General features: G+C 39.2%; 2 protein-coding genes, 1 long non-coding RNA gene and 1 pseudogene across 5 annotated transcripts; 1 reads left to right on the forward strand and 3 right to left on the reverse strand.

Annotated features, from left to right (window-relative positions):
- Window positions 1–6,313: 6,313 nt before the first annotated feature.
- LOC148861707 (amino-acid permease BAT1 homolog) lies at window positions 6,314–9,549 on the reverse strand (annotated as a pseudogene). Its single transcript, XR_016113014.1, has 5 exons — window positions 9,434–9,549; window positions 9,198–9,279; window positions 7,508–7,810; window positions 7,254–7,437; window positions 6,314–6,817 (listed from the first exon to the last, which is right to left on the reverse strand). The product of XR_016113014.1 is annotated as an amino-acid permease BAT1 homolog (transcript).
- A 5,562-nt stretch (window positions 9,550–15,111) lies between these two features.
- Window positions 15,112–16,321, reverse strand: LOC148861708 (uncharacterized). Of its 2 annotated transcripts, none has more exons than XR_016113379.1 (2): window positions 16,000–16,321; window positions 15,112–15,563 (listed from the first exon to the last, which is right to left on the reverse strand). It is a non-coding gene; the product is annotated as an uncharacterized LOC148861708 (long non-coding RNA). The 2 variants fall into 2 exon arrangements; XR_016113378.1 differs by having other exon boundaries at window positions 15,670–16,321.
- A 13,652-nt stretch (window positions 16,322–29,973) lies between these two features.
- LOC148861709 (LEC14B homolog) lies at window positions 29,974–45,608 on the forward strand. The gene is made up of 10 exons (XM_088986059.1): window positions 29,974–30,349; window positions 30,959–31,464; window positions 31,574–31,693; window positions 34,150–34,227; window positions 35,882–36,058; window positions 40,315–40,392; window positions 40,842–41,017; window positions 43,360–43,518; window positions 43,745–43,805; window positions 45,197–45,608. Exons 2-10 carry the CDS (start codon window positions 31,060–31,062, stop codon window positions 45,386–45,388), a joined length of 1,446 nt encoding a protein of 481 aa, XP_088842185.1. The 5' UTR covers window positions 29,974–30,349; window positions 30,959–31,059; the 3' UTR covers window positions 45,389–45,608.
- A 604-nt stretch (window positions 45,609–46,212) lies between these two features.
- LOC148861710 (uncharacterized) lies at window positions 46,213–48,894 on the reverse strand. The gene has a single exon (XM_088982178.1). The coding sequence runs from the start codon at window positions 48,711–48,713 to the stop codon at window positions 46,452–46,454; it is 2,262 nt and encodes a 753-aa protein (XP_088838304.1). The 5' UTR covers window positions 48,714–48,894; the 3' UTR covers window positions 46,213–46,451.
- Between the last annotated feature and the right edge of the window lie 23,195 nt (window positions 48,895–72,089).

Below are 72,089 nucleotides of genomic sequence, written 5' to 3' on the forward strand. Positions count from 1 at the left end.
ATGCCAATTAACGACTCAAAAATTTTATTTACAAGCCTTTGAAACGTTGCCCCGGCATTCTTTAGTCCGAAGGGGATCTAGAGAGTCTTAGTTGGATCTTCTGTTGAGACCGAGATGTGAATCATCTCTTCTGTTGGTGTAGCTCGCTCCTCAGGATACTCTGCAGGTTGTTCGAGCTCGATATCAGCCGCTAGCTTGGCTTTCCCCTTGAGGGTGGCAACATAGCATTTGCGAGACTCGAGCTGGTTGCCTTGCACAACCTCTACTCCATAGTCCGTAAGGAACTTCATCGCCAAGTAGTAGGTGGATACTACTACACGTAGGGTGTGCGTAATGGGCCGACCTTCTATGGCGTTGTACGGGGATGGAGTCACGACCACTAGGAAAGTGTGCTCGAACCTTACAATGTTGGGTCACGTGCCAACCTCTATAGGTACTGAGACTCGGCCTAGCGGTCTGACCTCTTTGCCGTTGAAGCCTACCAAGGGGGTATCTGTTGGCTTGAGATCGCTTTCTTGGAGCTAGAGTTTGTCATAGGCGTCCTTAAACAGAATGTCGATCAAACTGTCCGGGTCCACTAAGATGTGCTTGACTTCAAAGTCATTTATCCTCAGCTTTATTACCAGGGTATCATCATGAGGATATTGGATCCCGCACGCATTATCTTCTATGAAGTAGATGGGATCTTCAACCCTGGGTCACTTCGGTGGGTTCTGTTCTTCATTCTCTTATTCATGAACTGAAGCTCGACCTGTTGCTGAGGTGCAGCCCGCGATGATGGACCCGCCAGTAATCATGTTGATTACTCCGCGGACCGGCCTTTCTTCTGGCAACTGCCTTATCTGCTGCTCATTTTGTCTACTACTGGACTCGGGAGCATTTTTTTCTTTGCTCCCCCTACCAGTCTGTTTGGCGATCATCTTGATTCTTGTCTTCTTTTTGTATGAAAATTTTTAGATAACCGCGACGAATGAGCTCCTCGATCTCGTCATGGAGGTTTCTGCAATTTTTTGTACTATGTCCATGGTCTTTGTGGAAGTGACAATAGACGTTTCTATTTCTGGTGGTGAGATCTCCCCTCAACCAAGGTGGCCATAACGTAGGAGGAGTCTTTGATCGCCATAAGAATTTCTCCTCGCTTTGCATTGAGTGGTGTGTAGCTCGTCCTTCAAACGGCGGAGTTCTGGAACGCCGACCTGACTTATGAGATCGTGAAGGAGATCAACTTCCAGACTTGTTTCCTCCCCTAGTCAGGGACTTGCTCTTTCTTCGTTTATTGCCACCATTACTTGTGTTGTTCTCCTTTTCTTTTTCTCTTTTCCGTTGGGTTTTCAGTCTTCTGCTTCATTTCTTCCTCTGTCCCGATGAACTGGTCGGCGAGCTTGAGGAATTCAGTGATGTCTTTAGGCTTATTGGCCACGACATGCCACTTGAATTCCCTATGGGTAATACCTTTTTTCGCTATCGTGAGCCTCACAACTGGATCTAGATCGGGGATCTGTAAGTAGGTGTCATTGAAGCATTTAATATAGCTTCTGATAGACTTTCCTTCTCTTTAGACTACATTGAGGAGGCTTTCTTGGGACCTCGGGCACTTCTTGTTGGTAATGAAGTGCAAGGTGAACATCTCTATGAACTACGCCCAACTTCTGATTGTTCCTGGTGCAAGGTTCTGGTACCATGTGCGAAATACTCCTTTAAACGAGATGGAAAAGGCTATGCACATGCAGGACTTGTCAGCCCCAGGTAGGTGCATCTGGGACTGGAACGAGTCCACATGGTCATTCGGATTGAAGGATCCAACATACTTGTCAAGAGGCGGCATTTTAAAGTCCTTTGGCATCGGGGTCGCTAGTAGCTCGAAGGACAATGGGGATGACTTGGAGAGGAGGGGTGCGGTCTTTGTAGCTACCGAGCTTGCCTCCTCTTTACCCTTTACCTGCTCTGGCTGGCTGGGCCTGGCAAGCTGACTATTCAGAGTTGTGGTTCTACGTGCCTTGCGACGCTTTCGCTGTTGCTTCTTGATCGGCTCCACATTAGCGTTGTTGACCTCTGTGTGGTTGGGAACTATTTTGGCACGGAGTGGCTCTGGATGCTGAGGCTGACTGCCATGGATGGAAGGGCCTCACCTTGAGTTCGCGGCCAAAACCCCAAACCGATTTTTCGCGAGTGAACCTTCTTGATGTGAGGATCGAGGCAAGATAGCCCTGGCAGGCTGAGTATCTCTTGATCTGCCTCCACTGTTGCTTTGTGAAGCGAGTGGAGTAACCTGTCCATCCCTCTTGTTGCGGGGCGGGACCTGGCTCCCAAGAGGAGGTGGAACTTGGGGAGTCTCGCCTCGGTGGGAAGAGCAAATGTTCTATAGACGAGGTGGATTCAGTTGTACTACTGGGTGTCGAGGTGAGACCGGCTACTGATTTTGCTGCAACTGAGGGAATTATTGCTGGTACTATTACTGGTAGAACTGGTGGAAGACTTGCTACTGATAGTGCTGGAACTACTGGACCTGTTGCATTTGGACCTAAACAGCCCACACGCAATGTACCAGGTCATCGAACTGGGCTTGGCCAACCCTATGGGGAACCATAGACGATTCACCGAAGGTTACGCCAACTACAGGAGGGAGTGGCGCATTTACCTGCATAGTCGCTTGGGGCATGGTCAGCGTTGGGACCCCAGCCGCAATAAGCGGTACGGTGAATTGACCGATGCAAACAGACAAGAACTGAGGTTGCCCTCGGAGACGTTCCCTTCATTGTTTTGTCCAACATTGCTGGAAGATGTCATGGATTTGAGTTTGTTATTGATGGTGGAAAAGGCTTTCTATAATGTTTCCCACAAACAGAACCAAATGATGTAGTGCGATCTAGCTGCTCCCTGCTAGAGGTGACCTAGCTTCCAGTCGGATGACGGACTAGGTTAATCTACAAGAGAATGATCAGAGAACCCGAGGTGGCTAGCCCAGCGAGGTCACTCCAATGCTTAAGTTAGTATACTTGTTGTGAGCTGAAATAGCTTAAGAATGTAGAGAGATAGAGAGCAGAAAAATCATGTGTACCTTTTGCCCCCGGGGTTGGAGCCTTTATATAGCTGAGTCCTCGTGGGTTTTGCGGATCCGTTCTGGGATCTTCGTCACGATGAGATCGGTTTCTTTGTTAATTAAGGGATAACGTCATCAACTAATAAGGCTTATCAATTTCACCTGAACCGGGCAGGGAGGAGATAATGCTAGTTGTTATGCAGAGTGATCCCGGGCAGTTCGGAATCCATTGGAGGGATTTCTGGGGTCACCACGTAGTAGTTCGGAGTTGCTGTCCCTAAGCTGATGCTTTTAGGTTCCAAACTGAATTGAATGTCGAAGTGTTTTGGGATCGAAGTGATCTGTTGTGATCTGGTACCGAGGCAATCTCGTCTGAGGTGTCCCGAGGTCACCTTATCCCCAGGTGGTTGAATATCCAAGCTCGGTCTACTGCGAACTAGTCGTGTTAGGCTGAGTTGTCATGTATGTATATGTTTGCATGGATTTTAATAAACCCCAAAATACTTTTGAGAATATGAATATTTAAACCCAAACACTCATGGTTACAAAGGCCATGGTCTCACTTGACCATAGAGTTACTCAAGTGATTTGATCATTTGTTTTCATTTAATATTTAAATGTGTATAATATGTAATGTAAAAATTAATATTTACAAAACTTAAATTATAATGATATGTTTTGAACCATACATTAATGTATCATAATAATCTACATATTAAATTACTCAATTTCATCAATAAAAAATAATATAAGTTATAAACTATATATTATATTTATTGAAAATCAAGTTTTTAAAGAACATGTTTTATTTTTCTATAGAGGGATAGTAAAAAAGAACGGGTTCTACAGGTAGACGTTGGAACCAGCCTGGAACCAACCTTTACGGGATAAATTCTGGTTCCAAAAACCTGAACTGACTATTACAGGGTAGGTTATAGGTTCTGTTACGGAAACAAACTGAACCGATGAATGCTTACCCCTATCTCTTAGTACCCAACTCTCCCTCCTTAATTTGCAACAACAAAAAAGATAACAACTCTTCAGAAAGCAAAGAGCCAATAAATGAATGGTCTCGACGTGAAGATGCCAATTGGCTCATTAGTAAAGATCTAAGCTGGTTGTAGTGAAGATTTTGGAATTGAATCCCATCTCACCAAGGTGTAGAACTGTAAGGTTGTGCCAAGCCCGATCCAAACCCCCGTGCCATGTTGAGCTGGGATTTTGAGGCCTGAGTCGGTATGGTATACTACAAAAAAGTGAGCCATGTCAGCATGGCCCGTGGCCCGAAATCCAGACCACGGGCCGTACCAGATTTCCCGCTTTAGAGATTCTGGGCTAGACACACACAGTCCGCCAAGGTCCAATGTACCAGCACGGCACAGCCCACTACTGTGCGAACTGCCCGATGACATGATGACATCCATTTAAAGAATCTTTATATATTGCGTTGGCCTCACGTCCAAGCCATCATCTAAAATCTAAATCTATTTATTTCTATCTCTAATATCTCATTTTTCCTCTATGTCCGTGCCATCCAATTTGTCATCAAAGAAACACCAACACCCTTTTTTAATAATAATAATTGGGCAGCTGGGGAGATGTCCAATTGTGCTGTCTGTGGTTATGTTTGTTGGCTCGTTGGATGGGTTGGGAAAATGGAAATTAATTGGGAGGGAGAGTGAAGGGGTTGGGCTGCAACTTGCAAGCCGAGGTGGGGCGGTCTTGTGCACATGAGTAGGGTTTTGGGGTGCACCAGTCGGTCCACAACTAGGACTGGCCCGACCATTTTAAGTTGTCTTTGTTTGTATGCTGGAAGGTGGTGGAAGCTCATAGGTGGAGACAGAAACGAGTGTTTAGTTGTTTACCATGTATATTCACGATACATGAATTGTTTTTTTGTCTTTTTTTATTAAAATTAATGGGTTCCGAAACACCTATAAATAGGTGTATCGAAACTAAAAAATATGATACGATACACCCAATCGTATCAATACTTTCAACCTTGATTTTAGTTTAATGATATTTAATTTCTATACCCAATCTAAATCTGATAAATACGATTTTAATTTAAATATTAAAAGATCGATCTTGGATCAAGGTACATTTGATCTGATCCATGTTAGCTCAACCTTTCCTTTGACTTGAAGGATCCTCGAGATTTTATCAATTCTTCTTATATTTTTATAATAAAAAATATTAAAACATGTAAAATCAATGGCTCAACGAAGTTGTTTTAAAACCATTGACCTTGTTAGTCACTGATCAATACACAGATTTTTTTTTAATTAATTAAGTTCTCTCATGAAGAACATAAGAAAGCAAATGCCATTGTAAAAGATAGAGGTATTTTTAACACCAGCCCATGCATTTTTAATATGCCCCTTATTTAGTTAATCATTATAAAGGAACCATTCTTAAAAAATTCAAGGCGTTAGGAACGGTTCATGAATAGGTCTTTATTCTCTAATATGTTCTCTTAACAAAAGTTTATTGGGCTTCGGCTTGAAGCATGTACAAGCATAGGTCCACTCTTACCTTCTGCTGAAATTTAATTAAACATAATGGGGCAACGAGGATCAAATAGTACTAAACTTTGGTTGGTCAAATAGGCTCAGATACCATGTTAAGGAACTATTCAACCTAAAAGTTTAAGTTGCTAGATGAAATCCTTCAATACATTTCTATTATCTAACAATCATAACTGATTTCCTAGAATCAGGGTTCAATGTATCAGACTGTATCGGTGTTTTTTTATGTTTTATTTATTTTTTTCAAAACTAGTTCAGAGGGGTCGGTTTAAGTCCCGGCTACCCTCTAAAGTATGGTCTGACCCAATACAACCCCTGTAGGGGCATATCGGCAAGTCATCGGCTCGATATATATATTGATACTTTGAGGCTTGCCTAGAATCCAAAAAGACCTTCGAATTCTAAATATTAACCCTCTAATTTATTATAGCGGTTGTGTTGCATTTATATGTAAAACTAAGGGTCCATTTGGTTCGCAGCTGGAATCGGAATCAAAATCCTCCGGAATCGGAATCAGAATGGTCCATTCCTGGCATCAGGAATCTAAATCAGCCAAAGTTTTCAATTCTGCCCCTGTTAATGCCTTGGAAGAATCACATGAAAGGCCTGTCAACTACAATAACAGAAAATTGGACCCTATGACTTTCCATTTGGTGGGAACTTTTTTATCAGTAATCAGTAATCAATTCATTAACTTAATCAAGAAAACATTCATTTGATGGGAACGTTAACAAACAGAAGCAAATTTATGAAGAAATTAAACCTTCCCATTAGAAATATCAACGTTTCTAACAGAACCCTTGAACCATTTCCTTGCATCCAGAAACCACCAAAGCATTATTAAACCCAAACTTACACCTAATGCCACAGGTGCATAGTTGAATGTGTTCCAGGTGATGGGATAGAAAGTTGGCAATAAGAAGACTGAACAAGTATAACAGATCCACAAGAAGGCTATCACGCAAATTGGCCTTCTTGCTTTGCCCAGATAAAATGGCAATGGCTTGAAGTTCTTCTCAGCCATGACCATCCTTGCAAAAATTGGAACAAAATATCCACCAGCCCATCCTATTGTGCATATGGAAGTTATTGCAGTGAAGACCACATTAACTTTCAATATAGGTAGTCCAAGAAGAATGCAGATGGTTGCACACAGCCACACTGCATTCGCTGGAACCTTGTGTTTCGGATGCACTCTTTTCCAGATGGATGAAAATGGAACTCCCTGATCTCTTGATAGAGCATATACCTGAAACATGCAATTGTGAAATGTTGGTGAGATGACAAGTTCATTCAATTAGTATTAGATTAAAAGTCATTCAGACATGACACAAGCATGACCAATAAATAACAGGAGAAATAGTTTACATCTCTCCAAAATAAGAATACTCAAAATGATGTAGAAATATAAAGAAAATAACGTCAGACAATCAATTGATTGAATTGAAAAGCCCATGACCATCATTTTTTTTTTACTTCCTTTTTTCCTGCTTAAACTAAAGTACTTTGCAGCAAAAGTTTAAGGTCAACATCAAGGCCAATAAAAATAAGATGTGCATTAAGGAGAAATTGGTTTTCAGATCAGGATCTAATATTCAGGCTTAGACTATTATGGTTTTTTATAGGAATAGTTCCAAAAGCAAAGGTATAAACAACCTAGTAAGTTAAAGAGATAATTTACTCACCACTCTGGCTGCACTGGTAGTAATTGAAAGGCCACCAAAGAAGAGGGATCCCCAGATAACAAAGAGTAAAATTATTGCTCCTGCGGCATTATGATACCTCCCATGAAATGCGTCATAAAGTATTTTGGGCTGGTACAAATGCTCCAGCAGTTTCGTTGTTTACATCATATAAGTAGCTTGGATCCTGGATTGAGAATAGCAATCTTGTATCAGATATGGAAAATAACAATTGGATATTAGTTCACAAATAATACCTGAATGCTGAAAGTAAGAGCCAATATGTGTGCCCATCCAAATAACGAAACGATCCCTATACTAGAAAGGATTGCAATTGGACCATTCTTGTCTGCACCCTTTGTTTCTTCTGTGAGATGAGCTGCAGCATCATGTCCATATAGAGAGTACTGACTAACAAGAACGGATAGAATGGCTGCATATACACTGCTTGTTATCCCAGTTGACTCAGATATCTCAAAATGAGTGAACACGTAGGAAGCGGATTGTGTAGTTAGTGACACAAGAGGAAGCATTATAACTATAACCAAGCCTCCAATAACCTGTCAAGGAAGCAATACAATTTTTAAATGTTACACTATCAGCTAGATGTTGCTGGAAATAACTTATCAGAAATCACTTAAAAATTAAAAGAAAGACAAAAAAAGAAAAGAAGAACCACACATATATATAGTGGTTGTATCATACTTCTACACAACTTGTACTTTACAGATTATGTTCATTTCTTAAGCAATGTCTACCTACTGTCTACACACTTGATGATGTAATATTTTATAGCATGTGACTCATTAAGTTTTGGCAAGGCCTTAAGATTGTCTGCTTGAATGGTCCATGCCTCATCTGAGAAACCAACTTCCTGATTAATTAGAGATGGAACAGAAGCACCCTCAGTGGCAAGAAACTAAGAGTGCTGATTATCCATCATAAACTTGTCCTCTGGCTCAAAAGAGTGGATATGATCCATCTTTATACAGTTGAGACACATGCTCCACTTACAAATAGATATTTCTAACAGTTATCTGGGTGATGAAGAGTTGTGGCTGGACCTTGTGGAAACTAAGAGGCCCATAGCTTTTCAACAGTAGCTCTTCGTGAAAGATGGTAAAGCTCTCTCTTTTAGTACCTTGAAAAGAGTGGCTCTTTGTGCTCCCATCATACAGGGGAAGGGCATGCTGTGGTTGTAATCCAACTCCTTCCCTACCCAAAGTATAGGTTGTTGAAAGCTTCCTTTCTATGCCCTTGCACTCTCTTACCAAACCCCCCAACTTTTCTAGTACTTCATTGGCCAATGCTTCCTCTGCTGCCTTTTGCTCAAGCTCTGTAATTGTCCTATCAAAAGCTTTCTTCCTGACTCGAAGAGAACGCTGAATGCAAATAATGTCAGAAAAGCACTGAGATAGCATTTTCCATGAAATGCCATCATTAAGGGTTTCCAATCTTACCCTCTTCTCTAGGAATTTCCCAAGGTCTCTCTCCCTTGAGTTGATTTATTTTATATTTTCCTTTTATTTTCACCATTTACCCATTGATTTTAGATCTTGAATTTATCCTTGGGCAACAGAAAACAACTGAGATACAAGATCAAAAAAACAACAGAAGAGTACTGATCACTCCTATATGGCCAATGAGGATCCACAATTGGTTGTTATAGAAGTGTTGTTTATGGATAGATTTTAGAAAAACTCAGAGTTAATATTCCCCGTTGGTGGGATCAAACTGATAAATGAGTATTAGTGTATTACTTAAACTGGACGATCGATTAAATTAACATTTTATGAAACAAATAAAATGTATGGAGTAGCTAAGGCGATTCACTGATGATTAAAAAATGAACAATTTGCTTTAGCATATTGAAGTAATCATATTGAACAAGGGTTCCAAACAATGAATCGCAGAAAAAAAATAGGAGCAGATCCCAACTATACTCACCGATTGCCTAGACCTGGTGTGAAAAACCGCTAATGGTAACAGTGAAGAAGTAGATCGATCCCAAAAAAGAGTAGGAGCAGATCTGCAAAAGATAAAACCAGTCAGTTAGTGAAAAAAATAGAAGGAAGAATGAGGAGAGGAAGAAGAAGATGGCGATGAAGTTTGGTTCGGCTCGCTATTGATTTCGAAGAAGAAGAAGGAGGAGGAGGAGGATAATGGTTTAACAGTGGTCTTACCTCGCCGGAGGTTGGTTCGGCTCTCTGTTCGGCGATGAAAGATGGCAATGGAGTTCTCCCTGTTCGGCTCTCAGTTCGTCTCTCACAAGATTGGATTGAAAACGAGGAGGGCATTTTTGTCAAAAGAATAAAAAAAGAATATTCATATCCGGAATGGGAATCGCATTCCCTGGGGAGGGGTCGGGAATGGCCATTCCCCATACGAGAGATTCCCATTCCGCCTAGAATGGGAACGGGATTTCGATTCCGCCTAACCAAACATTTGGAGATTCCGGACCCTTATTCCTGCGAATCAAACGGATCCTAAAGCTAATTTATTTTCAGTCGGGCTGACATAAGAGGATCTAAGAATTCATCCCCCCCGGAGAAAATTATAAAAGCTGGTCCTGATTGAGAACTAGACATGTTCATGGGCCGGCCAGGCTCGAGGTAGGCTTTTACTCATCATTAATGGAGATACGTTAGGCCCGAGCCCAAGCCCGACCGACCAACGGGCCTATAACTTGGGCCCGAGCCCAGCCCTAATAAAAAGCCCAAAGCCCGACCTAATAAAAAAAATTACAATTTTCCCTATTCAAATTAGAATTAAAAATTCAGATGGTTTTTTTTTTCCTATTTAAATGAACAATGGGCCTACAAGATGGTTTTTTTCCTTTTCCTTTACGTTTTAAAACACAGTTTTATATTCTTAAATCAAAAAATTTATTCAAATTGGCATAATCACATAACCCATTTTAAGTCTAATTTTAGGTCAGGCCAAGCTATTTTGACAAAACCCGAATCCAGCTCGAATTTATTGCAAGCCGGGCTTTTTGGCTCGAGTTTAAACCTACGGGCCTATAAACATGTTCAAGCACATCCAGGGCCCAAGCCGGCCCGTCGGGCCACCCGGCCCATGAACAGGTCTATTGAGAACTAGACCTGTTCATGGGTCGAGCCAGGCCAGGCTTAGGCCTGGCTTTACTCTTCATTAACAGAAATATGTTAGGCTCAAGTCCGAGCCTGACCCTAATAAAAAGCCCGAAGCTCAAGCCCGAGCCCGAAGCCCAACCTAATAAAAAAATAAAAATTTTTCCTATTCAATAATCAATATAAATCAGAATTTATTTACATTAAAAAAATATATAAATTCAAAATTTATTTATATTATATATATATATATATATATATATATAAGGGAAAGAGGATGTGGAGAAGAAGAATTCGGTTGGAAAAAGAAGGGAAAGAGGTGAAAAAAAGAGGGATATTCAACTAGGGTTTTTAGATTTATTTATAGGTCAGGCCGGGCCGGGCTCAGGCCGAGCTATTTTGGCAAATCCCAAGCCCAGCTTGAATTTATTGCGGGTTGGGATTTTTGGCCCGAGGTTAAGCCCGTGGACCTATATACCTGTTCAAGCCCGTCTGAGGGCCGGGCCGGTCGGTCACCCGGCCCATGAACAGGTTACTGAGAACCTTCAAGTTCGAGAAAATCATGTAAATGTTGAGGAATTTCAACTAGTAAAATATAACAAACTAAAAATGATTGCAGGTAAAAAGCAAAGAAATTAAGTAAATATGACATCCTAACAAAATATATCCTCACAGTCTCACTGTCACAGCCGTTTCAGCAATGCCTTAGGAATATCTCTTTACGAATGAAAAAGCATAAATACTAACATGTTCCCAATACTCGGCTGTCAGGGTCCACAAAACCCGAACTCGGATATCAATCTCTTCTATTTCATATATTCTTGGTCGTATCTATCCCTACCCCCCACCCCACTCCATCCAAGTCCACAAAGGGTGTTCAATTCTTTTCTCCAGAGGTATTGGGTAATAGACATGTTGACGGGTTGGGTAGTTTGGACAAAATTTTAAGTCCATGGCTTCGGGTTTGGGCTTTAAACATCAAGCTTGACTGTTTTTTGGGCCAAATTCAGGCTTTTCCAAATAAGCCCAGCCCAACAATATTATATAATAAAAAATATTATAAAATATAATATATTATTAATAATATATAATTAATATAATATAACTTTTTTGTCTAGATTGTACCTCCTTAGTGGGTACCAGCTAGTGCATTACCACTAGAGTCTCATTCATGGGAGAGGTCTTAAATGCATGGTGGGATGTGCTGTGAGGTGTGACTCCTTATTCTAATTATTAGGCTCGGTTTGAAAAGGGGACAAATGCAAATATATACAATACAAATCATACAATAATGCAAAATACCACGATATAAAGTATCAATATACCCAAATGTATTGGTAGGTGTGCATTGATACTTTTTATCCCATACATTTTATTTTTTTAATTTTTTTTCAAATTTTCATTTTTATACATATTTTTATATTTTTAAATCAATAAAAAAAGAATTTTTATATTTTTAAATCAATAAAAAAGAATTTTTATATTCTTAAATCAATAAAAAAGAGTACAAATGCACATATTCTAAATAGGTGCATTAGAACCCAATCATACAATACAATACATACTTTGAAACCTTGCAAAATACAAAATTCTGTACTCTATATATTTGTATTTATACTCCTTCGAAACTGAGCCTAAGTAATACCATCTTAACCACTAAACCTGTGGCTTCTTGAAAAACCACTAAACCAGTGTTTAATTCATTATCTGCAAAATTAACTGGAATGTAAAAGGTTTGCATGATTACACAAAGAAGATTGAAGTAAAGCCACCTGGTCCCATAACCTTTATTTTGTATTACTAAACTTGTATTTGCACTGTATTTATTTGTATTTATACTCTTTTCAAATTGAGCTTTGAAAAGAGTACAAACACAAATATGTATAATACAAATATATACAAAATTATACAAAATTCAATGTTTTGCATTCTATATATTTATACTTATACCCCTTCCAAACTGTGCCTTAGGCTCCATTTAGGAGTACAAATACAAATATGTAGAGCACAAAATCTTATATTTTATATTATTTTATATGTATTTGTACTATACATATTTATATTTGTACTCCTTCCAAACTAAGCCTTAACGAATTCCCCAATTTGTCTACATCTGGTTTGAGAGCATGATCTCAGCAAAATTAAGGAATAAAATTCATGCTTCTCCCGCTCTCAGCCCTCATAATATCACACTAAGGCTAAGTTTGGGAGTGTTTATTTGAAAAATAAATAATTCTTGAATAAATGCTTATTCTAATAAGTGCTTATAAGTGTTTGATGAAAAAACACTTATTTTAACAAGGGTATTATAAGTATTTTTAAAATGACATGACGGGCCAAGATAGGCCAGAAAGGAAATAAACACTTTGAAAATAAGCTCAAAACTTAAGCTTCTTAAATAAATACTTAATTTCAGCACTTATTTTGGACTTATTTCCCAAACATAAATAAGTGCTTATTGATTTGTCCCAACTCAAAACAAGTTGGAATAAGCAAGTACTCCCAAACTTAGACGAAATTTGGCCCATCGTACAGAAGCGACTTGGCTACAAAAGCCCTCCGTGGCATCAGTAGAATTTCCTTTCAATAAGAAAAAAGAATCTGGTAGCATGTATCTGGGTTCAATGATACAGAGAATTCGCTCCAAGACATCTCTATTCAATTTGCAGACTGACAAAGGTATCATCTACCTGAATATGAAGACCCAAAATGGACCTTTTATGCTTCCAACCCTAAAGCGCCATTATCCAATGCTGGTCCCGGCTGTCTGGGGTGATCTAGGGGGACAGGTAGGGACCTAAACTTCGGCATTTTTATGCACAAAGCGGCTGCTTGGTTGCAAGTCTGATACCCAGTTTGAAGAACTTCCACTGCATCAGGTCCAGGTCGTCAGGCCAGACCCATTCAAATTTTAACAAATCCTCAACCAGAGTTCATCCGTGAGGTGCACCCCTAGTGGCCGGTTTCAGACTTGAACTTGCATTCTCATGTAGGCCAGAGACTAAACCCTTACACCAAGCAGTGGCCCTATTAGAAATCAGCTCCAATATGTAAAATGTTGCTTGTATTGCTACAAAGTTGAACATGCCTAGGACATTAGTCATAGTTGCCTGAGTATCGGTATTAATAATTAGTTACATAAGTGAGACACATTAGAAAATAAATAACATATTCATCATTATCACAAGTAAAATATTTTCAAGTTAGATTTTGATATTACAGACATTTGCTTATTGATAAAACAATACAACACTGCTAGCAGATCTTACAAATATTTGCCTTCCAATTTGTAGCAGATCTTTGATCTCCAGGTTTTCCTAAACTTGTGTTCATCTTTTCCACCTTTTTGGGGGTTTATTCTATCTTTTTTTCCTGGTTTTCCTTTTAGTTCTTTCCTTATATTGCTTTCATTGTGGGGTGGGTTGGGTGGGGGGTAGCAGAATATGCCTGTAGAGAGGCTCAATCCAATGCGTTCATATTCCCAAATAAAGATAACCACCAAAAAATTACATGCAAGCACACTGGACAGCATTCAGTTTCTTCAATAGATCAAAAGATCAAAAATTAAGGTCCTCCAAACACATTTTATTTTAAAGTTGTTTGTTTGTTGCTTCAAGGATCTCCATTCACAAGGTTATGTTGCAGCAAGTGTCTCCAAGCATACTTGCCTTAGGTAGCAGCTTGCACATATACACACCAGTTGTCAATTTATCATACTTAGATGGCTTTCAGCTTTGTAAACCCAAATTCAGTGTATCCAATCAATCTTAAGTCCTAACTATATGAATAAATACAATAAATTCCTCTGAAACAAACAATTTGGTGCAGAATTGCAGATAAGAGATTGGATTAATCTGTTACTGATAGATAAACTCTATTTATTGGTATCAGTTAAATGCATTCGTCAATTATGAAAATAGCACATACAAGCCTGTGGGTTATGAGAATTATGTATGATCAGCATAATGATCCATACACAGAGAAACAAAACAACTGTTCCAGTATTCTGGGAGGGTCCCCCCAATAATTTTAAGATATTCATACACTTGGTACCAGACTATCAGCCAACAAAGGTGATGATCTTTGAATCCATTTGAACATGTTCTCTCTGAACTTTAGAGATTGAGCCTCTATGATGTAGTGAAAGGAACCATGAACCCTTGAACTTGTCTCTCAACCAGCCTACAACCACCTGAAAATCTCCCTCCACCTCTAGATTAGTTGCACTTGTCATGGCCACTTGTTGAAGCCCATGAAATAATGGTCTCATCTCAGCTCTGAGTTTCCTAAGCCAATTGGCCCTGGATATACCAATAGGATATCCCCCCTCAAGTCTCTTAATACCCCTACTCCCAAGAGTTCCCATATTCTTCAAGGAAGAGCCATCAAAATTTAGCTTGTCAATTTGATTTGATAACAGTTGAAGTTGTTGAACTGAAAGATAGATAATAAATTATTCAAAATTATAAGTAGTCTACCCAACTTCAGCTTCAGCCACTAAGGAGCCCACAACCTCCTTAAAAACTTATCCACTAAAAGACAAAGCAATAAGCTTTTTTCAAACTGCTTCTAAAACCAAGGATACTGGATATTTGAATCTCTTATATTAATGAGAGATTTTAATGCAGACCAGATTGTACGCCCCCAAATGGCTTAAATAAGGTATAAAACATAAGATACTATAATTTAGTAGTTTATCTGAAGTGTCAACTACTGGGGTACATTTGGGAAACATTGAGAAATAGTTGAAGAATCAAAACATGCATGTATACTCTAGAAAAGCAACAGAAATTATATTGGTGCTTGAATATATAAATTCACTTTTTACAAACGTGGCTTAAAAGTTAAAACCATCTTGGTTTTATCAACCTGTTATGATATGCTGTAGTGGTAATAACTACTGTCTTTAACATGGGTGATCTAGGTTTAAATCCCTCACCAACAGACCTAACCTCAACCTCAATCTGAACGGTTGCAGTAAGAACATATCATGGCTCTAATAAATAGTACTGTCTTCCAATTCTCCAAATTGTCTGAAGCAGGTGTTGACATAAGGCTTGATGATGCCAGCTTCCATGATGCTGAAAGTCTTCTCCATGTTGTCCCACAACAAAGCTGTAACATACCCAGCAATTAGATTGTCGTATGTACTCAAATTAATTCAATTCATGTCTGTCATAGAAAGCCGTCCCCATGAGAACTACCAAGCATCAACATCCACCTGCCAAAAAGTGAAATGAGAATATTGTGTATCACAACACCATGGCCACGGCTTGGTTCTCTCTCTAAGTCTCATAACAACGAAAGACATTTCTCAGCCAACTCACTGTATATACAAGCAGCCATTGATGCATTATAAACAGAAGTTATCTTCGTTACCTTATTAACAGCATCTGTAAATAACTCAAAAGGAAAAATCGACTTCTTAATTCTCTTAGGAATCGTTATACCACTAGAATTACATCAAATTCTCCAATTAAATGCCTGGAGAAATGAGAAGGAACTAAAAGCATTTCTGTACATCGTTTCTATGGCTGTCTGGGGAGGGTTGCCCCTCGGCTTGTGTAGCCCTCTCTATTTCCCATTAAAAAATCTCAGTTCGTTCTAATGAATTAAAAGCTTGTAGAAACACAAAATGGCAAGAAAAACCAACTTACCAAATAACAGAACTGTGCTAATTGAGATATTGAACTCAACTGTTTTAACTAACCCAGATTAATCAAAATCAGAACAGCTTCCAAATAACAAAGCAACTTCTGCTTTTAGGGTTCCAGAGATCATCTCCAGGTCTTCAATAAAATGAGCCTGTCGATTCAGACACCTTCATAGGCAGATTTTATTCGCTCAAGTTGCCCAAAGAACCAGGCTTCTCCGCAAATAAACCAACGATCTTGAGAAGTTCTTCCGTCAGAAATTAAGGCATCCGAAAAGAGATTTCGATGATGAATGTGAGAGCACACCATAATTTTTCCAGACTTTTTTACCGAAACATCACTGAGAGATGCTCCTAATATAAGATGGGGATATGCTGTGGGGCATTGTGGGGGAGGGGGCGCAGATGTAAACTCCATTTTTAATGCCATGCAGACAGAGAGCTTTCACAAATCACAAGGGAGGAGTGGGGCTGGACCGCTGGTGTAGGCGCACCTGAAGGTGGATCGAGCGGTTTTGGGTAAACTGGAGACGTTCCGTAGGGAAAGGAAGGAAAACGTAGGAAAATCTTTATAAATCCTTTTATTGATTTCCTTGTCTTTTCCTATCTTTTCCTTCAAACCAATCATTGCCTTAATGGGTATTGCACCGCGTCATGGCAAACCTCGCATGGGTCAATTCTCTTCTGACCTGATGATTTGCAAATCCCCTTATCCATAGCTAACTTCATGTTTTATCCCTTTGGGAAGAGTGCAATAGTCGGTTCAGCGCATATAAGAATATATTTATGCATTGAAAGTGACACCTTTAATATATTTTAAGCCACTATTAAATATATATGTCTGTACATGGCAATTTCAAATAATATTATTTAAAAAGGATCAGTTCGGATTCGGTGCGTTTGAACTCAAAGAAATTCTTAGTTGGATTCCAACCATTTCATGACACATGAAAAGTAAGAGAAGAGGAACTGGTTGACACGGTGAATTCCCTCTTCCATAACTCTATACCATTAAACAAAAAAAAAATCGAAGAGGGATTAAATAAGAAACAAGCGAGAACTCTTCTTATTTCACCCCGATGGACAATCTTTGTTGAAAGGAGAAAGGTTTATGTTCGGGTCATGGCTGAACTGACCTTGCAAGACACGTGGTTGCCCAGTTATTGTCTGGTCATGTCGGCTTAGTTCGGCCGTTAAAGTCACATCAACTACACATCACGTGGATGAATATAACTATGGATAAAGAGGAATAAGGAAGACGACTCTGTTGGGGAATGAGACTCTATCCCGAATTCCTTGGCGGCTAATCTCATCTCGACAACCCCGGAAGCCCAATTCGACTAGAACACGGATCTTCGGCTATAAAAAGGTACTCTATGCTCGAGGTAAGGGATCCCCAACTTCTAACACCCATACTACTAATAAGCTCAAACCAGCATCCCTATAACTCAGCCCAGCCATCCATCACATCCTATTGACTTGAGCATCGGAGTACCTACCCAGGGATAACTCCTCAGGCCTCTAACTCCTCCTTTCTTGATCACAGGTCTTGAAGCGCGGCCTCGTCATTGTAGCTTGACCCCGCCCTGTTAGCAAGGACTATCTGGTTGCTCTCTTCAATTCATGCACAACCTCGGATTGAGCAGCATCAAATTGACACCGTCTGTGGAAAATGCACAAAAAGCCTTTCTCGAAAATATTTCATTCCTCACCATGTAATCAAGAAAGCGATCAAAATGCCCAAGAACTAGTCAGAGCGATCAACAAGTCGATCCCCATCTTGGGAATCTCAGCATCACAGCCCCCCGCATCAAGAAATTCCATAGCCTCCAGCCGCGGTTGATTCTGTACAGCCGAGCAATGCTAGAGAATCAATAAGATCTTCGAGATGATGCAGACACTAGGATGCGTAGCACCACCCAGCCGGGCCGCCCCCCCCCACCCCGACGCGTACGAAGGATGATCCTCATCTTGAGGACCCCAAAATGCGATAGCCGAAAAGCAGGGGAGTGTGGTCCAAGCATGAGAAGCAAGACACAGTAAGGTGGTTTGCCTCCATGGCCCGCTCTCGTGAGCCCGACAACCACACACAATCGCGCTACACTGTCGCCCTACACCGCCATACTACACAGTCGCGCTATATAGCTACACTACACAATCACGCTACACAACCGACTGACCTACGTACACACGACACATTGCACTAAATCGGCTAACTTACCACCAGGCACGATACGAAGCTCGACAATGTATCACCGACTTAGAAAACCGACTCAGCTGACCTATAAGGGCTCGAGCCCTTAATGCATAGCTAGTAGCTAGCTCGACAGTGTATAGCCGAACATCTGGCTTGGCTGATCAATGGCCAGAGCCCAAATCGGAAAAGATCTCTCCCGCCTCCAAGGCCAGAGGGTGGTCATTGTTCTCCGTACTTTAGTGACAAAATGTCGTAGAGCCAGCTGAACAACGGCTGACCCACGAAGGACCCCAAAGGCTCCCGAGACCAGAAATTAAGCATTCCAAAGATGAGACCTCAGAATATATTTCGGCCCCACTAGTCAGAGACTGAAGATCTCGATCAACCCTAGACCTCGGCCAAGGTAAGGCCGAATAACCAACTCGTATGTATGCACACAAGTTCAAAACAAAACAGTTTCATTAAGTTAAGCCATCAGTACAACAGGTTAAAGCTTGGCATACCGAGCTATCAAAGAAGAAAAAGACAAAAGAAGACAAAATTCTAAGAGCAACCCGCAGCTATTCAATCCTCGACCGGGCAATCGACAACAATGTCAACCAAGGGAAGCCACACTACACTTCGGCCGAGCACTCCACCCTTCGACTTCAAAACTAGGGGAGTGGTGTTCGGATTCCGAAACTTAAGCTACAAATTCCCCAGTCAAAGAATAGAGAGTTCATCCTCGGTGCAGCATCAGGGGAGCTTAGCTCAACACCTTCCTCGATGCAGCACTACCGAGCCTCGTAGAGATCTAGACTTCGAAGCTCGAAACCTTCCTCGGTGGGGCATCGAAGAGGCACAGACTTCGAAGCTCGGCACCTTCCTCGGCAATACACTATAGAGCCTCGGAGAGACCCAGACTTCAAAGCTCGGCACCTTCCTCAACACTACGCTATCGAGCATCGGAGAGACCCAGCTTTCGAAGCTTGACACCTTTCTCAATGCAACGTTATCGAGCCTCGGAGAGGTGCAAACCCCAATGCTCGACACCTTCCTCAGCACTGTGCTACCAAGCATCAAAGAGACCCAAACATCAAAACTCGACACCATCCTCAGTGCAGCGCTACCAAGCCTCGGAGAAACCTAGACTTTGAAGCTCGAAACCTTCCTCGACGAAGCATTGGAGAGGTGCAGACTCCAAAGCTCGGCACCTTCCTCAACACTATGCTACTGAACCTCAAAGAGACCCAGACTTCGAAGCTCAACACCTTCCTCGGCACAGTGCTATCGAGCCTCAGAGAGGCACAGACTTCGAAGCTCAGCACCTACCTCGTCGCAGCGCTACCGAGCCTTAGAGAGACCTAGACTTCGAAGCTCGGAACCTTCCTCGGCGTGACACTACCTAGCTTCGGAATGGCATAGACTCCGAAGCTCGGCACCTTCCTCGGCACTGCGCTACCAAGCCTCGGAGAGACCCAGACCTCGAAACTCGACACCTTCCTCGGCATAGCGCTACCAAGACTCGGAGAGGCACAAACTCCGAAGCTCTGCACCTTCCTTGGTGTAGTGCTACCGAGCCTCGAAGAGACCCAAACTTCGAAGCTCAAAACCTTCCTCGGCGTGACGCTACCTGGCTCTAGAGAGGCGAAGACTTCGAAGCTCGACACCCTCCTCGGCACTACGCTACTAGCCTCGGAGAGACCTAGACTTCGAAACTCGGCACCTTCCTCAGTGGGGCATCGAAGAGGCGTAGACTCCAAAGCTTGACACCTTCCTCGGTGCAACGCTACCGAGCCTCGGAGAGGCGTAGACTCCAAAGCTTAGCACCTTCCTCAACGTAGTGCTACAAAGCCTCGGAGAGACCCAGACTTCGAAGCTCAGCACCTTCCTTGGTGCAGCGCTACCGAGCCTTAGAGAGGCGCAGACTACAAAGCTCATCACCTTCCTCGGCACTGCACTATCGAGCACCGGAGAGACCCAAACTTCGAAGCTCAACACCTTCCTTGGTGCAATGCTACCTAGCTTCGGAGAGGTACAGACTTTGAAGCTCGACACCCTCCTCGACACTACGCTATCGAGCCTCAGAGAGACCAGACTTCAAAGCTCAACACCTTCCTCGGCGGGGCATCAGAGAGGCACAAACTCCAAAGCTCGGCACCTACGTGGCCCTCAGCTTCGAAGTTCGGCACCTTCCTCGGTGCGATGCTACCTAGCTTCAAAGAGGCACAGACTCCGAAGCTCGACACCCTCCTCAACACTACGCTATCGAGCCTTAGAGAGACCCAGACTTCGAAGCTCAACACCTTCCTCGGTGGGGCATCGAAGAGGTGCAGACTCCGAAGCTCGGCACCTACGAGGCCCTCAGCTTCGAAGATTGGCAAGCAACAACCAAACACCACAACAAGCTCAGCACCTGTAGGCCCTCAAACATCACAACAACTCGGCACCTGGGTGCCCTTAGCTTCGAAGCTCGGCAAGTCATAGTCGAGCATCACAGTGGTCTCAGTTCCATAGCTAGGCACCCCCAAGGGCCATATCTCCATAGCTCAGCACCTCGTGGCCGAGCATCACAACCTTAATTCCAAAGCTCGGTCTCTGACTGAGCATCACAGCGGCCTCAACTCCAAAATTCAGACCCAACTCCAAAACTCAGCACACCATGGCCGAGCATCACCATGGCATAGAATCTCGACTTCCACTTGGAATTAGAGTCGTTCCTCAGCTCCACCAGGAGGATGGACCTGGAAGCTCAGTTTGACACCTCAACACTCTACCGAGCTACGCAATTATTCAACACTTCAGACCAGGCACTCCCCCTCCTCCGCTTCAGAAATAGGGGAGTGTTGTTCAGATTCTGAAGGCAGAGCTCTTAGAATTCTGTAGCCGATGATGGGAAGATTCCTCAGCCACGTTCCATATTGTCCAGTTCTCAAAATTGTGACAGGCACCGAGGAACACCAAAGTGGCTAGACGCCCATCCAAACATCAACTTGAAGTTCTTTAGCCAAATAACGAATTGGACTACTTCATTCCTCGACTTCAGAACTGGGGGAGTGGTGTTCGAGTCATGGTTGAGTTGGCCCTGCAAGACACATGGCCGCCCATTTATCACCCGGCAACGTCTGCATAGCTTGGCCGAGCTACGCTATTTTGGTGCCCCCCCCCATCTTCTCCTTTCAGCCATGCCAACTACACGTCACGTGGATGAGCACAACTACGGATAAAGAGGAATAAGGAAGACGACTCCGCTGGGGAATGGGACTCTATCCCGAATACATCAGTGGCTAACCTCATCTCGCTAACCCCGGAAGCCCAATCCAACCAGGACACGAATCTTCAACTATAAAAAGGTACTCCATGCTCGACGTAAGGGATCCCCAACTTCTAACACTCATACTACTAATTAGCTTAGACCAACATCCCTATAGCTTGGCCCGGCCATCCATCACATCTTACCGACTTGAGCATCGAAGTACCTACTCGAGGATAACTCCTCGGGCCTTTGACTCCTCCTTTCTCGATCACAGGTCTTGAAGTGCGGTCTCGTCCTTGTAGCTCGACCCCACCCTATTAGCAAGGACTATCTGATTGTTCTCCTCAATTCGTGCACAACCTCGGATTGAGCAGCATCAGTTTCTCTCCTTTTTGATAAGCAGAAGTGGAAGATCATGCAAAACCCTCCCTCGATTAATTAATATTCTTCCATTCAATAAACTGGAGAAATCATTCACTAGAGAGAGAGACTTCTCTTCGTTGTCTTCTTTGGGGGGTTGGGGGGAGAGAGGGAGAGAGAGAGAGGCATAAACCCTGTACCTAGGCTCCCTAACTGTAACTGGTCGTGACGGAAGGGGATTAAATCCTAATTGTTTCTTCTATCGCAAGAGAAGAGGGAAAGAAGCCTAACTCGAAAGAGGAGGAGCGCCGTAGAGAGGGAGATGGGGAAGAAGAAGAGGCTAACTCTGGAGTGCTTCTTGTAGAATCGTAGTCATTGAGGATCTCATTCAACAAAACCCACTCTCTTAGAAGCCCTCAATGTCAGGGTCGGCGGTACCAACAACAAGATCTTTGTTCTCGCCTACGACTTTGGCACCGATTAATCAGCTTGGCAGTGCATACTACCCTATTTTTCTCAGCACTACCGCATCATCCTCTACGACCTCGCATGTGCTATTTGTGTTAATCCTAATTACTTCGCCTACATCGGCCACTCTATTTTCCGCCATGACAGGCATCTTAACCTTTGTTTTTGTCTGAAAACAAGGGCATTGGAATTTTCTCTCAGCATTAGCTTAACTTATCATTTTTTATTTAAAAATATTTTATTAGTAATAAGTTTTCAATCGGTTGTAAGTGATGGTCAATTAAACACTGAATGACGTGTCAAACTATTGATGGACTCGAAGAAAAAATCCCTTTGAGTCCAAACGCACTGAATCCGAACCCCAAAAGGATAAGTAATCAAAGCACAGTTTGATAGTGGAGTTAGATTTTATATTTCATTTACATTATTAATAAAATACTTCTTATTTATCATATTTATTTTTGTTTAATATGATAACTATATAATATTAGAGATGTGCACAAATTTTTGTATTTTCTATATTGTTATTTTATCTATTTTTTGAGTTTTTATTTTATAATTATGACATCATGTGTTGGCTTATTTGACTTGAAAAAAAAAACACAATATCGTTTCTAGGCAACTTTAATTTCTTTATTCCATTTACGTAATTAATTCTAAAAACCTGGGAAAATTCCATATTAGTACCATGCACTTTGGGTCTAGTGCCACTTTGGTCCCCGAATTTTAAATGCAACAATTTAGTACCTGAACTTTCAAAACGTGTCAATCTAGTACTTGTCATTAACCAGCCTATTAACCAAACGTTAAGTGCCACTTGAAAAGACACAAATACCCTTTGAGTGTCATCTAATTCTCTTTATAAACTACCCAAACATTGACAAAAAATGAATAGTCCCAAATACTTGCTTTTTCTATTCAAGAAAATTGGGGTCACCAAAATGCCACTGAGACGTAACCCCAAATTTCTTGAACAGAAGAGGCAAGGATTTGAGACTGTTCATTTTTATCAACATGTGGATAATTGATAAAGAAAATTAGATGACACTCAAAGGGCATTTGTGTCTTTTCAAATGTCACTTAATGGCTGGTTAACGGATTGGTTAATGATAGGTACTGGATTGACACATTTTGAAAGTTTGGGCACTAAATTGTCACGTTTTAAAGTTTAGGGACCAAAGTGGCACTAGGCCCAAAGTACATGATACTAATTGGGAATTTTCCCTAAAAACTATTATTGTTTATAACACTTATTTTTATTTGACATGATAAGTTTATAATATTTTAGATATGTCAAAATGTTCTATAGATTTTATGTATTTTTTAACTTTTTGTGCTTCTATCCATTTTTCAAATTTTTATTTTTTAACTATGGCATCATTAGTTAACCCATTTTTTCCAATCCAGTACCTGTTATTAACCAGCCACTAAGTGGCATTTGAAAAGATACAAATGCCCTTTGAGTGTCTTCTAATTTTCTTTGTGGACATTCTAGTGACCCCAACTTTCTTGAATAAAAGAGGCAAGGATTTGAGACTATTTTTTTCAACGTTTGGATGGTTGATAAAGAAAAATTAGAAGACACTTGAAGGGCACTTGTGTCTTTTCAAAATGCCACTTAATGGTTGGTTAATGACGAGTACTGGATTGACACATTTTGGAAGTTCAGGTACCGAATTGTCGTGTTCTAAAGTTCGGGGACCAAAGTCGCACTAGGCCCAAAGTACAGGATACTAATCGGGATTTTTCCCAAAACAATCCAAACTTTTGAGCCTAGGCCTAGGCACAAGTTGATGACAAAAAATCAAAGCTAGCTTGTCTAAGATTATGAGCTGGATCGATTTGAGATCGAGTTAAGCCCACCTAATTTGCCTCCGTATGGACCAATGGCCATCAATTAGATGCAAAAACAATTTTCTTTTTAAGTTGATTTAGTTTTTAATTCTATTCTTTCATTAATAAAAATAGCTTTTATCTATCACATTTACTTTTTTTAATATGATGAATACATAATATTAGAGATGTACCTAAGGACATGTTTGGTTCATTGCTTTGGGCCTCATTCTTTTAATTCTTGCTCATTCTAGGTAAGAATGAACAAGAATGAATAACATTTGATTGTTTGGTTACAAAATTCTTGCCATGGGCTACATTATTTTTAGAATGAAAAATCAGCCCATAACACAAAAGTTGAGGTTGCCTACAGCATGAAAAATAATCATGCCCCATCTTGCTCGTTTTCATTCTTTGAGGAAAATATGCCTACAAATCTGCTTCCATAGATGTTTACTAGTGCACCACCGTGAAAGTACTTTTATGAAGGCAATTTTATAAAAGTACTTTTACACAAAAGCGCTTTTATATGAAAGCACTTTAGTAAAAACACTTTTATAAAGTATTTTTATGAAAACATTTTTATAAAAGTACTTTTATAAAAGCACTTTTACATAAGTGCTTTTATAAAATCACTTTTACAGAAGTACTTTTATAAAAGTACTTCGTAAAAACACTTACGAAATCATTTTTATGAAAGTGCTTTTATCAAAGTATTTTCATGAAAGTACTTTTATCAAATTATTTTTATGAAAGCACTTTTTATAGAAGTATTTTTACAAAAGTACTTTTACATAGGACACTTGTTAGTATGAAAAGAATTCATTTTTAGGAAAAAAGCGTTTGGTTCATAGCAATATTTTCTCATTTTGCCTATTTTTACCCATTCTTATTTATTTAAGAATTTCATCTTGGGTAAGAATGAGAAAGAACGAGAATTGAACCAAACATGACCTAAATGTTTTTTTTTACAAAATTTCTATGTTGTTAATAATTTTTGTGTATCTCTTTTTTAAATTTTTATTATTTATTTATGATATCATGGGTTGATCTATTTGACCTAAAAGGTTGAACCATTGACCCCCCACTTGAATAGGAAAATTGTATCATTTTTTATTCAGTTTTAAATCTTATATTTCATTTCCATCGAATAAAAATACTTTTATTTAGTATGCTTATTGTTATTTGATATGATAAATAGATAATATTAGAGATGCGCCTAAATTTTGTCACACATTTTTTGTTATTTTTGTAATATTTATATTTATATTTATTTTTAAGTTTTTATTGTTTAACTATGAGAACATTAGTTAACCCATTTAACATGGATGGTTGATTTGTAAGCAATATGTAAACAATAAGGGTAGAGTTAGTCAATTAGCTAAACCATAGGGGTGGTTTAAGAAATTTTTCCTTTATTTAATTATGTTTAAGAAAATTTTCCTTTATTTAATTATTTTTCATGTTGGTTTTGAACATAGCTTTTACATTATTAAATAATGGATATAGATTTAATTTGTAAAATTTATTAGTGAGAAATAAAAATAATTCAAATAAAATATCTAAGGAGAGAGAATGTGAGTTAATACCTTAATGAGAGGGATTTAATGAAGTGAAAAGTAATAATAATTTAATTACATTTTGTGCCTACACAATTAAAGAGGGATTAAATTCATAACTAGGTGTTTTAGTCAAGAAAAGTCTATAAAGCTCATTTATTTAATGTGCCTTAAATATAAAATTTAACAAAAGGAAATGGGAGTTAACACTTTAAATATATGACTTAATGATGAAGAATATAATGAATTTAATAAAAGTAGTAGTTCAAATTATGCGTGTTGCCCTCATAATATAGGGAGACTAAATTCAAAAAAAAAAAGAAGAAGGCTATTTTAGTTAAAAAAAAATCCAAAATCTACACCTCATTTACACTTTTAATAGTAGTATAGATATAGATATTTACATCTAAAATAATAACGAAGTTTACATCGATAAAAAGAATGTAAATTTTACACTTAGAGTTTATCAATGTTAAAAAGGTATATTTCAATCTCGGGGTTTGTATGTGCACCCATTACAACTAAAAATCATTTGGCAAGAGTAAATTTATCAATGCAAAACTTATGGGTGAAAATGGATTGTATCATGATCTAAAATGGGATCCTATTTTGTCTAATTGAATACTCCCTTGGATTTTTGGATTAGATCAGATCGGATATGTTTTATATTACACTTTTGTAATTGTTTTATATTATTTATTTATTTTTATAAAAAACATGTATATATGATGAAAATTCTTTACATAACATGTTATGTTTTTTTTTATCATTTTAATAATTTATTAATCTTTTAAGAAATTAAATCAGATAGAATCATATTCAAATATCCAACACCCTTAATAGATTTGGATTCGAAACAATGTTTGTGATATCCAATCGGATCAGATTTGGATATACCCAAATTGAATCCAATCCAATTCATTTGCATCTCTAACAAAAACTAAAACCAACTTTGCATTTTGTGTGAACTTGAATACACTTTACATATTTGTATTCATACTCTAACAGGGTACTTTAACTAATTAACCCTATTATATTTTAATATAATATTATTATATTATTCAATTTATAGCTTATGGTTTTGTTTGGTTTATAAAATTCCGGAAAACCAAGCCATAACCATAACCCAATATTTTAAATAATCTCAAATCAATTTACATGGTAGTATTGCATCAATGATACTAACGGGGACCCATGCGATGTACAAGATTTGTTAAGTTAAAGATAAACAATCGAAACATGTAAGAGTATATAATTATTTATATTTTATATACTACTTTTAATAATTTTTTTACAATACAAAAATAACAATAATTAAATTTAGATAGAGTTGTTTATGAAACTTAGGGATGACAATTTCCCCATTTCCTCGATCCTCGTGGGGATTTGCCTCGAATGGATGGGGATGGGGATGATTTTCCCCGTGGGGATGGAGATAGGGAAATTTTCATCCCTGTTGAAGGGGACGGGGAGAGAACTCCCTGTCCCACGTGGATCCCAATCCCTGCCCCATGGGATCCCCACTAATATATATGCATATATACACATATGTTTATATATGTATATATGTACACATATATCTATATGTTAATATTTTTTAAAATATGGTTGAATACGTTTGAATCTTTTCTAATAGAATTGTAAATTTTAATTATTTTATTTTTATTTTTTAATAAAAATAAAAAGAAACATACGTATCCCCGTGGAGACGGGAATGGGGATAACTTTGTCCCCGTTAGCAATGGGGACGGGGATGTGGATGGAGATTTTCGTAGGGACAAGGATAGGGAGAGGCTCGTCATCCTCACTCGCCTGTTGGCATTCCAAATCAAACTAATGAAACTAACCAATCTGATTTCTAATATTTCCAGTCGGCTTTAGTTCAAAATTTTCCCAACCCGACTAGGTTGGATCAGTTTCTCTGTGGCCACTTGTAAAATGACTAAAACCTAACGACCCGACCATAGATATATATTAATATTTTATATTTTAAATATATTTTTTAATATGGAAAAGTGGGAAAATTCCAATATTTCTTAGGCTAAAATAGTTTATATCATAAATTTAATTTTTAAATTTATTTTTAATGATGCCATTTAAACTTAATTTTTGAATATAATTTTTTAAGTTTAAATATTTTGAACCGATTGAGAAATCCGATAATTGACCCAATTTGATATAACCTGAGTGACCAACCCCCCAAACCTGACTAGGCTAATTTGGTTGGCCAAACAACCTACAATTGAATCGAACCAACCCATGAATAATAGTTTAATATTCATTAATTATTAAAAATTTATAGCAAAAATACATAATAAATTAAATTTAAAAAGCTAAATAACAATAGTTTAAGATCCAATAATTATTGAAAATTTTATATTAAATAAAAAACAAAAATAGAATTATGAATAATTATTGAAAATATATTCATCATAAAAAATAATAAATAATTACTAAAATAGAATAAATACTAATTATAGTATAGATAAATATATAGTAGATAGAGATTACGTTTTTAAAATTATTATTAGTAAACAATAATTTTTTTGAAAGTTATTTTCTAGAATTATTAATTGGTATAAACGAAATTAGTTATTTACATTACTATTTATTTATTAAAATAATATCATTATTTTAATTTTAAAAATATTAATTACTTTTTGAATTTAATAATCCATAAAATGATAGTACTATTAATACATAATTTTTTTTTATTTTAACTATTTAAATTCTAGCTATGTTAAATATTTCGTTATTTAACTAAATATTTAAAATCTTAATCTATTTATTTTAATTGAAAGTTATTCAGTAGCTATTTAAAATATATTATTCATTGATATAAAACATTAATTTTAATATTTTGTTATTTAAGATATTTAGTTATTGAGATATTTAAATAATATTTCATTTTTATGTTAGATTTTTATTATTTGAATAACATTTAGATTGAATAATCCAGAAAATCATAATTTATATTGTTTGTACATAACTTCGTGATGAATTTTGTAAAAACAATAATTAATAATATGAATAATATTAAATCGGTTATGATTATTTTTTGTCTTTTTTAATAAATATTTTAAAGTTACTATATAATTTTGTTATAATATTTAAATAATTCTTAAATTTTTTAGTTCAAAACTTTTTTAGATAGATGTAGATAAAAAGTGGGAGAGAAGATAAATAATAACTAGAGATAATTTAGGAGAGAGGCTCTCTTCTAATTTAGAGATAACTTATATGAGAAATAGTGGGGGATGTTGTTTTGGAGAAATTTTAGGATATTAAATTATTTAGGTTATTGGGAGGGGTTTGACTATGATATGGAAAAGATATGATATCCAAAAAACTTCTGATTCATCAACTGGAATATGTGGTAGTCAATCAAGTGTTATTTATCAAAATTCATGGGTGGGTTTTGATTGGTCAAAACTCTTCCCATACCATATCTTTTCCGCATCATAGATTTTCCCTATTGGGAGAGATTTTAGGAAGATTTTTTTGAGAAAAGTAGAGTTTTTAATTAGTAATTTGGAAAATGACATGAATTAAAAAAAATAAAAAATTCATAAAAATGAAAAAATTTTAGACTTTCTTATTTTAATATATATATATTTTCCAAAACTCACCTTCTGTTAGTTCAATGTTAATGCTTCTTAACAGAAGTGTCCATGTTAGCATAAATTATAATTTTCATGACCAAATTACCCTTGAATGGCGAGTTAAAGGAAAAATTGTATTTTTTTAGTTTTCAATTTTCTTTTTTTTTTTTGCATTTTTAGTATTTTGTTATAATTTCTTTTTTTTTTATAATTTCTGTTTTTTATAATTTTCTATTTTCTACGGTCTATAAATTTTCTTGTATTTTTTGTTATTTATTTGTAATTTCTGTGTTTTCTATAATTTTTGTGTTTTTTCTACAATTTTTATTTTTTGATTTTGTTTTTCAATTTCTATAGTTTCTATAATTTGAAAATAATTTTTTATTTTGTTTGCAATTTTTATAATTTTTTGTAGTTTCTATGTTTTTATGTATTTTATATTTAATAATATTTTGTGTTTTCATTTTTTCAGAGAAGGTGAGTTTTAGACATTTTGAAAAATTGTCATGAATTTAAGTGATTTTTGGACAATTTCATAGATAGAGAGATGATGTGAAGTTGATTTTTTTTGATAAAGATGATGTGAGCTGATTTGATATTAAAGTATTTTAATTGAAAAATTGAGGTAACAAAAACTAAGAATTTATTACCCATTAGGTGATAAACACGTCGCTCTCACGATCATTGAAGCAGTTAAAGTGTGGGCCAAAAGTAGGCCTGTTCCCGGGATAAATGGGTTTACAGCTTACGTGTCGTAAGCTGTGCCAGATTCCTTACAGTTACAGCTTACAAGAGAAGACGGGCACCGGGCACCGGGCACCGGCCCAAGTTCCCCCCACCAACCCCCAAGCCCAGAACAAGACACACACCTCATCAGCTCATCTTACCCGCCTACCGTCTGTCAAAACGAACCGACGTTCAAATTCAACCTCACAATTCACAAACGAGTCGACGAGGTCGCTTCAGCAGAAAAAATCAAAATTCAAATGATTATCCAATTTTATCCCATGTTCGGATCCTCACGATAAATAGATTACAGATACGATCCTCTCCCTCTACCTTTCTCTCTCCAGTCTTCAAGTCTCTGATCTTTGATAGAGGTGAGATTATCGATTCTCCAGTCACTTTGTTTTTTTGGTTATCGGAATTCGTTTCTTGTTATTTCTCAAGCTCGATGATCTGTTTTCTGATCTTTGGTTTGTTGCAATTCTTGTTATCTGTTACTCTGATAAATTTCGTTGGTTCAATTCAAGTGAACACTTGGCTTTCATTCGTTATTGCTTTACGATTTTTATTTATATATACATGCGTATTTCCAGTATCTGTTTGAATTTGATGATCAGTTTATTGTTCGTCACTGTTTATTCATTTATTTAATTGAGCTAGAATTCGAGACTTCTTTTTGGTTAAGAGAACCTACTTCTGCGTTTTTGGACCAAAGCGGGAGTGCGGAACTTAGATTAATTGTCCTTTTTTTAATAAAAGATTTTAATATTGCATATTCTTCAAAACGATATTTGCTTAAATTGTAAAGAGGAACATTTCAATTCTCAAGTATAGGACTCTTAATTGGTTCCACTCACTCCACTGACAATATATCCTGTAGTAGTCAGTAGATTGAGTAGAGGCAGCTAGCTGAAGTAATTGTACTGTGTTTTTTGTGAATGATATCTTCATCTAATTCATGCTTTTTTTTTTTTTTTTTGCAGAGTTACGTAGTTATATTCTAATTCCAGGCCTCTTTGCTGCAATTTGTAACCAAGGGGTACTGGATTAAAATTGAACAGCCAGTGAAGCTGCAAATGATGAAATGGGTTATGCAATGAGTAGACTTGAAATAGATTCTCAGCTGTGTGACGGTGGGAAGACCACCAATACGGCTTCTGCTAGTCAGTTTGCTAGTCAGAGCCACGGAGAATCATTGCCTCACCTTGATCATGAAATTGCTCATCTCACCAAGCTTAGATCAGGGTCCCATGAAACTTTAAGTCGTGTTGCACCTGGTAGGAGGGAGTTGCCTGTATCGGTGGTGAAGATGCTTGCTGGCCGAGAGAGTAACCAATCCAGGAAAGGAAGATTCTCTTCAGCAGATTGTTGTCATGTACTCAGCAGATATTTGCCTGTCAATGGTCCGTGGCAGGTCGACGAGATGAGTAGTCGAGCTTATGTATCCCAGTTTTCTGCTGATGGTTCCCTTTTTGTTGCTGGGTTTCAGGTAATGACTTGTCTGCCTCCAATCTGTGATAAATTTTGGAAAACAGCATCATTTTTCTTATGGTAATTGACCAATACAAGAATCCCTCTTGTTTTCTTTTCCTAAATAGGGTAGCCACATTAGAATATACAATGTGGATAGTGGATGGAAAGTTCAGAAAGACATTCTTGCAAGAAGCTTGCGATGGACTGTAACTGATACATCTCTTTCCCCAGACCAACGATTTCTTGTAAGTTGGTGGTGCAAGTTAATGAAACTAAATGCATATATACATGTCTCTATGATGATAGATTTTAATTTGTATGGTATTGTTCTAAATTATTACAACTTTATGAACTGATGTTTGGGTGTGTTGGCCATTGCTTGATGTAATGGTAAAATCATGGAATGATAAGCATCAGAACGTGGGCTTGAGCCTGTGAGCAGCCACTTTGTGCAAATAAATAAAATAAAATAAAATAAGAGGCAAAAGTTAGAGTCGTTTGGTTCACAGTCGGAATGGTGTATTCCCCTTACCTGTTTGGTTCAGACTGGAATTGGAATCGGAATCAGAATTGGCTGGAATGGATTCTCATTTTCCAGGGGAAGGGGAGGGAATGGCCATTTCCTCAAATGGGGGAATGCCATTCCACCAGGAATGGGAATGGGAGATTCTGATTCCACCCAACCAAACAGTTGCAAATTGGAATGGGCCATTCTGATTCCGATTCTGGACCCCTATTCCCACAAACCAAATGGACCCTTAGGTCTGTATCCGGTCCACCTCTCGCAAGACCCCATCTAGCTGGGACCGACATTGGATAATGGATTTTAATGTTTGGGTGTGTTGACCAGAATGATCTCCCCAAGTTTGGGGGATCTACTTCAAAGGATTTGCCTTTTTCTGGTAATCTATTCTACATGGCATCTTCTCCTTATTTTGACAGTGGATTAAGGGAATGCCATTGCATTATCTATTTCTTCTTCAAGATTTCTCTTACACTAAGTGGTTTATAAGGTTTTAACTCTATGAAAGTGATTTTTCTGTAATTCTGAGAGTGTTCCTTCTCAAAATCAATCATACTAGTGCTGGTTGAAAATTTTAAATCAGATCAGATATTTCTGGTTATTTGAAATTTTATTTTATGATTTCTCTTATTGTATCTTGTATGAAAGTTTGTTGGATGTTAGAAGATACCTATTCAAATTTCCGCAGTATCTAGGTGTTATTCCTTTTTCCCCCTAACTTTTGGTAACATATGGATTTCGTTTTTTGGGCATGGTAGATTCTTACTGATCAGACTAGTGTATTATATATTGTATATGCTGCCTTCTTTCCTCTAAAGTTTATTTTTCATACTTATTATATAAAAAATTATAATCTTTTTATATCGAAAGGATGTATTCTTAGAAGAAGGGAGAAGGAAAAAAAAGAAACAAAAAGTGGTATAGGCTCAAATTTTGACCATTCATTATCCAAATGACTGCAGGAACTTTGAGTAGAGAGAAATTTATATATGAAAAAGGTCCTACTCTTGATTTTTTTTAATCTTGTAAATAAACCACTCATAGGATGATGAATAAATTATGCATATACTCTTGTTTAAGTATGCTAAGGAATCGATGGAGACAACATGTATAATGAGAATAGTTCCCACATGAGTGTGGAAAAACAATCCAAGATCCTTTTGTATACAACATTTACAAATGTTAAGTGTTACAGCTCTCTGTTGTGAACTTCAGATTGCTGTTTGACCATCATAAACCATGATTTCATGCCATAGTTTTCAAGGCACCAAGGCAAAGGTCACCTCAGCAGGTGTTTATGTATTGCCTAGGTGAAGAGTTTTTTAAAATAAAAAAAATATAAATCCTTGGGTAGTTCCCTAGGCTTCATAGTAATAAGCGTTAATCTTTAATTAATAATTATTATAATCCTTGCGAAATAAGTATAAACCCTGTATCAAAAGATAGAAAATCAACAATTCAACATAGTTATGAGAAGAAAGATAAGGAAGGAAAGGGAAGAAAACATACAAAACATAAGGGCTGAGCCCTATTCATAAAAAAAAAAGGAAAAAGAAAGCTGAGACCTTGTTTTGGGCATAGGAAGATGAAGAAGAAGTCCTATTGATTGTTCTTGTGTGTCAATTGGATAAAATCATCAAGTTACTCCTTACCTATCAATTCAGGTTTTAAAGCCTTCAAGGGTTCAAGATTGTGTCACTGACTCATGTGTCGATTGAACCCAAACAAATAAGAAAATAATAAAAAGAAACTAGTATAAGAATAATAATATTAATATTATAAACCCACAATATGAATAATTTAGTCTGATAAAATCTATCGTACTACTATTAATAACATAAAATAAAAATATAAAAATATTATGTAGTGTCTTACATATAAATGTAAAGACGTTTGGGCAAGGCAACCCTCCAATAGCGCCTTATCACCTAGGTGTAGCCTTGACAACATTTTTTGCCATTGGTGATTAGTGTTGTCATTTAGAACTGATCTGAATTTCCAATTTTTCTAATTTTCAAATGTTAAAAAATTATTTTTTACCCTATCCTTCTTGTACTTTACATGTTCTTGTTGTTTGTACTTTTATTTTTCACTAATCATTTAAAATTTGATTAAACTGTTTGTGGGTGGTCTTTATACATGGCCTAACAGTTATCTGATGATGATTTTTAATTGCAGGTCTATGCCAGCATGTCACCTGTTGTCCATATTGTGAATGTTGGATCTACTGCAACGGAGTCGGTTGCAAACGTTACTGTATGTTTTTTTTTTATTGGCAATTGTTAAATTTATTCAAATTGAACGGAAAGGATGAGATAATATATAAAGGAATTAACTAGTACCCCTCAATAAACTTTAGGCCAGTGTTTTAAAAGGTGTGGGAGGCGTACACCTGGAGGCGTGAGGCGCTCCCAAAACGCCCTGAGGCGTATGCCAGAGGCGCTGACACCTCTGAGGCGTATGCCTCTTGCGCTTTTTTCATGAGGCATGCTAGAGGCATACGCCTCATGCACATCTGATATAAAAAGACAGAAAAAAAAAAAGAAAAAAGAAAAAAAGTAAAGGAAAGGAAAAGAAAGGGAAGGGAAAGAAAAAGAAAGAGAAGAAAAAAAGAGAAAAGGAAAAAAAAGGAAAGGAAAGGGAAGGGACGAAAAGATAAGGGGAAAGAAAGTGGTTTGTCCCCTGCCCCTTTCAACTAATGTTATGCATCTTTATTCTTCTTAATATAAAATATTTTTATTAAAAATAAAAATAAAATGAGATCCCCCCTTCCTCTTCATCCTCCTCCTAACCCCCCTCCTCTTAAGGAGGCTTACGCCTCTTGCGTTCTGAACTATGCCTCACGCCTCTAGGTAGTGGAACGCCTCACGTCACGCCTCTGCATTTTATAACATTGCTTTAGGCAAGCACATGATTATTAACCCAACAGATCTCACTTATACAACCATTTTCCCATGTCCCCCTTAGTGGTGACCTCCCAGCCGGTTTCTGTTTACTCTCTCTAGCCAAAGAATCTACCAAGCTGTTTGCTGACTGCTAAGTCCATGTAAAATGATGTCCTTAGCTCAGTTTGGTAAGAGTACAAATACAAATATGTAAAGTGCAAAACCTTGTATTTGCACCGTACATATTTGTATTTGTATTCTTTCCAAACTGAGCCTCATGTGCATTGATAGACTTCTTACTTCCCATAATTTGTCTCCACATTGCCATATCCTAGGTGTGGGTTTTTAAACCATCCAGGTACTACTCATGAATCCCATTCAACTGCAATTTCTCTATAATTTAAACAAATTTCCCAACCTTAGTCATTGTTCCACAATCAATTCAGCTCTAGTCAAGTTCCTTTGATCAACTGGTCCCAAGAAAATCACTGCAAACACTACTCCATGTTCTACAAGTTATAATGGTTTCCTGTGTAGGAAATGGTTGAATAGGAGCTATTTTAGGTCACAAAATAAGTTTAGTTCTAACTTAGAAATTTATTTGTATATGTGACAGCTAAGCTTGTAAGGTTGCATTTTCTAAATATCATTTTCTTTACTTAGGAACTTAACTAACTGTTTAGATTATCCTGACAATCCTGATATTGACTTAATTCAAAACTGTTGGTCATATTTTATTTGTCTAACTGTTAAAAAGATCGTGATGCGTTTGTATGGTTGGGTTCATCCAAGCAGATTGACCATTTTGACATATGAGATATAAGAGGTGAGACCTATTTAATGATGGGATTTTCCACCCTTGGAGATGCATACTCTGTGATGCCTGCAATTATGGTTTACCTACATGCACTAGCCTTCCAGTTTTCTCCTGAAAGGAGGTTCTTACTAAAATGAAGTTGCACAGTGTCCCCTTTTTGCAAATCTTCTTGGAAATCTTATTACATAGGACTTCTTTACTTGTACAGGAGATTCATGATGGTTTAGATTTCTCTGTTGATGATGATGGGGAATACTCCTTTGGGATCTTCTCTGTAAAATTTTCAAATGATGGGCGAGAACTTGTAGCTGGAAGCAATGATAATTCAATATATGTTTATGACCTTTGCGAAAATAAGCTTACTCTTCGAATATCGGCACATTCGGTATTATAATTTTCTGTTCTAATAGTTTTATTTATTTTTAAATATATTTTTCATGCTTATACTTCTCCTGTTGTATAACCTTGACTTTGCACCTCAACAACTATGACAGGTATTGATGTTCACCCTTAGTAGATAATCTCTTAGCAGAAGAATATGTGCCACAAGCTAATTATTATAGGCCACTAGGTTGTACAACACTGCAATTCCAAAGTTCAAGTCCAAATCGATTTTGATATTTTTTGATGCTGCAAAGAAAATGCTTTGAAGATAAATTTTGGATGATAGTACCACGAGACAATGTTTTGTGGGGTTTATCATTCAAATATCACTGTTGGCAAATAAGAGAGATTCAATGTCATAATTTAGTAATAACTATCATGGTTTAAGGATAAATAATAATCTCAACATTGTTTTTTTAGCTCATGGGTTTGAATCAGAGATAGCATGGTTTGGATGTTCAAGTTTTGACTAGGTGGATGTAAATATTGAACTCTGAATGGTGTTCATTCTTCTGTTGTCATACTCTGGAATTTCAGCCCCTGCTTACTTTCCATGGAAAGACTCCTTTCTTCTTGCAGGACTTGTGTCAATGTGGCAGATTGGTGCACAAAATGTACTCCTATTTCAACCAATAATGAATTTTGCCAGGAGGAGAAGGACAAGGCTAAGCCCCTGTGTGCTTCCTTTCTAATAGAGATCAACACATTCTTTTGGATTTTTTTAGCTTGAAAAGACGGCTGACATAGGACTGTTAGGATGTTGGCCTGTCCCATAAGTGTGTAAAGCGAGGGAAGTAGTTTCTTGTTTAAAGGTTAAAAATGGGGGTTCAAAAGGTTGGGTTTAACCCTAAATTTTCTGAGAAGTACAGAGAGTGAGAGAAAGAACAGAGTTCTTGTTTTCAGGTTTAGGGTCAAAGAATAAGGTTGTGGAGAGACAGGATTGAAATTTTGCTTAGCTGGGGGGGGGGGTATTGACACAGATATTATTTGCAATAAAGAGATTAAGATTTCCTTGAAAAGATAATAGATAATGTGTGTTTTTTTTCTTCTGCACCTTCAGCACGATCAAACTGACATTAATCAGAACCCAGCAAGAAATTAATATCTGGGCTTCCATCTTCTCTGAACCTGGATAGAATTCTTGCATTTAATGAAGGATGGGAGTTCGAATTTACCTTATTCTCCCTTAAAAATTCAATTGAAGTATTCAATCTGTACAATCACAGCTTAGATTTGGGCTAATTTAAGTTCAGCTCTTTGCAATTCCAAACCTGATCCATCCTGAACCAAGTTGCACCACCTGGTTGAAGGTGGGAAGTCCTGTCCTCAATAATTGTTACTGTGTTTTCAATCTATTTAGTGTGTCAACTGTTGCATGGCACATCTAGGCAAATGGCCTTGGTGATTTCCCATGGAACCATACATCTTGTGGGCTTCCTATGGTTTGAGCAGAAAATCAGAAACAAATAGATCAGCAATCTTTTGCAGTGTAAGTCACTCTCAAATCTTTGGGAGGGTATTGTTCATATCAGATATTTTTCCTGGGAACATAAATCAGATTAGATTTAACTATACTTTGGTGGGGCAATAGCACATTAAGTTTCTTGTGATCATAATACTGTTATCTTTATTTCATTGAGAGGAAAGCATGGTCCGACATGGAACATCAATGTTTGTAGACCCTTCCAAGGAATAAAGTACATAAGTTGGAGGTGGCATAAGTTGAATCTCTTGAGGATGCCTTTCCCTCTCTCTGTTTACCTGACAACCACATTTATTCTCTCTCTCTACCTGACAATGACATGTAGTCCCTTCCCCTGATTTTTTCATGGCCAACCCAAATTGGTCTTCCAGATCATTTAGTCCAGGCACAGGGATCAACACTGTTCAATTGTTGGGAAGAGGATTTTAGATAGGATTCTGATTTCACCAGAATTTGTAGGAACTAACAAAGAAACTATTGGGGGAGGCTTGGTGTGCCTTAGAATTGGAAATGTCGGGCTTGTATTTGTAGTAATTTCCTAGAGAAAGATTATGGCTCTCCACCATCTCACCCGTTTTTTTTTTTTTTTTTTTTTGAAGCTCTTTGTGGGCGCATGACCACTTGCAACCTACTAAAGAGAAAGAATTGAGGATGGCTTTATATCTTGCTCAGTGTTTTAAAATGCAGAGGCATGATGCAAGGAGATCCACCATCCTGAGGTGTGAAGTGTAAACCAGGACATAAGAGGTATAAGCCCCTCTTAAGCATAAATTTTTTAATTAATAAATAAAAAAATATAAAAATATAGTAAATATCCCAAAATACAAAAAAAAAAAGAAAGAGAAATTAAAAGATACATTTGCTATAAGCCTCCTCAGCATGAAGTATCATCAGCCATCAATATATCATTTGCAAAGTTGCAAATACAAGTTCAGTATTCACGAGTGTCTTATCTCACAATATTAATTTAAATTGCATAACATTAACGTAAACAAGTGTCTCATATCGTATTCAAATGAATGTAGAGTATTGAAAGCAACCAAAACAAGTGTTTCAGGTTAAGGACACTGAAACCTTGCTGTTCAATACTTGGGATATACAAAGACTTTGCTAAAAAATTAAATGCAAGAACGTTGCTGATGAAATGAAGAAGAAATAGAGGTGGAGCTCCTTTCTCTGACAATCACATGAAGAATTAAGAGGAAGAGAATAAATGATTAGATCCCTGTTCCTCTGAGGAAAACCAAAGAAGAAGCCAATCCTGTGAATGCAAGAAAGCATACAATCGTCTATGGTCTCCACTTCTTTATGAGTGTTCTTCCAGTTCTCTCTTCATATTCCTCCACAAGTCTCTCCTCATTGTTTCTTTTTCTTAATAACCAAATCTAGGTTTGTTTCTTTATTTGAGAATGAGCAGGACTGTCAGTATTATGTTACTTTTCTTATGGTAGTGTATAACAGGAGCATGATAAAATGGTGCTCTAGTTTTATTATTTATTTTTTTATAACAAAATATCGGGCATCAGATGAGATGCATGCACTCCATATGGCATGCTTAAAAAGTGTACACATCATATAAAGTGTATGTTTTTGTATGTTCCTCTATACAGGAGGTGTACATCCCATGCATATGTCAATACTTTCTCAATGCACCTTAGGGTGCTTTGCTAATATCTTGCCTGTGGCACGCCTCCAGGGATGTGCCTTCCAAACTTTTAGAAACACTTATCTTTCTGTGAGTATGATACACATAATTGAAAAATAGAGAATAAACTAGTCACCTTCTATTACATTGTAATTTGTAAGTGACCAGACGGTTGTAGCACTTCTTCTTGGGGTTACTTAGACTGCAGTTGGTTGCCATGGGGAATTTTATTGACCTGTTACTTCAGTGGCATGTCAATATGTTGGGGGAATGGAGCAATATATATTGGAAACCCAGCATGCATGCATTCACGTGGGAAGAGAAACAGAAGAGTGATCTTTGACAACAAAAAGTCATCTTATGAGGCTTTAAGGGGTCAGGTCCTTGGTTCACCTAACTCATGGATGCTGGTTGTACTGGAATTAAATGTAATATTATATTGACACCATTGGTAGGAACCTCCTGAAATTTAAAGTCGTTTTTAGCTGACCTAATCCCTAGAGTTGCACTCCCCCTCCTTGTCGAGGGTCTCACCATAACACAGGTTGATAGCAGCTCACAAGAAAATTCTGGACCAGGGAGGGTGTTTTTGAGTTCAGAAGTTGAGGTGAGATCTCTCCTTACCGGAATTTGTATTGCAAAGAGACTTCATCTATCTTCGCCCGCCATATAAGGTGACTTGGAAAATGCAATCAGATGGAGCATTAGAGTTGAAAGAGGAATATTGGTACAGACATGATGGATTTGAAAGGAGATGAATTTAATAGAAGATGGGTTAGCTAGGACTGTGGGGATGGTCTTTATATGGTAATAGCTCACAAAGTAGTTTTTTTTTTTGAAGGTAAAATTGTCTGTAATGCATGTATACCCTTCTTTTTTCTATATAATACAATATATTAGTTATCTTATCAAAAGAAAAAAAAGGAAAAATCTCATATAACTCCCAAACCTTTTCCTATATAAGGCCTGCTCCATATAGTTGTATGAAATTTCTCTTTTTTCCTTGAAGGAATTTCTCTCTGCAACAGATGTAATTTTTTTGGCTTAGATATACTGATAATATTCCTTAAACAGGATATAGATGTTTAGATTCCAGAGATACTGATTGTGTTTTCTTTTCCTTTTGTAGTCTGATGTAAACACAGTATGCTTTGCGGATGAAAGTGACCATATCATATATTCTGGGAGTGATGACAACCTTTGTAAGGTAATTTTGATGTGGGATTATTTCCCTGAGTTGGTATAGGGGTTCATAGCTTTTGGTTGTTTGAGTAAACATATACCCTTGTGGGTGTAGGGGCATGTCTATGTATTCTTTAGTGGGTGTGTGCATTTTTTTCTTTGGTTTATTTCAATGTCAATTTATTTTTGAGTTCATTTTTAATAGGATAGTGGTTTGTAGAGGGTGATGGTTATTCAATGCTTTTATTTTTGTTCATCTGGAGTATTTATTCTTCATATCAACATCCTAACAACTTCCATATGGAATTATCCTATGGACTTTATGTTTGATTATTTTTGTCTCTCTCATCACCAAACTTCTGCAGCTCTTGTATCTAAATTGATGTAAATGAGATTAAAGTAATTCTATTGGATACTTTCTGACTCTGTGCTTATTTGGTCAAAGAACTGAGATATAATTTATTACACCATCAGGTGTGGGACAGGCGTTGCTTTATTGCAAATGGACGTCCAGCTGGGGTTCTGGTAGGGCATTTAGAAGGCGTTACATTTATTGACAGTAGGGGAGATGGTCGTTACCTAATCTCAAATGGGAAAGATCAGACCATCAAACTTTGGGATATTCGGAAAATGTCTTCCAATGCTAGTTGGTATGCTACTTCTGCCTGATACTATTCCGTCTTTCTTTCTTTACTTCTGTTTTCTTATTTCCTATTTAATGAGTAAAAATATATATTTAATCTTGAAGTGAGTTCAGGTATTATAATTATTTTATTTTGTAATCTTAAATTCATTTTTCATTATTTAAAATGTCTAAATGAGATGTTCAGATTACCAGCAGGTCCTTATCATAATATTAAAAGTCCCGGTTGAGTACTGTTTTTTTTTTTGAGAAATGCTAAAGTATAATATATCATAAAACATTATTCCTTTAATGTCTACAAAATGATTATCATATGCAAAATAAGAATTATAATTCCATCCTTCACAGCTCTTGTAGAGTCAATATGGATATGTGGTTGCTTCAACACCAAGACTTAAGAGGGAGATTGATACCTCATGCATGTAATACTTGGGGAGTATAGACTTGACACGGGCATGTTGCTTGCAAGTCCAAGAAGATTCTTCACATTGATTGGGATGAATCTGGACCCCCAATCATGGTAGTACCATTACTCCAGTCAAAACTGCATTTCTATTTGCAAATTGCATTACAGAGAGGCATCAGATATCACTTGATCAACTTGGCGGTGCCTGAGTTCCTGCAAATGTTAATCCATTACATGGGGAAAGTTGCTTCCCTGATGCCATACAGGAATATGATTAATATTTCAATTGCAACTTGTCTTTGTGATTACTTGGGTAGAAAACTAAAATTGTACATTTGTACACGTTATATCCCATTGTATGGGCTTGGTAGATATGGAGTTACTACTTGTGGCCTACCTTGATCTTAAGATCACACTTCATTGTCATCTTATGGCCGCCTTCAGTAGTACTTTCTTTCTCCTGTAGTTGTCTGTCTTCAGTGGTTGCACCATCAAACATACCCTTAAAAGGTTATGGGAGTGAGGTCAAACAGCTACAGATCCATTGGTTCTCCTCAGTTAAGGAATTCAAGATTGTAATCCTTGTAGGTTGTCAATGAATGATGTTTCTATTTAAAGAAATGTTGTCAAAATCTTATAATCTACAATTATGATTTATGATTTGAATCATGATCCCCAAGGTTTTCAATTTGAATCTTATGTCTTAATCCTTTATTTTTTGCAAAAATATAACAATTTTATTTGAATCATATAATTTTATCGATGAATCTTATGATTTATACAATCTCTGAGTTCAAATCAATTCGATTAAGAACTAGTTCTCTATTGTGTGATTTCTTTGTTTTTGTAGTTTTGTCAAGGGAGACTTGTTTTAAAGGCCATACTAGAAGATGGTTTTTTTAGGTTATTTAAGACCTTTTAGAAATACTATTGAGTCCCCCACACACATTCACATGTTGGTTAAAAAGAAACTGCATGTGGATACAGGTGAAACTTGATTATATCATCTAAGGCTTCTAATGTACATGTGGTAAACTCTTATTGTTTTAGGTACGCATATGCTACATATAGATCAAAGTTAAGATAAAATCACTTTTATATATTTATAGTTTATCTATTTTTACTGTTTTGACAAGTTTGTAAAAACAGAAATAATCTTATGATTTACAATATGGTTCATGATTAGACCCTTTAAAATGACAAACACTTGGAAATAAATTTGAAAACTGAAAAATACTAAAATCCAGAACACTCAAACTACAAATTTGTCATTGGGTGAGGAATGAGGAAAAAAACTTCTCCATTTCTCCGTTGGATATGTTATTTGATGTAGATTATCTGCTAATAGGAGTACAGAACAAAATTCATATTTTCATTGAGATCAGCATGCCCATCTATTACATCCAAATTGCATACTTTGAGATCATATCATAAAAAGAAAAATAATAATAATAATGATACTATCAATTATGAGCTGTGAGCAACATGACATTCTCTTTTAGTTGAATGGTTTGTTTGTGGAGTCAAATTGATTACCTCATGCAACTCCTATGTAACCTGAACTGGGAATAGGCAAACCTTGGATGTGGAGCTAGATGTATGCATTCATGCTTCCTTGAAAGCCTCTATGGTTTTGATATGGAGATCAACTCATCCATACTGATTCTGGTCTATGCCTGCATGCATGATGCATGTTCTGTGTGCACATGCTACACATAGTACATTAATCATAATTGCTATGTGATCATATAGACACCTTGTCTATATAACTTCTTAATTTGGTGTGTCAAAAGGCTGAATACTTGGTCAAGTTCAGCAGAGTTTTCAACCAATGAATTGGGCTTGGTCGTACCAAGTTATGAAAGTTTAAGGATTTGTATCTATTGAGTAAAATTGACAAATTCATGAGCTAATGCTGATATAGCTCTGTTTGTTCTTTCCAGCATCACAAGATTTAGAAATTATGAATGGGATTACAGATGGATGGATTACCCAACCCAGGCAAGAGGCTTGAAACATCCGAATGATCAATCATTGGCTACATATAGTGGTCATTCTGTCCTGCGAACTCTTGTCCGCTGTTACTTTTCCCCAGCTGAGAGGTAATATATGAATAGTAATTTCTATCTCACTGAGGGTTTTTAAAGATCTGTGAATCAGTGTACCTCAATTCATGACTAAGCTCTGTTGCACTGGCTAAGAAACTTGCTTCAAACTTTTTGGGCTGGCTGAATGAATCTAGTAAACTATAGTTTCTGCATCTTGATTTCTTCAAATGGTTGTATTCTTTCATTTACGTATTACTAATTTCTTAATTTCTTGTTGCAGCACTGGTCAAAAATACATCTACACCGGATCTTCTGACGGTTTTGTTTATATTTATGATTTGGTACTTTCACAATCATTGTTCTGTTCAATTCAAATTTCTTATGCCTGAATTATTTTGAAATGGGGAAACATGTTCTTTTTGCCAATATTGTGCATGTGGAGCACAAAAACGTGTTGACATCTGATTAGACCTGTTCATGAGCCGCAGGGCCGGGCCTGGCCGGGTTCGGGCTGGGCTTTGCCTCTATAGTAACAGAATATGCTTAGGCTCGAGCCTAAGCCCGACCCGACCATTGGGCCTAGGTCTTGAGCCCAAGACCGGCCAGAAATTTGGAAAAAAATATATTTTTTCTCTTTTTAGTCAATTAAAAACTATTTAATTTATATTAAAAGACCTCAAAACCTAAAAAAATAATGAAAGATCTCACTATTACTTGAAAAAAGAGAAGAAAAATAAAGAAAAAAATTATATATATTTTATTATATAAAAAATATTTTTATTATATAATACATTATCAAGTCGGGCCCGGGCCAGGATTTTTTGAGAAAGCCCGAGTCCAGCTCGGAAAAAGGTCGGGCCTGATATTTCAGGCCCAAACCTGAGCCCATGGGCCTAAAATCCTGTCCAAGCCTGACTTAGATCAGGTTGGCCCATCGTGCGACCCGGCCCATGAACAGGTCTACATCTAATGAATTTGAAGGAGTATCTTGTAGTGGTTAATGCACGTGCCCTAGTGAATCATATAGACACAATAAGCGATTCTGACATTCCAATGTATTTTCTTTTGGTTACTCAGAAGATACTACAGGGTAAGTTGGAAAAAATATGCTACAAGTTGGAAGTTTGTAATCATATTGGTGTAGCCTGCTAGATTGAGAAAAAAGAAACATCATCTAGATCTCCTTTCATGAACCTGCAAAATCAAGTTCCAAAATGCTTGCATGTCTGTGTATTGCATGTCAATTTTGAGGCTTTGCAGATCAAATATGTTCTTAAATAGTTCTTGTCCTGATTCCAAATACTTTTGTCTCATCTTGCTTTCTATGAATTTAACTCTTCATTGGATTCCTAGAGAGTTGAACTCCATAGTTGATGGGTTAGCCAAGTCAGGGTCTCAAAGGGACTTCATGTATAGTGGACGTACTTTGCCTATGTAATATTTTTCCGCACTGTTATGTGACACTCCAGATCTCCTACCCACAGACTTTTCCCAAATCTCTACACATAAGACACTACTGCCATGTATTGGGAACATGTCCCCATGAACGACAATGGAGATACCAGTGGATAGGGATGTGGGAAGGGTTTGTGGGTAGAAGAACCAAGCTCGTTTTGCGCTGCTTTCCCTGTACACATTATCTCATGCACTTTGTTTCTCTTTAATGAAATCTTGTTCTCTCTCTTTCTCTCCCTCTCCCTCTCTCTCTCTTTCTCTCTCTCTCTTTTTGTAGGTGAGTGGAGCCGAAGTTGCAAAGCTCAACTACCATTCTACAACTGTTAGAGATTGTAGTTGGCATCCTTCCTTCCCATTGCTCGTCAGCTCATCCTGGGATGGGATGATAGCCAGATGGGAATTTCCTGGAACAGGGGAGGCATCACGCCCCTTGGTGAAGAGAAGATCTCGGAGGAGAGATTTATATTGAAAGGCATTCAAGTCATATATCTATTATTTGCCTCTGTATTTATATTGTGATTCAAATTACCTTTATCACCAGGTGAAATTGTATTACATAATATTCTTTTTATTTAAGCATTTAAATTGTAAACCTATAGCCAATCCTTGTAGAATTGGAACCTTCCTGCCTCTTGTAAAGAGCCGCACGCTTTCAAATTATCAAATATATTTATGGTTTATCAAGCCAATCTCGGCAGCCTCTCTTCATTTGTTTATGGTGTTTGGGAATGCTACCTGATGTTATGTGTGTTTGGAACCATGGGGGTTTATTGAATAAATGCTGCCACATAAGCACCACTTCAACATTTCCCTATTATGTGAATCCATATGCATAGGGACTTGCAAAAGTAGATTTTGGTTTGTGTGTGGCTACCGTTGAGAGAAACTTCATTTTAATGCTTCTCCCAACGGATAGACGTTTATTCACTGTTTTGCTGATGTGATGTTTAATGGCGTTTGACTGTTAATAAATGGGTTCATCATTGCTTTTCTCCATTTTTCAAACAAATCAAGTACAAAACATTTAATCAATAAATTTCCACAGTTTCAAACACGTGTTATTCCACTTCGATTGCATCTGAGAGCATAATTGACCATCTAAAATCTGGATCCAGTTGTCGATAGAAAAGCATCGTGTCATTCAGGATTAAGCAAATCATTTGCATCTTCTCTTGCCCAGAAAATAATTCTCTATTTTGAATATGTTTTGGATTAAAATGTAGCGATTTGTTTCTTCATTGCATTCAGGCATGCACTGTTTCTGTTAATGATTGATATTAAAAAAACACTATGTAGAACAAATCATCTGAATCGACTGTGGTAAGCGATCAGAGCCAATATGTGAACTGGCCATCATTTATTCGTTACTACAAGGAAAAAGAAAAACAAAACATGCTCTTCTTAGTTGGAAGAGTTAAACTTGATACTGCAACGTTTTCACTGTTCAGTGAACTACAAAATTTAGATCCTAGAAGTTGCTACAGCCTACAGAACCACTAAAGAAAAAACGAAACTGAAAAAATATGCATCAGTTAGCGTCCATTAGAAGCAAAGGCCACGGATACTGCAGCAAAAATTGCTGTTGCAGAAGATAGCCATGCCCAGAAGTTCCTCTTCTTCTGTGCTGTCAGAGAGTTGTGCAGTAATTCCAGTTGCCGGTTCATGTCCTCCGCCTTTTCCTCCCTATTTCTGAATGCCTTCTTGATCGCTTCCAGCTCTGTAACAAAAGGTAGAATTTCCTCTTCTATACTCTCTGAATTACCAATAAAATCTTCTTTTCCATCTCTCTCTTTACCTTGGGAGCCATAAATCATGGTTGCAGTGTCCTTTAACATGGATAAGGTTCTCCCACAAAACCCATCTGCAGATTTCACCTTCATGTGCAATTCCTTCAGACCTTGTTGAGCTTCTGCCACTGTTCTTTCCATGAATGCTTTGTTCTCCATCAGCAGTTCAATGTGGTTTTCCTTTTCTTTCTTTTCCACAATCAGGCTATCCCTTTCCATGCTTATCTGCATGAGCTCTCCTTGGGTATCCTTCAAGTTCTTCTCTAATCCCACAATTTCAATCCTCATGCTTGATGCCACATTTCTCTCTTGCTCAAGCTCCTTCATAGCATCATCCCTCTCAACAGTAATATGCTCCAAAGCATCTCCCTGACTGATAACCTTGTGCTGGAGTTGGTTATTTTTTTCTGTGTGGTCGTCACATGACCTTTGTAGTTCGGATGTAGTGGCCCTAAGCTCACCCGCCTCTTTGTGCAGTTCAGCAATCTCAATTTCCTGCTTAATCTTCACCTGCTCTATGTCAGCCTTCTCTTTAACAATCTCAAGCATCTTTCTCCTCTGCTCCTCTAATTGCTGCAAGGACTCCTCCAAACTTCTCATTGTTGAAGATTTTTCCTCCATTAACTGCTTAATACTTGTTTCTGCCTCCCTTTTTTCTTCCACCAATGCGTTGAGCTCCTCTCTTAAGTGCCCCTGCTTTTCCAAAGCATCAGCATTCCTTTTCCCCATCTCAGAAACTTCCAGTTGCAGACTCTCTTCATGCTTTCTTAGGATGGATATGGTAGAAATGAGCTCGCCTACTTCTTTCTGCAATTCGGTTATTGTAGCTGCCTGATTAGTCCTCTCCAGTTCAATCTGCTCCTTCTCAGCAACAAGTCCTCTGATCTCCCTCTCCGTATCTTCAACTAACCGTGATGACTCCTCTAGCCTTCTCTGTAAAGAGCCCTTGTCACTTAGCAAGCATCCAAGGTCCCTTTCTCTTTCCTCCTTTTCTTCCAGTAGTCCTTGGCGCTCTGTCTGTAATTGCCGGAGCTCGTTTTGAGTCTCTACATAGTTCTTCTCCAGTTGAAGGAGTTCCGACCTCAGACCTTCTACCTGCAGTGTCAGGATATCAAGATCCTTCTGAATCATATCTTTCTCAAGAAGGACACGATCAGAAGCATCTCTCTCACGACTAAGATCTGCAGTGAAGGCCTCTACAGATTTCTTCAAAGAGTCAATCTCACGGTCCCCATCAATCCTGGCCTGTTCAATCTGATCCCTCTCCCTAACAACATCAGCAACCGCTTTCTTCAGTTCCCCAAGTGTTCCCACCATTTCTTCCTTCTCTCCCAGGACACCATCGCGCTCTACTTGTATCCGTCGAATCTCGTCACGAGCCTCTTCATTGCTCTTCTCCAGGTTTTCCACGATCGACCTCAACTGATCCACTTCCTTTTGTTTCAAATCAATATCCTTACTTGCTCTTTCCTTATACCTACTAAAATTGTCACTGAGCTGATCGATATCTCTCTGCTGTTGTGTCAACTTTATCTCCATAGCTTCTCTCCGTCTCTCCTCGACTCTGACATTCTCTTCCATCTTAGCTTTGAAAGCAGCACTCTCGGCTCTCACTTTTTCATTCTCCCTCCGAATATGGCTCTTAAGCCGCTCCGCTTGTTGGTGGAGTTGAGAAGAGACGAAAACCAGAGTAAGGCGCTGCTCGATCTCGGCAGCTATCATCTCATCTTCAAAGAGTTCATTCTCGGCCGTCAATGTCTGCTTCTGGGCAGCCGAGCGAGATATCTCCGATTCAAGGGCTTCTTTGGACTGAAGAAGAGAGTCGACCTGTTGCCTGCGCTCGACAGTCTCTTTTAGGAGAAGAGCATTGAGAGATTTCAAGCTGGCGAGCTTCTCCAAGGGGTCCTCCATGGTATCGCGAGGTTTTTCTTGAGGCTTCTTCTCTTCCTGGGACGGGGGGAGATCTACGGGAGGCTTCTCTTGCTTCGAGGCCTTCTTCTTCGCCATTTGATTGTCCGAGTTGCGAGGAACGACAAAGGCGAAGGGATTGGAGATGAGAGGTTAGGGTTTTCTTTCTGGCTAGGGTTTTTCTTTTCTATTAATGGTGCAGAAGTTAGGCAGTTGAAGTCTTTGAAGATAAGAGAGGGGCTGAGAGAGTGAGAGAGTTTATTTCAAAATTTTAAATGCTGAACCCAACGTTCGAGGAGTTTCCGGGTGTATTAGAAACTCTGGGTGGAATTGTACCCGGATCTGCTCCTCTCGAAGCGCTCCTTACACTGACCTCACAGGCACATTCCACCGTCTATTGCGAATATTATGAGACTCGATGTACGGTCAAGATATGATGTGAATTCGGTGTGAGGTACGATGTGTGAGGAGCAGATCTGCTCTCCCCAAAACCGTCCATCCCAACCGTGTATTGGGAACATCTCTTAATAATAATTACAGAATACTGAAAATGGGGGAACGGATCTGCTCCTCACATGCACATCCACCATGCATTGGAAACATCTTCAATGAATAATAACATATAAGTACGGTAGATGTTCCCAATAAATGGGTACGATGTACATGTGAGGCACATGTGAGATGTCCATCTGGTCTTGAAAATGGGGCATTTTTCGGGCACAGATGTGAGATCAAATTAGTCCCCCATAGTATCCCATAGCATATCCCCGCATCCTCGCCGTGTATTGGGAACATCTCTATGATGATAATGTCATCATCGGGTATTGGGAACATCTCCCTATGATGATGATATTATCATCGAGAGATGTTCGCAATTCATAGCGAGAATGTGTTGTGGGGGGCTGATTCGGTCTCCATATGTGAACTCCCACGTTTGTTGATACGCAACCCATGGTTAACTGTTAACTTGACACTTGGATTTAGATTTTAGATATTCTCATAAGAGGATTTTCATACCGGCCACATTCCATCCTTCACTTTTTTTGGGTAAATTTTTAAATTAGCCTTATGGTTTAGTTAATTGACTAATTCTACCCTTACTATTTACATATTGTATTATAGTAACTTAAGTTTTCCCTCTATTGTGAAAAAAACTTGGGGTAATTTAAGACAATATGTAAACAATAAGGATATAATCAATCAATTAGCTAAACCAGAACTGACCAGCCTAGTTCTAACATCTTAAGGAGTGTTTTGTGTGTGGATGAGAAATTGGAGGGTGCGGACTGGTTCACACCACACCTTATGCCAGGGACCAATCCACACCACACCATAGTCCACAATTGTTTTGAACAGTGGACAAATTGTGTGGTCTGGACCAGTCCACACCCACAATGGCGTTCTTCAGGTGTGGTGTGGACTACTCCACACTATACTTTTTGATTCCATATATGTCATATGCATTTACAAATGATCTGCACCAACATTTTTAAAAATGACTCAGAAACGGAATCATTTTGGCCACTGGTTTCCGGATCGACGGTCCGACCGTCCAATTCGAATGGACGCCCTGTTCTAACAAACAGATTAAAAAATAAAAAAACAATTAAAAATAAAAATGGTAAAAACCCGTTGAATGGGTCGATGGTTTGATCGCTCGGGTCTATGGGTTGTTGACTTTTTCAATGGTTTTTGGCCAATTGGGGTAAAATGGAACCACTTGCCTAGACAGTTCCAGGCTGAACGGTTAGGACCGTCCAAGTCAACGATGGTTTAGAAACCTTGATCTACACAGTTAATCATAAATATCTATTTTTTGTATTTTATATGATAAATATATTGAAGAATGCATCAATGAATTAATATTAACCAATAAATATTAATTTTTATAAAAACAATAGTAAAATAATTAAAAAAAAAAAGTAAAATAATTAATATTTTATGCACCTTCAATACAATCAAACTGACATTAATCAGAACCCAACAAGAAATTAATATCTGGGCTATCTGGGCTTCCATCTTCTCTGAAGATAGCTAGAATTCTTGCATTTAATGAAGGATGGGAGTACAAATTGACCATATTCTCCCTTAAAAGTTCAATTGAAGTATTCAATCTGTACAATCGCAGCTTAGAATTGGGCTGAATTAAGTTCAGCTCTTTGCAATTCCAAAACCGATCCATCCTCAACCAAGTTACACCACCTGGTTGAAGGTGGGAAGTCTTATCCTCAATACTTGTTACTGTGCTTGAAATCTATTTAGTGTGTCAATTGTTACATGGCACATCTAGGCAAATGGCCTTGGTGATTTCCGATGGAACCATACATCTTGTGGGCTTCTTATGGTTTGAACAGCAAATCAGAAACAAATAGATCAGCAATTTTTTTTTTTCAGTATAGGCCACTCTCAAATCTTTGGCAGGGTATTGCTCATATCAGATATTTTTCCTGGGAACATAAACCAGATTAGATTTGACTTGACTTTGGTGGGTCAATAGCACATTGGATCCTGTTGCCCCTTGGCTTCCAACTTTCTTGTGAGCATTAGTGCCCCTTGGAACATCAATGTTTACAGACCCTTCCAAGGAATTGAGTACATGAGTTCTCTTGTTGAATCTCTCTCTCTCTCTCTACCTAACAATCACATGTAGTCCCTTCCCCTGGTTTTTTCATGGCCAACCCAAATTGTTCTTCCAGATAATTTAGTCCAGGCACAAGGATCAACACTGTTCAATTGTTGGGAAGATGATTTTGGATTGGATTCTAATTTTACCAGAATTTGTGGGAATTAAGAAAGAAACTTTTTGGGGAATTGGAAATCTTGGGCTTTCCTAGAGAAAGACTTTGGCTCTCCACCATCTCACTTTTCTTTTCTTTTTTTTTCTTTTTCTTTTTTAATTTTTTGAATCTCTTTGTGGGTGCATGACCACTTGCAACCTACTAAGAAAAAAAAAATTGAAGATGGCTTTATATCTTGCTGAGTGTTTTAAAATGCAGAGGCATGATGCAACTAGATCCACTATCCTAAGGTGTGAGGAGTAAACCAGAACAAAAGAAGTATAAGCCCCTCTTAGAAATGAATTTTTAATTAATAAATAATTAAATAGAAAATAAAACAAATAGAAAAATATAGTAAATATCCCACAATACAAAAACTATGAGAAATTAGAAAATTATATATTTGCTATAAGCCTCCTCAGCATGAGGTATCATCAGCCATCAATATATTACTTTTAAAGTTGAAAATCACTAGTTCAGAATTCATAAGTGTCTCACATCATATTCAAATGAATGTAGAGCATTGAAAGCAACCAAAACGGGTGTTTCAGATGAAGTACACTGAAAACATGCTGTTAAATACTTGGATATATACAAACTTTGCTAAGAAAAAATAAATGCAAGAACATTGCTGCTGAAAAGAAGAAGAAGCAGAGGTGGAGCCCCTTTCTCTGACAATCACATTAAGAATTAAGAGGAAGAGAATGGATGATTAGATCCCTGTTCCTCGAGGATTGATTTCTTTGTAGGTGTTCTTCCATATCTCACTTCATTTTCCTCTACAAGTCTCTCCTCATTGTTTCTTGTTCTTAATATCCAACTCTAGGTTTGTTGCATTATTTGATAATGAGCAGGACTGTCAGTGTTATGTTACTTTTCTTATGGTAGTGTATAGCAGGAGCATGACAAAATGGTGCTTTAGTTTTAATTTTTATTATTTTATAACAAAATATCGGGCATCAGATTAGATGCATGCATGTGTAAAATGTTATGTTTTTTGTATGTTCCTCTATACAGGAAGTGTACATGCCATGCATATGTCCACACTTTTTGAATGCACCTTAGGGTGTTTTAATAATGTCTTGCCTAGTCACCTTCTTTTACAGTCTAATTTGTAAGTGACCAGTCACTTGTAGCACTTTTTCTTGGGGTTACTTAGAGTGAGAGTGATATTTTGTTGTGAGTCTAGATAGATCATCCATGTGATATTTTTCTCTCTATTCTTGTGGATGTAGGCTACCGAGCTGAACCACATTAAATCTTGGTATTCTCTCTATTTCTTCTTATTTTCTCTTTGATTTGCTATTCTATTTTATGTTAGTTTGATACATCCGAATTGTTATGCAAGAGAGAAGAATAGAAGCAGAAGAAGAAGAAGAAGAGAGAGAGAAGAAGAAGAAGAAGAAGAAGAAGAAGAAGAAGAAGAGAGAAGAGAGAACTAAGAGCAAAAGATACTACTGGCGGTATAGCTTTTTCAATATATATACTAGGGCGATAACTAAAATAAGAAAGAGTAAAAGTATAATAGTACCCCTGCGGTACTATGCATAGGAAAAATAACAGCTATTAACACTCCCCCTCAAGTTGGGACATAGATGTCAATCATGCCCAACTTGTCACATAAATCATGATGTCGTAAGTGGTGTAGTCCTTTTGTAAAGATGTCTGCAAGTTGATCCTCAGAGCTGACATAGGGAGTACACACTTCCCCTGTGATAACCTTCTCTCTGATAAAATGCTTGTCAACTTCGATGTGTTTGTTGGATAGTTTTGTATGCTCTTAGCTTCAATCAGAATGATGTACTTTATGAGTGTATTGTAAATGAATAAAAGTGCATATTTGATTCATGTTCCCTTGGTATGTTTTTGTGTAATACCCTTAAATTGGACACTTAATGAGACTCATGTTAGTTTAGAATGTTTACAGCCAATGGGTCAGTCTGGGGAGACCTATCCTGATAAGGCTGACACTGTGGTGCCACCAAGTCGGTTGGGGTGGCCTGTCTCAGCTGCTAGGATGAGACCCTAGGCACATTTAGTGTAGGATTAATTGAATCTTTGAACTGGACCAGATTTCTAGTATTGCCCTGGACCTTGGAGATTGATGGGCAAAACTGGAAAGTTACACCTGACCCCTAGACTCGATTATGATACTGTACTAGGTGTTGGATTGGGCTGTCTTTGATATACCAATCGGTGAGATCCTTAGCCAGGGTCAAAACGTGGGTATGTTGGACAATCTGAGAATTCATCTGAGTGGGTGATCATAGTGACAGGATCGGCCCCTTTATCGGACAAAGGTAATGATCGGGGATGCACTCTCACTCATGGAAACCAAGACTGCCGGTAGCCGATTTCAATTGTTGAGATTTGTTTTGCAAAGTATATTTTATATGAGATATAAAAGTATATATACATTATGATTTCTAAAATGTTTGCAAGAAGGTTTTTATTCCCGGGATTCATACAAGTAGAGAGTGCAACACTGTTCCTTGCAGCCGAGGGAGAGGTCCTCTCTTGTCGGGCAGTGTTTGATCATTATGGGCTGAGAGGTTATGTGTAAGACCATTGAGGGTAATACCTGATGGGCTAATCTTGCATCTGCCCACATTCCCTGGGTGTTACAAGGTGGCTTGGCCCAGGGACCACTTAGGGTAAGTGTTGGGCCCATAGAGCCCATTTGATGGGTTTCAGGGGGTGCATTGTCCATAATAGTGTATTCGGCCAGGCCTTGTGACAAAGGCTGGGCCGAACCCATGTGGCTGATGTGTAGATCAATGCTTGGGTCCCATGCCATACAAGGAAGCCCAACTGGGCAGCAGTTAGGAAGGTTAAGTGAGCACATAAGCTTAATGGGCCTAAAGCCCATTTCAAATTGGGCAATTTAATTAGTTAATTATGGGGCGAATTCTGAGATGGATTAGCAGATAGGATAGGGTCTTGACCCTATCTACTCAGAGAGTCCAGATCTGAATCATTCAGATCTAGAAACCTCCTAATGAGATTAGGAGAAAGCTAATCTAATATGTAGATAAGATAAGGGTTTATCCTTATCACCTAGAGAGAGGGCTAATCCAAATATGATTTGGATAATCAGCTCCTAATTAGGAGCTGATCTTTTAGGTTAACAAAAGAAGGAGGGGGCGCCATCCTTTAGGAGACAGAGATATTCAGATCCTCTTTAGTGCTGAAAAACACAGAAGAATGAATTAAGCAACCCTGTAGAATTCTTTCTTGCCGCCTCCTTGTTCTTGCCGCCCTATTTTCCAGTTCAATCTCCAGTTGTGGGAGAAGTCAATGTTCGATCTTGACATCAGTTCTTTAAGGAAGAATTGATAGGAAGCTGTGCTCACGTGCCATCCTACTGTTTCTTGCAAAGGACAGAGTTCTTGGGGAAGAACACTGCTAATTTTGCTCCATCCTGCACTGCGCCATCTTCAGTGAGAGTAGTCTTTGGATCCTTCCTTAGGTGTGAACACCTTTGTTGGGGGATACTATTTCTCCGTATCAGGTATAATCCTCTCCTACTCCTTTTGGTTCAGATTTGGTTCAGTTTATGATTCAAGAATGATCATTGAAAATATGATTTTTTAAATAGGGAATGTGATTCTTAGTTGAAGGGAGAGAAAAATTTTTGAAAATCGCCCCTTTATTCCCCAAGATTTGGGCGTTCATACGATGGATCTCTCATCCCTTCAGTGGTATCAGAGCCATGGTTCAAATCTTGAACCAATTTGTTTCAAACCTGAACCTGCGCAAATGGGCAGAAGGCGTTCTATCCGATTTGCGCAGATATGGGTTTTGGGAAATTTGTTCCCAAAATTAATGGGCGAATAATCTGAAATTAATTTTATATAAATTTGATTATTATTTAGAACTGTTCTTTATGATTTTCTTGATTTATGGGTTGTTCGTAAAAGAGGAGATCGGAATCTTGATTTGCGCAGGGAACTTGCGATTTTGCAGATTTTGAATTGCTTTATTACATTTGGTCTGTAAAATATTATTATTTTTTAGACTGAATGTATAGGTATTCGATCTTATGTAATTATTAATAGAAATTATGATTTCTGTTTATTTTAATTTTTGATCGAAGATGGCGGCACAGAAAATGAGATTTCACAGAGAAGGAGATTTCGCAGATGGAAGAATTACAATCTGTGTTTTTCAGTTTATGAAACTGCAAACTGTGATCTAACCTCTATTTTGCAGGATGGATTGTGCGAACAACCCTGTTTGACTGATTCTTGATTTTCTTTTATCAGTATTTAATTTCAGATTTTTTTCTTGAATTAAAGATTTAATTAAAGGTCAAACCCTAAACCCATTCGAACCAAGATTGGTTCAAACTATTTGGACCGAATCTAGGGATTAATCAATGTTGAAAGTCAGCCCTAATTTTTCCACTAATGGGCTTGAGGATTGATATTTAATTAAATGGTTAATTCGGCCCAACCTGTAAAGGCCCAGCTTTAAATAGTTAAAACTGCTAAAAGCCCACTTAACACATAAAGCTATATGGGCTGAACCATTCGGCCCATATACCTAGATAATATTAATGGTTAATATTATGAATTTAAAATGTGCTTCAAATGGGCCTTATAGATGATTAATTGATTGGATCAATTTATCCCTACATGAGATGTATGGATGTGTGATGTGCTACGTACATGGGCCATAAGTGCTTGGCCCATTCTCAATCGACAGTGGCTCTTGCGCACACCATGGCTGAATGCACATCATTGCCATGGTGTCCCTTTTGGTCATTGGATGACCTCGCTTAGTGGTGAGCCCCACACCTCATCAAGAGGTTACGTGCGGAACCTATCCGATTTAGGCCCACCGAAATCTGACTTTATGAAAGTCAGTGGGAGCCACTTTGGTTTGACCTAGATCAAATTAGGGCATAATTAACTGTTCCCTCTAGCTAATATGAGTGCATGTGATAGGGAGATTCATATGATGAACTCTCTAAAGGCCTTCCATCATTAGCATGAGGATGGGTCCTTCAGTAATGAGGAAACACACCAGAAAATGGATTATCCATTTGCTGTTGGGCTTGTCTGAGTGTTTCATAAGATGATAGGGGAGTTATAGACCGATGTGGGAGGGGCTTCACCAGAAAATGGGAACTCTCTCACGGTACCTTGGCGTTCACAAATATGATGGGTAGCACTCACTAGACAAAAATGTTTACCTGAAAACGACTCTGAACCTTGTCTGACAGAGGCCAAAGGGAAAACTCATAGGATGAGTGGATATGATCCTTCACAGAAAGGTGGTGGGGTTATGCAGTTGAAACAGCTGGCTCCATGCACCTTATGTGATTTCCCACATTTCCAGAAATAGCCCGTAGTCTCCGTCACTGAGAAAGGAGGGAAATCTCAGAGATGAATAAATGGAAATAGAACGTAGATTAAAATCCATATCTATGAAATGAACATGAATCAAATATGGTTGTGGATTGATGTTTTCTCTTTTATCAGAAAATGGCAAACGGATCATTTGCAAAATTGCTTGATGACAACAAGTTGAAGGGCCCAAACTATGCCAACTGGTACAAGAACCTTATGCTGGCCTAGCTTCTGAAAAGTTAGATAAAGTGGCAAAGAATCCTACCGCGGAGCATCCGGGTGATAGGGTTTCTGTGGCCCGAAAGAGAGACTATCAGGAATGGGAGGAGAAAAACTCCCTTGCCCGGTGTTACATCATTGCCTCCTTGAACAACCCAATACAGAGGTAGTTCGATCAAATCGAACTTTCCAAGGACATATTGGACAATCTCAGGACGATGTATGAAGAGCAAAATCGTTCTACTCGACAAAAGGTCTTGAAACAATTCATGATCGCACAAATGACCAAGGGCCAACAAGTTCACGACCATTGTCTTTGGATGATGGGATACATCAATGAACTGGAGGCTCTTGGATCCGGACCTTGTGACCCAGATAGATGCTATCCTTAATTCTTTGCCTCCTTCCTTTAATCCATTCATCATGAACTATAACATGAACAAGCTGAATGTCAACCTGCAAGAGCTCAACAATATGTTGCAAAGAGCTGAAGAACTGATTAAAAAGGATGAGCCCGTAGCTATGCTTGTTGAAGCTAGCAAGACAGGCAAGAGAAAGAGGAAGGCAAAGAAGCCTCAGAAGAAAGCCACTAAGGGCAAGAAGCAGAAGAAAGACAAAGCATCGGATGCTTGTCACTTCTACAAGAAGATCGGCCACTAGAAAAGGAACTGTCCTGCCTACCTGGAATCCAAGAAGGGTAATTTTGAAACTTGTGTTATAGAAAATAATCTGTTGGTAGCTTCTACGTCCTGGTGTATTGACTCTAGGGCTTCAACTCATGCATGTAACTCACTGCAGGGGTTCAAGGTAAGCAGAAGGCTGAGTGAAGGGAAAGTCACACTCTACTTGGGGACTAATGCAACTGTTGCAGCCGTGGCCATAGGAACCGTGGAATTATTTTTTAGAGAATGAACGATTGTTTTGAAATATTGTCTTTATGTACAAAATTTAAGGAGAATTTTGATTTCTGTCTCAAAACTGTGTGCAGATGGTTATTCTGTCTTCTTTAATAATACAATTACTATTAAAAGAAACAACAGATTCATCGCATACGGGGAACTAGAGAACGGTCTCTATGTTCTACATCCTTCACTAGAAACTAACATAATCGAAACTACGTCGACTGAAATCCCCAAGAAGAGAGCCCATGATACAGTTAATCCCACATGTCTGTGGCATTACCGACTTGGCCACATCGGTGTTGATCAAATCACAAAGTTGGTAAATAATGGTCCTTTGGATTTTCTAACTGTAGAATATCTTCCCACCTGTGAGCCTTGTCTACAAGGTGAGATGACGAAACGGCTATTTAACGGTAAGCCTGAAAGATGTATAGGCACACTTGACCTAATACATACTGATGTATGTGGTCCCTTAAGTGTTAGGACACGGAATCAACACGTGTATTTCATCACCTTCACAAATGATTTTTCACGATATGATTACGTGTACCTAATGAGACACAAGTCTGAATCATTTGAAAAGTTCAAAGAGTTTAGACAAGAGATCGAGAAACAGTTAGGGAGAGAAATTAAAGCCCTTCAATTAGATCGAGGTGGCGAGTATCTCTCTGACGAATTCAGGGAATACTTAAAAAGAAAATGGGATAGTATCACAATTAGCTCCTCCTGCTGCACCACAACTTAACGGTGTTTCAGAGAGGAGGAATATGAGCTTATTGGATATGGTCTGGTCGCTTCTCATACACTCAGAGTTACCCATATCCTTTTGGGGTTACACATTAGAGACTACGATTTATGTGCTGAATCGGGTTCCAACCAAATCGGTTCTGAACACTCCATATGAACTTTGGACCGGAAAGAAACCAAGTGTCAGACACTTGAAGATTTGGGGTTGTCCAGCACACGTTAAAAGAACGAGTGTAGATAAGTTGGAATCCAAGACCAGCCATTGCCTAATTGTAGGCTACGCAAAAGGCTCTGTAGGTTACCTATTCTATGACCCAAGTGAGCAGAAAGTGTTCTGCAGTCGAAATGCACAATTCTTGGAAACCGATTACATCCTAGACACCCATCGTCAGGAAGTTGTTCTTGATGAGGAGAGCTCAGGAGTAGTGGGAGATGTCCTACAAGTTCCAGGTAGTGACCAACCTAGAAGATCCACTCGGGTATCCAGGCCATTAGTCTGTTATGGTTATGACCAGGATAGTTACTTGGTGGAAACCTTGACTAGTGAGAAGGATCCCGTGACTTACGCGGAAGCTATGTTGAACATAGATTCCCAGAAGTGGGTAGAGGCCATGAGAGCAGAGGTGGACTCAATGGAGACCAATGGAGTCTGGACTCTAGTAGATCCACCCTCCGGGGTAAAAGCAATCGGTTGCAAATGGATTTACAAGAGGAAGAAGGGCCCCGATGGTAGGGTTGAGACTTTCAAAGCTCGTTTGGTGGCGAAAGGGTACACTCAGAAAGAGGGCATCGATTATGAAAAAACCTTTTCGCCTGTGGCTATGCTTAAATCCATTATGATCCTGCTATCTGTAGCAGCATACCATGATTATGAGATTTGGCAGATGGATGTCAAAACTGCATTCCTAAATGGAGATCTTACTGAAAATATCTATATGCAGCAGACGCAAGGCTTCATTGCTGCAGGTCAGGAAAACATGGTATGTAAACTTAATAGATCCATTTATGGACCTAAGCAAGCTTCTAGAAGTTGGAACATCCGTTTTGACTCTGCTGTCAAATCATTTGACTTCAAGCAGAATCTGGATGAACCCTGTGTCTACAGGAAGTACAGTGGAGATAATGTTACCTTCTTGGTTCTGTATGTAGATGACAATCTACTCATTGGGAATGATGTAGGAATGTTAACTACGGTGAAAGTATGGCTTTCACAGCAATTCTCCATGAAAGATCTTGGAGAAGCCCCCTATATACTGGGTCTTCGACTATATAGAGATAGATCGAAGCAGATAATAGGATTATCCAAATCTGCTTACATTGACAAAATAGTCATAAGATACAGCATGGAAAACTCCAAGAAAGGAAATGTTCCTTTCAGGCATGGAGTCACTCTCCAAGAAGATGTCTCCCAAGACTTCTGAGGAGATTGATGGCATGAAAGACGTACCCTATGCCTCTGCCGTAGGGAGCATCATGTATGCCATGCTGTGTACTCGTCCTGACATTACTCAAGCAGTGAGTGTAGTAAGCAGATTTCAAGCCAACCCAGGGCTGGAGCATTGGACTGCTGTGAAAAACATACTTAAGTACCTTCAAAGGACAAAAGTGTTTTGTCTAGTATTTGACGGTAGCTCACTACAGATCCAAGAGTATACAGATGCCGATTTCCAGTTGGATCCAGATGATAGAAAGTCTACATCTGGATATGTTTTCACGATAGGATCGTGTATTGTTTGCTGGAAAAGCAGCAAACAAGGGTCCACTGCAGACTCCATGACCGAGGCCGAGTATATTGCCGCAAGTGAGGCTGCCAAAGAAGCCGTGTAGATGAAGAAGTTGGTTCACGAGTTAGGAGTAGTTCCGTCTAGCACATCACCCATCCCATTGTTGTGTGACAAGAATGGAGCCATTGCTTAGGCTAAGGAGCCACGAGCCCACTCGAAGTCAAAGTACATCAAGAGGAAGTATCGCGTACTGCAAGGGATTGTTGGTAGAGGGGACGTCTTGATTCAGAAGGTAGCATCAACGGAAATGTAGCAGACCCATTGACAAAGCCACTATCATAGAAAGTGTTTGGGAAACACGTGGAAAGCATGGGACTCTGGCTTGTACCTGATTGGACCTAAGTGCAAGTGAGAGCTATTGGACAGTTTTGTATGCCCTTAGCTTCAATTAGAATGATGTACTTTATGAGTTTATTATAAATGAATAAAAGTGCATATGTGATTCATGTTCCCTTGGTATGTTTCTGTGCAATACCCTTAAACTGGACACTTAATGAGACTCGTGTTAGTTTAGAATGTTCGCAGTTAGTGGGTCGATCTGGGGAGATCTATCTTGATAAGGCTGACACTGTGGTGCCACCAAGTTGGTTGGGGTGGCTTGTCTTAGCTGCCAAGGTGAGACCCTAGGCACATACAGTGTAGGATTAATTGAATCTTTGAACTAGACCAGATTTCCAATATTGCCTTGGACCTTGAAGATTGATAGGCAAAACTGGAAAGTTACACCCGACCCCTAGACTCAATTATGATACTGCACTAGGTGTCGGATTTGGCTGTCTTTGATATACCAATCAGTGAGATCCTTAGCGGGGTCTAAACTTGGGTATGTTGGGACAGTCTGAGAATTCATCTGATTGGGTGATCATAGTGACAGGATCGGCCCCTTTGTCGGACAAAGGTAATGATCAGGGATGCACTCTCATTCATAGAAACCAAGACTGCCGGTAGCCGATTTCAATCATTGAGATTTGTTTTGCAAAGTATATTTTATATGAGATATAAAAGCATATATACATTATGGTTTCTAAATTGTTTGCAAGAAGGTTTTAATTCCCGGGATCCATACAAGTAGAGAGTGCAATACTGTTCCTTGCAGCCGAGGGAGAGGTCCTCTCTTATCGGGCAATGCTTGATCATTATGGACTGAGTGGTTATGTGTAAGACCATTGAGGGTAATACCTGATGGGCTAATCTTGCATCTGCCCACATTCCCTGGGTGTTACAAGGTGGCTTGGCCCAATGACCACTTAGGGTAAGTGTTGGGCCCATAGAGCCCATTTGATGGGTTTCAGGGGGTGAACTGTCCATAACAGTGTATTCGGCCAGGCCTTGTGACAAACGCTGGGCCGAACCCATGTGGCTGATGTGTAGATCAATGCTTGGGTCCCACGCCATACAAGGAAGCCCAACTGGGCAGTAGTTAGGAAGGTTAAGTGAGCACATAACCTTAATGGGCCTAAAGCCCATGATGAGAGTAGAATTTATCCTATTTTTATCCCCAATTATTCTATCTTTTATACTAATTAGCATCTAATTGGACTCATATATCTTGTATTTTGGTCCAGGGTATGAAAAAAGGCATCAAGAGCAAAGAAAGACAAATCAAATGATTTTTCATAGTTTTGACATCGTTTAGTGATCTGGGCCTAACACGTGTCTCCGAACTCCGAATGGGCTGATACAAGATCCACTGGAAAGATAAGAGAAAAATCCACAACTTTCATGTTTTGGTCTTTCGTAGATTCGGCCTACATAAGAGTCAAATCCGGGCCTAAAGTCGAAAAAATTTGCAAGAAGGCCTAATCCGCAGCTGAAGCCCAACTTGCTGAAAAGCCTGGATGAAACGCAATTCGCAGAGGAGGTCTATTACGAATCCAAGAACAAGAAACTAAGAAGAATCATTCTAGATCTAAATTTTGATGTAATCTTAGAGTGAAAAAGGGATTGAGTTCAAGAGATAAAGAGATAGGATATGACTCTCTATTTCTTGTAAAGATTAACTTCAAGAGAAAGTAGGAGACCACCCTCTCCCCTTTAATCTATAAGAAGGAGGGGACGGACCAGCTTAAGGTATCACTTGATCACTGAATCATCCAATCATTCAACTTCTTATTTGAGTTAAGGAGGAAGGAGCAATCAGTCAAGAAGGGTTCAAGAAAGGTTCAAGAATTCAAGAAATTTCAAGAGGAGGAGATCTCAGAACCATGGGCGAATTCAAGAGTTCTTTCTTCCTCTTTGTTTTAATTCTTTCATCATGAACTGATTTGTTTCTTTCTAGGGCTATGGAAAGCCTAACCATGTTAATGAATATATTTTTATCTTCTTGATTTATCCAAGATTGTGATTTCCATATAGTCTATGAATTGTTGTGTTTAATGCAATTAAGAGCTTGGCCACCTCTTAATTGATTTGGGTTATGTGAATGAATTGAGAGAGGAATTCACATAATTGACAGAATAATTCATAGTGTGAATTGAATGGTATATAGAGATATATATACATGATTCATTTGAATTTAATGGTTTTCTTGGACTTAATGCACTTCCATCTTGAGAGCTCTATTCGAGAGATTGAAGGGTTACCTGATGGGTGTAGGTTTAGTATATCTCGAGAGAGAGTATTAGATAAATTTGTGAAAATCTCAGCTTATGGGAATAACAATTAATCTTGGATAATTGGACCCATCAATATTCATTGCATTGGTTACGTGGACCAAAAGTCCTAGCGATTTCATCATTTGCATATTCGATTAGTGATCACTCCTGTTTTTATTTTCTTTGTTCCAGTTTTATTTTTAGTAGTTCTTGCTCAGTTCTAAATTTTGATTGTCCAAATAATTAGGGAAAATTGTGATTCTAATACTTATTTTGTTAAATCCCCGTGGGAACGATATTACAATACTACTTGATAACTAGTGCACTTGCCAGGGGGTTGTACCATGTAAACTTCCTCTTTGAGGTCACCATTCAGGAATGCATTTTTGGTCGGTCATTGAAGAGCTTCTGTCCATTCAGGTACTGAAAGAGCTTCTGTCACATTCTTAGGGATAGGGACACTGTCAATGGAAGTAAGAAATGCACAAAAAGAGGGTGAAATATTTTCATAGGAAACAAAGTGGGAAATGGGGAGTTTAGTAGTGCACTATCTAACACATTTCCTGTGAGCAATAGAAATGTCAATGTCATTAGCAACAGAGGTATCAATTGCAATGGAGTCAGGGACATCAATGGGAACCAAGATACCTGAGTGAGTATGATCTGCCCCCAAAGAGTTTAGGCTTCATTTGGTTCATGGGAAGATTTAGCTGGGATGGGAAAGTGTAAAAATTTATACTTCCCTTGTTTGGTTTTATATGGGGAAAATAATGGGAAAAACACTATTCATCATCTCCTACCTTCGGATAGTGCCATTAGAGATATTGAATAATGCCTCTCCTAGTCTTCCACTACCCGTCGCATTGCCGCATCGTTGTACACGATTACATTTCCGTGCTATAGAAACGCGCACGCCCGTAGATCCCCCGAAAGCATCTCCCCAACAAAAGCGACCATTGGGTTCAATTCCCAGATGACTGTTCACTACCATTTGGAATGTGGTTGCCTTGGAAGGAAGGTTACTATCAGCTTCAGTATCGCTGGTTAATCTCAGCTTCAGGGTTCAGTATTGCTGGATTTCAACTTGTTAATCTCAGCTTCAGCCTCAACTATTAATCTTAGCATCGACTTGTTATTATCACTCTGGATTTTAGCTTCAGCATGCTTCTCTACTGAAATGAAAGATTCTCGCTTTGAGGGGTGTCGACAGAGAATGTCACCTGGCGACCGTCCTCAAGGAAGGGGAGATAGCAGATCACTGATGGTTTTGGTGCGACCCCTCTAGCTCCTACTTCAGGGTTAGAACAATGTTGTCATTGAACCAACTCCTCTTCTGTATTCTCCACACAAGTCATTCCTCACTCCCTCATCTTTTTCAAAATTTTCCACTAGGGTCGCACGGTTTTGGTGCGACCCTAAATCCATGATTTTGGGGTATGACATCCCACATATTTCTCATCCCATCCCTCTCTTTCCCTCAAAACAAATGAGAGAAAAATATTCCCTTTTTCTCGTCCCCATCTCACAAACCAAATGGAGCCTTAATGGAGGTACAACTTTTGAATTCTCCACAACTCTTGAATTTGGTTGTTTGTGACGACAGAAGACGACATGAAAAGAAGGAGGATCAGGAAAAAGAGGGAGCTGAACTAGTTTATCCTCATTCCTACTCTCCCCCTGAGGAGAAACAGGGAAAATAGTCTCACTCTCAAAGAAAGAGACATCCATGGAAATATAGAATTTTCGAGAAACAAAATCAAAACAACAGTATCCCTTCTGAGTGAAGGAGTGCCCTAGGAATATGCAAGGGATAGCACGAGGATCCAATTTTCCACGAGTGGGTGACAAATTTTGGACAAAGCAATGACAACCAAACACACAATAAGGAATGGGAAGAAGGGGAGCCTTAGGGAAGAGAAACTGATGTGGGGCTTTGCACTCTAACCAACGAGAGGGCATACGGTTGTTGAGGTAGGTAGCATAAAGGACAACCTCAAGCCAAAAGCATTTTGGGACATTCATACGGAGTAGTAAACCCCAGGCCACTTCAAGGAAGTGTCGGTTCTTTCTTTCAGCAACACCATTTTGTTGTGGTGTTCGGGCACAAGAGCTACGGTGAAGTGAACCACGTGAAGCAAAAAATTCTGTGAGATCACTATGAAAATACTCTTTGTCATTATCTGACTAAAAATTTTGGATTTTAGTTTGAAGTTGGATGAAGACCATCTGCTGAAAATCTTAGATAATTTTTGGTACTTTATCCCTGTTCCCATGTATATCTAGAATAATCATCGATAATGGTAATAAAATACTTGTAGCCATTCTTAGATGGTAAAGTGACATGACCCCACACATCTGAATGAACAATGTGAAAAGGAAATTCAGATTTATTATTTTTTGAAAGAAAATGAGTTCTACACTGCTTACTCAGTTGACAAGTTTGACAAGAGAAATTTAAAACGAACACTGACTTAAACAATTTTGGAAACACCACTTTTGAAGACTCAAAAGATAAATGACCAAGACGCCAATGCCATAAATAAACTTGACTCTTACAAGAATGACTCTTAGACTCTATGACTTGAAGACCGGCCTTATTCTCCAGCATGTAAAGTCCACCAACCATACATCCTCTACCAATCGTCCTCTCCAAGGCCAGATCCTGGATCACAAGTAAGAAGGGAAAAATGTCACTGTGTAGTTTAAGGAATTAGTAATACTATTAACAGAGAACAAATTAATGGGAAATTTCAGAACATGTAAAACATCAAAGAGGGTAAGGCCGAGACAGAGAGAAATGGTTCATTGACCAACTATGGTAGTGTATGATCCATCAACTAGTCTCACATTGTCTCTTCCAGAAAGAATGTGATAGGTTTGGAAGTATGAGGACGTACCAGTCATGTGTTTTGATACTTCAAAATCAATGATCCAGGGAGTGTTAGGGTTATAAGAAGCAACATGGAAAGTTGTGGTAGATTTACCTGATGTAGTCGCAAATGAAATTGAGGGAGGAGCATCCATTTAACGAATTGCTCTACCATAGAGCTCTAAATGGTCACGGAAGGAATTTATAGTATCCTTCCTTGGGTCAGATCCAGATGAATGTGTCTGAGTTAGTATGAATGGGGGGTTGATTCTCCTGAGTAGCTATGTTTGCCATAGTGTGTTTTCTTGTACCTTGTTGTCTTGACTTTTTATTCATATCTGAACATTCCTTCTTATTCAGATCTTGAGCCCATTTTGGCTTTCCATGAGGATTCCAACATGTGTCTTGGGTGTATTAGAGTTTCTAGCAATGAGTACACCACAATTTGTCCTTGTCATCCATCTTTTTCTGAAGATCCCCCTTCTTATAAGTATTTCCCCCACCGGTAGTAACACTCCCTTTCGCTGCCAATACAACTGCATCTCCTCCAGAACTGTTCATCAAATTCCTTCTGCTTTCTTTTGATTGTACAAGAGCATAAACTTCCTAAACTAATTGAAGATCCTTGCTACTTAGGATCTAGACTCTAATAGATTCATATGTAGGGCTCAAACCATGTAAGAAAGCAAACACTCTCTATTGGGAGATGAGTTTTTTGTACAGTTTTGCATCTTCATCACACTTTCAGTCCACACTCTAATAATGATCTAACTCCTTCCAAATAGAGGTCAAGTGAATGGTACACAGATAGACACCTCTCCCCCTGTTTACAAGTAGACGATTATGCCTGTAGCTGGTAAACTTTTGCATAGTGTCGCAGTTTCGAATGTGTTGATTTTACTTGTTTTCATATCTCATTTGTCGTTTCAACCCACATGAAATTCCTTCTTATTTGAGGTTGCAAAGAAACTAAAAGCCAAGACATGACCATGTTGTTTTCCTGGTTTCATCTGTCGTATTCAGCACTCCCAGAATGTGGTTCTTTGATTCTCCCATTAACATAACCTATCTTTCTCCTTGTAGTGTTGTACAACTTGATTCCTCTTGACCACTCTAAATAATTTATACCATTAAGAGGAATAACAGCCATGGGAAAGGATAGGTCCACACCCCCGCTCATTCCATTCAGCATTGAGGAAACACAGGATGTAGCAAAATCTTCACCACTCATGATTTCAAATTCAAAAAACAACTCTTAATTGGGGTACAAAGCCTTAAAGAAATTCAACACTGAGGGGGAACGAAAAAAAATTTCTTCAGAAACACACCTCCATTTGTAAAAACACAAGTGCTGTTACAGCACAAACATGTCATCCCTTGACTTACAAGCTCAGCACAAGTGTTGCCACAGTGCATACAGGTCATCTCTTCACCTATGCATCAACAGGATTGTTGTTACAGCAATTACTGGTCACTTTCTGACCTTCAGTTCACCATAAAAGCTGTTGTTGCAGCACTCAAGAGGTACTGGTCACTTTCTTGACCCTTAGTTCACCATAAAAGCTATTGTTGCAGCACACAAAAAGGCCCTCATGACCTATAGTTTTACAAGGATCAGTCGACCCCACAAAAAAGGAAAGAAAGAGGTGTTGATCACTTCACATCCAATCGGCAGACGTAGTACAGATTCTGCCCTGGCACACGACCAGAAAAAAAAAAGGTAAGAGAGAGAGAGAGAGAGAGAGAGAGAGAGAGAAAAGTTACTTCAGTGTGTGAGACCTTCAATCAATCGAACAACAAATGAGGGTGGCAGATCTGGAAATCTAGTGCGAAGAAGAAAAAAAACTGTTACACTCGACTTCTCCTTTCAGATCTGATAGTCCCACTTTGATACCATGTTATGCAGGAGAGAAGAATGGAAGAAGAGAGAAGAGATAGAGAGAGAGAGAGAGAAGAAGAGAGAACTGAGAGCAAAAGATACTACTGGCGGCACAACTTTTCTAATATATATACTAGGGTGACAACAACTAAAATAAAAAAGAGTAAAAGTACAATAGTACCCCTACCGTACTATACATAGGAAAAATAACAAATATTAACATGAATGATCAATCATTGGCTACATATAGCGGTCCTTCTGTCCTGTGAACTCTCATCTACTGTTATTTCTCCCTAGCTGAGAGGTAATATACTAATAGTAGTTTCTATCTCACTAAGGGTTTTTAAAGATCTGTCAATCAGGTATTTTAATTCATAATGACTAAGCTTGGTCACCCTGGCTAAGAAATTTGCTTCAAACTCATTTTTGAGCGGGCTGAATGAATCTTGTAAGCTATAGCTTCTGCATCTTGATTTCTTTGAACTACACATTTTGAGTGATGTAACTGTTTGCAGGCATTCATTTATGTATTATTAATTTCTTAATTGCTTGTTCCAGAACTGGTCCAAAATACATCTATACCGGATGCTCTAACAGTTTTGTTTATATTTATGGTTTGGTACTTTCACAATCTTTCTTCTGTTCAATTCAAATTTCTTATGCCTGAAAATTATTTTGAAATGGGGAAACATGCTCTGTTTTCCAATATTGTGCATGTGGAGCACAAAAAGTGTTGGCGTTTCATGAATATGAATTTGAAGGAGTTTCTTGTAGTAGTTAATGTGCACACCCTAGTGAAGCATATAGACACACCAAGTGATTCTAACATTCCAATTGTATTTTCTTTTGGTTACCCAGAAGATACTACATGGTAAGTCGGAATAAAGATGATACAATTTGGAAGTTTACAATCATATGGTGTAGCCTGCTAGATTGAGAAAAAAGCAAAAATCATCTAGATCTCCTTTCATGAACTTGTACAATCAAGTTCCAATTTGTCTTTGTATATGGCATGTCAATTTTGGGGCATTGCAGATAATTCTGTTCTTAACTAGTACTTTATCTGATTCCAAATATTGTCTCATCTTGCTTTCTAGTTTCTATTAATGTGACTCTTCATTGGATTCTTAGGGCCCATTTGCTTTTTGGGTTTTGAGAGGGGGGAAATTGGTCAATCAGATTTTGGTTCCTATTGACCAAGATACCCATGTTCTTTTTCTAGATTTATGTAGGGTCCCTGAAAAAATTATTTTCCCTGGGTATCACCTATTTCCTAGATGGGTAAGTAAAATTCCAACTTGGGGGGAAATTTCCAACACTTGGATGAGACAAATTTGCCCCTTTTAATAATGGATTTTTATGGCTAAAATGGTCATTGTCTTACTTACCATGGAAATAAAAGAACATGGATAAGTATTTCCTAGAAATTGTGACATGTGGCACCTCGTGACAACTAGGAAAACACCCAGCCAACAAACTTACGAAGTTGGTGACCCACCCGGGCACCTGTCTGGCCGGCCTGGCGCGACCTGCGTGAATTGCGCGCGGCCTAGCACGCGGCCTGCGCGAACTGCGCACGGCCTGTGCAAACTACGCACGGCCTGCACGAACTGCCCAACTTGGACCGGCCAAGGTGCCAGCTTGACGACCTGATCTAGACACTGACCCGCCGACTGACACAGGCGCCAGCTTGACGACCTGATCTAGACACTGTCCCGCCAACTGACACAGGCGCCGGCTTGACGACGTGGCCTAAACACTGACCCGCTGACTGACGCAGGCACCCCTCTGACAACCCGGCCCAGGCGCCGACCTAGCCACCTGACACAAGCGCCAGCCTGACGAGCTCGAGGAGTTCACCACCGTACCCCGGTTCTGACAGGATGCGACGAGTCTTACCGTTTGGAGGGCAGATTTGGCCCTCTAGTAAAATTGTGACATGTGGCACCTCGTGACAACTAGGAAAACACCTAGCCAACAAACTTACGAAGTTGGTGACCCACCCGGGCACCTGTCTGGCCGGCCTGGCGCGACCTGCGTGAACTGCGTGCGGCCTAGCACGCGGCCTGCGCGAACTGCGCACGGCCTGCACGACCTGGCCGACTTGGACCGGCCAAGGCGCCAGCTTGACGACCTGATCTAGACACTGACCCGCCGACTGACACAGGCGCCAGCTTGACGACCTGATCTAGACACTGTCCCGCCGACTGACACAGGCTCCGACCTGACGACGTGGCCTAAACACTGATCCGCTGACTGACGCAGGCACCCCTCTAACAACCCGGCCCAGGCGCCGACCTGACCACCTGACACAAGCGCCAGCCTGACGAGCTCGAGGAGTTCACCACCGTACCCCGGTTCTGATAGGATGCGACGAGTCTTACCGTTTGGAGGCTTTTCACCCACCTAACCCGCGAAGACTCCGGTATATAAAGACCTAACCCCCCAAAGGGGAAGGGGATGGAAAAGAAAGGGAAGTAACTCTGCTTTCTAGCTCTCTCATATTATCTTCAAAGCTCTCTACAATAAGAGTGCTAACTTAAGCATCGGAGAGCCCCCACCGGGAAAGTACCCCTAGGACCTCTGATTCAGTTCTCGCAGGTCCTTCAGCTCCCGCCGCCTACGAAGAGGAGGAAAAGATGCAATTCTCAGAAGTCTCTCAACTCCCCCCACCTACAAGGAGGAGGAAGAGATGGAGTTCTCGGAGGTCCCTCAACTCCTGCCACCTACAAAGAGGAGGAAAAGATGGAGTTCTCGTAGGTCTCTCAGCTCCCGCCACCTACAAAGAGGAGGAAAAGATGAAGTTCTCGCAGGTCCCTCATCTCCCACAGCCTACAAAGGAAAGAAGACCACCTCATGCTGAGGGCAGTCGGATTGCGCCGCACCAGGGAGCTCCAACATTCTCTAAGGCATCGACCGCCTAGTAGGGAGTTTGCTAGGCAGTTCGCCCCTAGGTAGTTCATCCCCAGGGAGTTAGCCACCAGGCAGTTCGCCCCCAGGCGGTTCGCCCCAAGGCAGTTCGCTCCCAGGCAGTTCGCCACCAAGGCAGTTCGCCCCCAGGCAGTTCGCCACCAGGGAGTTCGCCACCAGGCAGTTCGCCCCCAGGCAGTTCGCCACCAGGGAGTTCGCCACCAGGCAGTTCGCCCCCAGGTAGTTCACCACCATGGCAGTTCGCCCCCAGGTAGTTCGCCACCAGGGAGTTCGCCACCAGGTAGTTAACCCCCAGGCAGTTTGCCACCAAGGTAGTTCACCCCCAGGCAGTTCGCCACCAAGGCAGTTCGCCCACAGGCAGTTCACCATCGGGCAGTTCGTCACCAGGCAGTTCGCTACCAGGCAGTTCACCACCAGGCAGTTCGCCACCAAGCAGTTAGTTACCAAGCAGTTCTCCCCCAGGGAGTTCGCCACCAAGTAGCTCGTCACTAAGGCACGCCACCACCGGGTCGAATAACGAGGTACTTTGCCAAAAAATTTTACATCACAAAACATTGGTACGTGGCCGAAAATGGTTACATCAATTGGCGCCGTCTGTGGGAACCCGCTACAAAAAGCTAAGTTCTCATCCTACCAAAGCTAAGTTTTCATCTTGCCAAAGTCCTCACTTTTTAGAAATTGAAGCTATCGCTTTATAGTTTACATTTTTTATGAACTCAGAGACTATGTAGGGAGTTAACGGACTAAGTAGCTCTACCAACCTTACTTTCAATTCAGATAATGCCACATCAGTCCTCTCTACAAGGTCCCCCCTACAAAGATGAGCTCTTCGTGGCTTCTGCGGGAGTTGGCGGCCAACTGACTACATAGGCGCCCTTACTAGTCGAGCCTTCCAAGGCTCCCGTGTGAGCTGGCAACCTAAAGTTAGTGGTGTTGCCCCTGAAGGTCGAGCCCCTAGTAGCTTCTTGTAGGAGTAGGTGATCGGCATTACGAAGTTGATGCAAGCCAAGCCTACGGGCCACCTGACTACTTAAGACCCGGTTGCCTCTCCGGCACGGGCAAAAGTAAAAAAAGAGTAGACTACAAGTCGCTCCCAAAAGCCTACGGGCCACATTACTGCTTAAGACCCGGTCGCCTCTCCGGTACGGGCAAAAGTAAAAAAATAGTAGACTACGAGTCACTCCCAAAAGCCTATGGGCCACATTAGTGCTTAAGACCCGGTCGCCTCTCCGGCACGGGCAAAAGTCAAGAAAGAGTAGACTACGAGTCGCTCCCAAAATCCTACGGGCCACATTACTGCTTAAGACCCGATCGCCTCTCCGACACGGGCAAAAGTCAAAAAAAGAGAGTAGACTACGAGTCGCTCCCAAAAGCCTACGGGCCACATTACTGCTCAAGACCCGGTCGCCTCTCCGGCAC

Source organism: Nelumbo lutea, chromosome 4, assembly GCF_056320005.1.
Source record: "Nelumbo lutea isolate HS-2025 chromosome 4, American lotus-T2T, whole genome shotgun sequence".
Taxonomy (NCBI): Eukaryota; Viridiplantae; Streptophyta; class Magnoliopsida; order Proteales; family Nelumbonaceae; genus Nelumbo; species Nelumbo lutea.

Bases quoted from the DNA above. Each gene is read 5' to 3' on its own strand.
- LOC148861709 (XM_088986059.1), top strand. From the start codon at position 31,060: ATGGGTTATGCAATGAGTAGACTTGAAATAGATTCTCAGCTGTGTGAC. The intron at 36,059-40,314 runs GTATTATAATTT...TTCCTTTTGTAG, and splicing joins TTCGAATATCGGCACATTCG to TCTGATGTAAACACAGTATG. The intron at 43,806-45,196 runs GTACTTTCACAA...CTCTTTTTGTAG, and splicing joins TTGTTTATATTTATGATTTG to GTGAGTGGAGCCGAAGTTGC.
- LOC148861710 (XM_088982178.1), bottom strand. From the start codon at position 48,713: ATGGCGAAGAAGAAGGCCTCGAAGCAAGAGAAGCCTCCCGTAGATCTC.